Here is a 61,231-nt window from a genome sequence, read left to right on the forward strand (position 1 = left end):
GAGCAGATCCTCACGGTTGCGTAGACACGCTTGAGAACCGGCAATGCTGCAAATAGAAAAAAAACGGGTGACTGTTTAGTTGAATGTGTGTAGCGGAAGAGCGCAGATGAAACCATGTATCAATGACCTCGGGAAGGAACTCTTATAAGGACGGGATGTAAATCGGGGCATTATTGACACCAGAGTACATTCTGAAATCAATCATGAAGACAGATCAGCCTCATTTATTTTAATCTCGGGTTTTTGTTTTCATTACAAAGCTTTCCTAAACGCCAGCCAATGTTCAACCGCGCAGCTTGGGGTTTTATAAATATTTTAGTTTAACATAGTTGCGTTTTCCTGTCGAATTTCCATCTGCAGACTGTGTTTAATTTTGAGGAACCCTTTAAGCAGAAAAAAGTACCATAGAAATATAGACATTTGCGTTTCATACATCAGATTGTTGATTATTTGAAATGGTAATATTCCAAACATAAATGAACTCGCAACCACATTCTGCTCAAAATGAAACATAAAAACAATGTTCCAAAACACTAATTTGAAAAAATAAACCGTATTGATGTTTATAATCCAGTTTGCTCCCCAGATGAACTCGTAACAATGCGAACTTGTACCCGAGTCAAATCGTACCCAAGTCACTCGTACCCAAGTCAACTCGTACCCACCCAGGTAAAATCGTACCCAAGTCAACTCGTACCCAAGTCGATTCGTACTCAAGTCAACTCGTCCCCAGATGAAATCGTAACAATGTAAACTCGCACCCAAGTGAAATCGTACCCAAGTCAAAGTGAAATCGTACCCAAGTCAAATCGTTCACAGGTGAACTTGTACCCAAGTCAACTCGTACCTGGTGAACGCGTACTCAAGTCAATCCGTACCCAAGTCAGCTCGTCCCCAGGTGAACTCGTAAAAATGTGAAATCGTACCCAAGTGAAATCATACCAAAGTCAAATCATCACAGGTGAACTCGTACCCAAGTCAACTCGTACCTGGTGAACGCGTACTCAAGTCAATCCGTACTCAAGTCAGCTCGTCCCCAGGTGACCTCGTAAAAATGTGAACTCGTACCCAAGTCAAGTCGTACCCAAGTCAACTCGTCCCAAGGTAAACTCGTGAGCTCGTACCCAAGTGAACTTGTATCAAAGTCAAATCGTACTCTTACGGTCTGTATAAGAGATTTCATGAACGGCTCATACGTTAACAAACATAAGGCCAATTTGTATCGGCCATGGGACATGTACTGTGCTGTAAGAGTTATCATGATTGGCTTTATTCTATAACCAGTAAACGCCATTTTGTTTTGGTTATGGATAGGCTTAGATGGGACCTTCTGTACTGCAAGAGATCTAAACGGCATCATTCTGCAACCATTAACAATAATTTAAGTTAGGTTAGTACGTTACGGGACTGTTTTGAAAGATTGCATAAACTGTTTCAGTACTGTAAAAGATCTCTGTAAAAGTTTCAAAGCAATAATTTGAAGCAATAAACCCGTATCAATGGTTATATTGTTTGGTCTGGGGAATGCTACTGTTCATAACTGGATTGAAGCAGCAGGCTGACAAACATTTATTCGTGATGCATTTTCGTGTTGCTTGAGTAGCAAACATTGATATGTCGACCTCAGCGAGTTACAACTGATACAAAAGTAAAACTCTGGTACATGAACGATATTATTTATCACACCGGTACCAAAGGATTGAAATTGCAGACTCCATAATGAGTGAGATAATAAACAGATGGAACTATGGCCGCAAGGTGTGATAGCCGAACAGTAAAGCCCTAAGGTGATTTTGAATAAGAAGGGCCGGCGGGCTCGTGTCCTCGACACATCACCTCTCCTGGCACGTATGGACTTTTGGACCTGATTTTGCTGACTTGTAGTTACCGAAATATGACGAGAGAGTTAATGTAAGCGAATGATTAAATAAAAACAATCAATGGCCCTATACACAACTATTATCGAAGGTTTATTGTTCAATTTGATGGTATTGAATTGTGTTTATTTTATTGACGTCGGATGTATACTGAAGCGTATATTCTTATCGTGTACGTACACAGTCAACAGTCTGATTTTGGCAATTCCTAGCGCGACGGGAAATCCTGGACATCGCTACCACCGCTCACCAGAACCACCAAGCCAACATCATTATTAATCCATACAGTTTGACTATTGAGTTTTTCACAAGCCTACCTGGCGAGATTTTACAATGGGTGTGTGAACGTGATTCATAACACAATTCTTCGAGGCATCGAATGAGGTTGAGAGGCTTGGTTCTTATTTGTTTTTATTAGTTCAAGAGGTTTTACAGGTCTGGTGGGAGATGGGCCCCATCAGACCACGCTCCGAGGGTCCCCCAGGGAAGATGGCCTGGAAATTATATATAAAGCCTCATATAAGGCTTAGTGACAACAGCCTACTATCTGTACCTCATTTACGAAAGATATATTGTACTTTTGTTAGGCGTATCGTGCACTTAAAACTAACAGCTAATTTTACACCTGTACTTTGCACCTGAAAGTAGCCCGTGTGTGGCTTTAATTGAAATCCCAACCCAAAGACTTCGTGACGCCTTAATTGTGATTGAGGTCGTTAACTAAGACATGCACACTCTGTCTATGAACCTTTAAGTTCAGGGGCGTTAGTTTGTTGATTCAAAAACGAGCGGGTTGTTTATGGACACTGTTGGTAATTACTCAAAATAATTATTAGCATAAAACCTGACTTAGTGACGAGTAATGGGGAGAGGTTGATAGTATAAAACATTGTGAGAAACGGCTCCCTCTGAAGTGAAGAAGTAATTTTCCAAGAATTTGATTTTTAGACCTCATATTTAGAGTTTGAGGTATCGAATGATCCACACAACTTCGTGGGACCATGGTTCGACAAGGGTGTTTTTTTCGTTCATTAATATCTCGCAACTTCGACGACAGATTGAGCTCAAATTTTCACAGGTTTGTTATTTTATGCAAATGTTGAGATACACCGACTGTGAAGACTAGTCTTTGACAATTACCAATAGTGTCCACTGCCTTTAAGAGAAAGACGGACTCCGGGTACGAGACAGAGACCCACTGTGAGTCACAGCGCTGTATTTCAGCTGCAGGTCCGGACATTGACTTTTATCCCCTGGATTCTATATCCCTAGCGACCCAGGGCTGCACTACTGTCCCAGTTGGATTGATCAGTCAAGTTTAGAACCAATAGTTTCTTACAGCCTGGGAAAATGTTAATCAGAAGCTGGAAAGAGGGCAGAACTAATTTAGAATTCGGCTATACGGCTGCGATTCTTGCATGATGTTTCTACATGTAGGAGAGCTTTTCCAGTGACTAGTCGTAGCCACTGCTAATATATTCAGAGATGATAATGATTTTAAAAGGTACGGAACTCGGGAAGTGCCATGCAACTTGTTGAGATCCCGAGGTAGATTACTGCAAGATGATGACATCATAAACGTAAGATGACGACATCCTGAGATGGTTGACCTCAAGGTGACGACCCAGGATGGATTATCTCAGAAAGTCTACTTTCTTCGTCCATGATGTCGACACCTTGAGACTATTTGTCTCGAGATGTCGACATCTTATATACTTTAAAGGTGTCGACATTCTGGATAAAGGAGAAGGCGGAATTTTACTTCAGGGTGTAGAAGAATCTAGACAAAATATCTTCATCCTGCAATAAATTATTTCAGAATCCCCATTATGTCAGATGTCACTTCCTGAGCTTCGTAGACAGTGAGCTTGAAACCGATCTCTAGCTTTTCCAGTGACTAGTCGTAGCCACTGCTAATAGATTCAGAGATGATAATGATTTTAAAAGGTACGGAACTCGGGAAGTGCCATGCAACTTGTTGAGATCCCGAGGTAGATTACTGCAAGATGATGACATCATAAACGTAAGATGACGACATCCTGAGATGGTTGACCTCAAGGTGACGACCCAGGATGGATTATCTCAGAAAGTCTACTTTCTTCGTCCATGATGTCGACACCTTGAGACTATTTGTCTCGAGATGTCGACATCTTATATACTTTAAAGGTGTCGACATTCTGGATAAAGGAGAAGGCGGAATTTTACTTCAGGGTGTAGAAGAATCTAGACAAAATATCTTCATCCTGCAATAAATTATTTCAGAATCCCCATTATGTCAGATGTCACTTCCTGAGCTTCGTAGACAGTGAGCTTGAAACCGATCTCTAGCTTTTCCAGTGACTAGTCGTAGCCACTGCTAATAGATTCAGAGATGATAATGATTTTAAAAGGTACGGAACTCGGGAAGTGCCATGCAACTTGTTGAGATCCCGAGGTAGATTACTGCAAGATGATGACATCATAAACGTAAGATGACGACATCCTGAGATGGTTGACCTCAAGGTGACGACCCAGGATGGATTATCTCAGAAAGTCTACTTTCTTCGTCCATGATGTCGACACCTTGAGACTATTTGTCTCGAGATGTCGACATCTTATACACTTTAAAGGTGTCGACATTCTGGATAAAGGAGAAGGCGGAATTTTACTTCAGGGTGTAGAAGAATCTAGACAAAATATCTTCATCCTGCAATAAATTATTTCAGAATCCCCATTATGTCAGATGTCACTTCCTGAGCTTCGTAGACAGTGAGCTTGAAACCGATCTCTATCATTATCATGCAGGGTTGACCTGTGCTTTTTAGAACATAAATGTGGTTATGTTTCGTACACGTGCCATATAGACCCACTATCGACCCGTCCTTTCTCCGTTGAGCTGTGTCATAAAGTAAAGGTATACCGTCGAAAGCTCGCCGGAGTAGGCGCGTTCGATCCAGTCGCGTGCGCTTCTCGGCCAGGCCCGAGGCCGTTGTGAGGTGCAAATAACACCTGTGACACCGGTCTAAGCACACCTTACCTCCCGTAGTTCACTTCTGTTCTATATGTCCAGTCATTGGTTTGTGCTCAGCGTGCGATTTATTAGCAGTTCTAAATCGATTCTCGAGTCATCATTTTCACCCCGTTTGTGATTCCCTTCCATATACCGGGACGCTGATACAATTATATTTCCCCGTGTATTGTTTGGGAAGCAAATCTCGCCGTGATCGGATGAAGCTCAGGGGACTTCGGAGGAGAATACAGCCCGCCTGGGGGAGATGCGATTACACGGCGTGCCACTCACGGAGTTTCTCTGGCAGTATGTTTCCTTGCCCAGCCCTTAGAATGTAAACTTCCGTGTTACAGTCGCTTTTGTCCGCGTCACATCAGCGAGCTGTGCTAAGAACATACATCCACGCGCAGACTTAATTACAGATACAGTGTATACTGTATTTTAGCTTATTTTGTCATCGTACCATTTTACAGCGGTCCACAAATTAAAAACTATATTAATTTTATTTTCCTAAATATTTATTCATAAATTATGTTTAACAATACTAAGCGAGATATTGGGTTTCAAAAGGCAAATACACACAGTGTATGTCTGAGGTTATTATTATGAAATTGTGGATTACATCCCGGCGTCGTTTCACTGGAAAGAGACTTGCCACGACGGTATGGGGTCTTGGCTGGCCTGCGGATGTCGAAACGACACTGATTCGTGTGGAGCTTTGAAATATGCAGTACATGTCTTTTGGTTCCAGTGTCTATATATATTTTGAAAAGAGAATTGCCACTGGTACGGTGTCTAGACTGACCTGTGGCTGATTGACAAGCAATGTACTCGTATCTTGCTGATATTGGGGCGCTTTGAAGTGTGGAGTAGTTAGACCATGTAGCATACGTTAATCAAAAAGTCACCTCGACGTTCTAGGGCAGTGCTGGCAGGCAAAAATATCATACTTATGCCACATTATGGGAAATATTTACATTTTGTGCTGAAGTTTCTACGTAAGTTGAAGAATTGAATAACAATTTAAAGATGTTCCCCTTTCTTCATTTGAAAATTTGCCAAATCGGACCGTTCAATTGCTGCATAGATACACACATTTTAAGTTTTTATGTACATAGAAAACAAACTTGTTATTTTTCAATAGTTGAGCTCTGAGTTTGTTGTGGAGTGAAGTAGTATACTGACAAATGAACTAAAGATACAAAAAACACAGTGGTATCATTAGGCAACATGCAATGAAACCTTTAATATGTTACAAACCCGTCACAGTTTGTACAAAACTAAACACAATTTTACAAACTTTACACAATTTGCAAAACTCTACACATTTGCACTGGCGGTTTACAAACCTTACAGCGAATATGGATCAGTTGAAATGTCGTTTCTCAATCATGTTAGCTTCACATTATCACCTTTGCCGTAGTCTATAATTGAATTTAACTGTACACTCGCTGAAAAAAACCTAACTAAATTTAACTTTTCTGAAAGCAGACACGCTCCTCAAACTCTCTTCAATATTGACAACCAAGTCACTCCCATACAACGACCTTTCCCTCAAACCCTCGACCTGATTCCGATAACATTTTGTGTCTGGGACGGGGTGTGTGTATAGGACAAAACCTTTATAAGCGAGTACGAGGAAGATGATGAGGACGATGTTGACAGACGTAATACAGATACGAGATGATAGGGCCTGACTCGAGCTTAGAGCCGGGACCCTCTCGGCAATTACAGGCTGGATTTGCGACCGCTGGCCTCGCTACGTTTTTTATAACGCTATTGATGAGTATTTTTGTTTAATACAAACTACAGAGACAAAACCCGCAACCTTTAAAGCAATGCGCAATTTGCCTTCAAGGGATTTAGAAGACCCCGTGGAATTAAAGTCGTAAATCATTATTTTTTTCCCACTAAGATTATTTCTGTGAAAACACAATCTATTTATGCCTTAAGATGAGTACATAAATATTTTATCTCATGGACCTTTCTGACCATCTGTATATAATATACAAACCTTAAGAGGAGGTAATAACCAGATTTACTTCAAGGCTAGTTCTTCATTCGCCACTTAACATGCCTTTCGCTGATGCTCCGAAATACTCAAAAAAAATAGTGGGAAATATTTCTGCCCCAAAATTTGGAAATACGGGACTGTGTCTGAGTCTGCGGCTACAGCTGCGGCTACAGCTGCGGCTACCGCTATGTGCGCGTCATCATGCGTTGAGGACATCCGTGTAATTAAAGACAGTGGAAACTATTGGTAATAATTGTCAAAGACCAGTCTTCTCACTTGGTGTATCTCAACATATGCATAAAATAACAAACCTGTGAAAGTTTAAGCTCAATCGGTCGTCGAAGTTGCGAGATATGAATGAAAGAAAAAACACCCTTGTCACACGAAGTTGTGTGCTTTTAGATGGTTGATTTCGAGACCTCAAATTCTAAATCTGAGGTCTCGAAATCAAATTCGTGGAAAATTACTTCTTTCTCGAAAACTACGTCAGTTCAGAGGGAGCTGTTTCTCACAATGTTTTATAGTACTATCAACCTCTCCCCCATCACTCGTTACCAAGTAAGGTTTTATGATAATAATTATTTTGAGTAATTACCAATATTGTCCACTGCCTTTAAAACAGCTTTAGCCGTAGCTATGTGTAGCCACTAATGCGGATGTGGCTTCGGGTATGCCATTCTTGTCGTAAATATTAATGCTGACTTCTCCATAAAATGGCCGACCGTGTTTAGTTCGCGACGTAAGAGGAGAACCGTGCAATTTCGAGGCATGTTTGTGTTGCTCATTATATTCTACTTTTTAGATTATCTAAACCATATGCATTTCATACAAATACGGTTTCAAATGCTTGTCAAAGACCAACTCGACCGATTCAAAGCAACGTGTTCCCCTAGGGGCCTAGGGCTGAAATGGATTTCTCGCCTTGTATTTCATGGATCGTGGATTGCATATAGTGTCACAGTTTCAGCTAATGCTTTGCCACGGACGTATATTATTACCCTTATAGGGCCTATATGTTAAGATTCTATTATTACAGATGTGCACCCCCTAACGGCCCCTTTCGAAACAATGGCTTCAGCCTTGGGCCCTGGCTTAATGGGGCACACATTCATACTGTCTTAATCACTGTAATGAAACTACGCGTTGTCAATGGAGCCTAGGCCCGAACACAGCCTGTGGTCTCGAAAAGGCATAATGGAGAAATGGTATGGAGTATGGAACGTCCTTAAAAAAGACCCTTAGAAACTTACAATTTCCTCACAGGGTGCCCTTTAACAAGGAGAACATTCCATGGTGTCATTTCCCTTTTCAAAAATAAGGCATACAGGCCTGGAAATTAGAATTGTTAGTTTGGCACCCTCAGACAATCGGTATTCATGACTCACGATTGATACAATTAGCAATAGCCTAAAATGTCTACGATACACCCGGCCAATTCAGAATGAAACGAACAAACAATTTTGCGATTTCTCTCAAGTGTGTGGAAAATTCATCTCATACGGGAGCGGGCAACATTCGGACTGATTGACCTCAAAAAGCAGCGTATATTCCCCACTCGTCATTACTACGCAGCCACTTGTCCCATCATCAAGGAGCTATACGCCCGGAGTCAGTGTGGCAGCTGCGTCTATATAGGACTTAATTCGTAACAGTTATGCCTGCCATACACCCTTACACATCGCACTAAAACTCTCACTGCTTCGGGGGTGGAGGGGGGGGGGGGGGGGGTTGGCAGTCCCCGGTCCCAATTTATATGTCCTTGTGATCCAGATACGTGCACTGGCCGAGGGCTAAACGCGTTTATGTTTCGAAGCAGCTACTGAGATGGGGCCCCGAAAGAGAAATCAATGTATAGAGGAGAGAGGGATGCGGGATATTCTATTTGAAAGCCTCCACGGGCGATGTGTCTTCATCCCACCCCCTCCCCCACCCCTGCCTCCCTTCCTGTGGGGTAGTACGTGTGCATCGTTGGGTATTATAAAGGCCACACTCGTGATGGGGGGGGGGGGGGGGACATAGTCAGCCGTTTTGTTATTACTTCGTGCTTGTAAGTTGTACACCCATCAGCTATACACCGTGTGTCTTTTTTTAAAGCCACACTCTCAATGACTGCGAATGTTGATACCTTGTCTGTGTAAACATGCCAATTGAAGCTGATGCTGACGCTTTTTGGCTAACACGATGTGAAAGATCTACTTTGAACATTGTGTCATTTCAACGTGCATATAGGCCTATTAAAAAGTACCATGCGCACGCAGTTTACAATGAAAAGAAAAACCCGTATTGGATCTTATTTTATATGCGTGGCGCACGGATATTTTGAATACTAAAGTACGGGGCTGCAAGGCGCGTCTTTTGAAAGTAGGTCGTGGCTGAAGTGGCGGTTACAGCATGGAGGTCCTCCATGGTTACAGATGCTGCCACGGTTAGATTTCATCATCGCGTCATCGAGACACTCTTTAAAAACCTTAGCAACACTCATTATAGTCGTACTGTATCCACCAATCCCGATACGGTATACGAATCAATCCAGAACACTTAACAAACTTAAAAAAAAAAAAAAATAGGTAGCTGAATAAGATAAACACAAAAATCATGTGAAAAGTCAGATCTCTGTTTTACAAAAAGAAATTGAACGCTTGCTCTTTTTTTACACACAGCCTGGTAGTTTTGAGGGAAACAAGTTGTTTTGGGGTACGCTGCTGGATCGATAAAAAGAAAGCATGAAACCAAACTCTAAAAAGTCAGATCTCTGTTAAAAAAAGGAAATAAGTCAAGGCTCGTTTTTGGATTGATTGACATCATCGTCATAATAACCGTGAGCTTCCTTCCTACGCATTGCGGAGAAGTCACTTGGGCTAATTGAGGGCCGAGCTTGGGGTTGAGTCGGGGTAGGGTCCAAACCGCCGTCTTGACGGCGGTTTGATCGGTCCCAAACACGGCGATCAGTTCGTGGTTGGAATAGCAATGCGCTGATTTTAATAATCAAAGTGTGACCTTAGTGCTGCCTGCCAATGGTTCGATTAAAAGCAAGCTCACGTTTCTGTGGGATCGAGGAACCCATTGTGTGTTTCATTTGATTTCTTGAGCATATTTGCGATCTGTTTTGACGTAAATGAGATGAGAGGAAACGCGTGTGAAGTGTGTTGATGCAATGTCTGGATTCGAGAAAATGCTTCGTGCGGACGCGTGTTTGAGACTGGAGTGAAATGAAGGGTCCACCCACACACGTTTGTATTACGCCTGCAACCGTGGATCTCCTTTTGTCCCTCTGTTGTTTATACTCGTAACTTTGTATTGGCAACAGCTCCCTTTGGTTTGGTAACACGTTTTCCAACTATGCACCTTTCCCGAACCGTGGACCCTATTGTCCTCTTTTGTTTTATAGGTTCCCGGTTTGAATGTGTATCTCACCCCTATGCCGGTGAACTGAGACTTTACGGTTGAACTTAAAGTTTGACAACTAAAAGACTCATACCTTCTGCCTAAGCGCGCACTCATCTATTGTCAAAGACCAGTCTTCTCACTCGGTGTATCCCATCATATGCATAGCATAACAAATCTGTGAAAATTTGGGCTCCATTGGTCATCGAAGTTGCAAGAGAATAGTGAACGAAAAAAAAATTGAAAAAAATTGTCTGCTTTCAGATACCTAAAAATGCTTCAGGCCTGAAGTCTTTAAACGGGTAAGAACTACGTTACTTCACGACGTGTTACACTGTTACTACTATCAACAGCTCTCCATTGCTCGTTACAAAGTAAGTTATTATGCTAAAATTATTTCAATTTTTATTATTTTGAGTAACTTCCAGTAGTTCCGTTCAGTTCTTTCTTTCACTCGGTTCTTTAATATTTTAAAAATAGACACGCATTAAATTTGCGTTCGCGCGCAAAAAAGATCATTGCACTGCACGAAAATGTAAACAAAAGTTAAACAATTTGTGCTTCAGGAAGGAGTTAAAGCCTTCTGTAATACCCAATGTATACCCAAGTTCTCTAGAGAGAATAAACTTGTAATTTTGGACTCGCAAACTTATAACAATCGAACCAACGTGGTTACTTTGTCATTAACACTCTATTTGTAAAACTGGTTCAGCTGAATAGTGTTATAATAAACAAAAACCAATGTATTTAGTATCGAGACCTCATTCTAAACAAACAAATAGGGAAATTATTCAAGGAATGTTGAGAAAATGAACAATGACGGGAGAGAGGGTGTCACCAGACTAATCAATCCCTGGTATCCAGACGATCCTTCCGTTGACCTGCCTTAAATACAACGAAATGACGTAAGGGAGAAAGGTTGTCACCAGACTAATCAGTCTCTGGTATCCAGACGATCTTTCCGTGAACCTGTCACACACACACACACAAATCACTCAATATTGAAATAAGAGACGATAAGAGTCTGCTAACTGTTCTGTTTCCCAAGAAAATGGAGCAGTAAAAAAGATCCTCAGAGTCTCATCGATCTAGTGGAAGGAGGAAGGAGGCATTACTGGAATCTCAAGTTGCAAAATTATGACTCAAGATCGTGGTGAGTAGCTCTACTTCAGTCAGATTGCAGGCCGTGAGTGGGGTGAGATTCGAACTGGTCGTGACCGTACATGGAGTATGGGCGTTCAAAAACCACACGACACGGCAAACACCATTCGTAGAGGAGGAGTATTGAGTTTTTTTTAAAATGGGGTTGAATTGTGTTTATTGAAAGGGTATCGTTAACTGATGATGCCTGTTTGCAGGTTTACTTCGTTGCATTAAAGAGTTGGGCAATAGTTCAACCATTAAGAGCAAAAGGGTATTCAACTGTCCCCTGTAACTGACATCCCAATTTCATAGGGCTACTAAAGCGGAAAATACTGCTAAACAACCTGTGTGCTTAGCAGAGCATGGTACCCCTGAGTCACAAATTGTACATGCGACATGGTAGTGTGGCTGGTAACCTCACTCTGGTAAGCATAACTGTGTTGTGCTTAGCTCCTTTTTGTGATTAAGCAGCTCTATTTGGTCCCTGTCTATAAAGCTGTTTACAATGCGAACAAATTATTGACAAAAATGTTACTAAAATTGTTTTACCCGATTTGAGAAGTTGAAATTTCATATTCTTACACTCCCTTACTACACCCTTGATGAATCTACAACTAAGAATCCATGGATGACATTATTTCCAAACTAAGGTTAAAAGATGAAAACAAAATTGGATAAATTTGTTTGCAATGGTACGGACCTTTAAACACTGGTGGACTCCGTCGCTTTTTATGCAATTATTTTCGCGTTTCATGTGTACATTAATAACTGAACGGTGATTCTTAAGCTATACCAAAGAGAGTACAAGCATGTTTTCTTTGAAGCATCGTGTTGGTTGTAATTGTACTCATCGCTTTTGTTTTGTCAATTGTTCTTAACAGGACCATGATGTAAACAGCATCTGAGCTGATTTGATATCATATATAAATATGTTTAAAAAATTAAAAAGAATTAAACAATAATAATAATAATAATAATAATAATAATAATAATAATAATAATAATAATAATAATAATAATAATAATAATAATAATAATAATAATAATAATAATAATAATAATAATAATAATAATAATAATAATAATAATAATAATAATAATAATAATAATAATAATAATAATAATATAGGTTTTCTCGGTCAATAACCACCAGCTTATTCTATTTGGCACAAAATTGAATGCTATCTGAAAAGGGTCATTCTATTTCGTTTTAAGACTAGTCAAATGTACTTTTACGTTATTTGATTTAACAAAATAATCATTCAATTTAACAGTTCATCAAAACAGCATTCAAATTCACAGACGCTTCTTGAGGCGTGTGTGTCACGAAAAAGAATGACGATACGCTACATTGAACAGAGTGCTTAGGGAATTTGACTCGACTCAAAACGAAATTGAACGGCCGAATTCTGAATTTGAAACGCAGTAACAACTGGAGAGGCAAAACAGTTTTAATTCGAACGCATGAAAATGAAATTGACTGCCCATTTGCCGAATTTTACCGAGAAAACCTATAGTAAAAAATAAGGTCTCGTGTTTTTTATTTTATTTATATAAGTAGACCAGCCGTCGATTTCACCAAACTCTTCCTAACTTAAGATTTATCTTTAGAACTGTGGACGAGTGCCAGTCTTTCACTGTCACATGCAAACCCTAGATTAATCTTAAGTTAGGACTAGTTATTCGTCCTAACCCTAGCTAAGATTAATCCTTGCGTTTCGTGAAATCGGAAGAAGCAAAAACTTAATGAGGACGTGAAGCAGGTGTCCGCGCGTGGGTATTTTTTATTTATTTTTTCCCCTAACATTATTTTAAGTCGCCCTTGATGTACTTAAGCCATATAGACTTTGTAACCTTATAAGGATTTCGTGAAGAATGTTGCTCATTAATGGAAAGGACAACGCCAATTATTGGATGTTTTAAAGGGTTATTTTTAATTTAGTTCAGCCCTCACATGGCCGTCAAAGATGAATTACATTCATTACCACATTCATTCAGATGACCGCAGGTGTGTGTGGTTTTTCTTCTATTTTTTTATAACATTAGCTTAAGGATTCCTCGATGTGTACTTTGGCCATAGACTTCCCAACCTTTTGAGGATTTCGTGAAGTATTTTGCTCATCAACGCCAATAATTATGAAAAAGACCACTTCGTTTAGTGTGTTGTGACAGTCGTGGCGATTTTGTAAGGTAAATTAGACTTTAATTTTGGACCAATATTAGTATGGAATTGTTAACTAAACTATCTAGTTGTTTTCTCGCGTTTTGTTTTGATTTATTATTTCATTTGCAGGTTGTCGTAGAATGCCGATTGATTTTTGTTTTATCCCAAACCCTCTTCTTTGAAATTGTGAGTGAGTGAGTTTTACCCGCCGTTGGCTGCGCTATTTCATAGTCATATTTCAACGACAGCCCTTACAAATTACAAACTCAAAATCAAATGGTAAGAGTACCAGGGAAATAACGGAGGTAGTTAAAGGCACCGGACACTATTGGTAAGTTACCAGTGGTAATTAATCAAAATAATTGTTAGCGTAAAGACCGATTTGGTAACGAGCAATGGAGAGCTGTCGGTGACAGTGGTTAGACTACAGGCCTTGTAATCACAAGGTTGTTGGTTCGAATCCCCCAGCTAACCACTGATTTCACAATGACTAGAATAAATATTGTCGTCTAGCTACTTAATCACAATTTCTTGATTTGTGCAATTCATAATCATAGACGTTAACCAATGTTTGTATGAGAGAGATAGGTTGTTGCCAGCTTGGTGTTTATATTCCCTTGTGAGAGTTTGCTGAGTTCCCTTGATGGGAAGATTATCTAACTACAAAACAAAAAAAACAAAAACAAAACCGTGTGAGAAACAGAAGCTCCCTCTGAAGTGACGTAAACTGTTCATATCTGTGTAATGATTGGTCCAAGGTGATGTACTTTGCAGTTTCGTTTGGATGCATGCAATGCAACGTGTGCATAATGTATGTACATCAAAACATTTGTTTTGTTCACTACGAGTAATGTATGAGTGAATTGACTACGAATCTCTATGTGAAATGAATCCAAGGTCAAAGGTTACATATGGCAGCATCTGTTCAGGCCGGTAACTTCTCGCTATTATAGCCTCGGAGCCTGACGTCGGATGTTCAGGCTCGAGGAAGACCTCTATGTCTGATTGAGCCACAGATGAGCAAATTAGCGACTGTCCTTCCGTATAAATGAGGTTTGCCCACTCGATGCAAAACCTGTTTCTCAGGGCTCCCTTCTTTCTTGAAATCGACTTCTATTCCTTTGTTCGTTTTAGGTTTTTGTGCTGAACGAAATCGTATAGTTGTTATTGGGTTTTGGGTCTCCTTGTTTACTCACTCTATATTTTGTTGCTTTCTCTGTTTTTGCTTTCTCTATTACAAAAAAAAAATGCTCACGGGCTTTGTTTTACAAATAAGTGAAATACATAAATCACTTAGTGTGACTTTGTATTCGGTTAGCTATAGTTGTGTGTAAAATGTCTGTAATTATATTTGTTAAGGCTCTTATTTTGCAAAGCAGCTATTCTTCTTTGTGTTTCTTCTTCTTCTTGTTTCTTCCTATCTCATTCTACACCGCGGCTAAGAATAAACACTGCCACCACATGTCAAGTCACTGGCTTCCTTATTCCAAACTGATAGAAGAGAAAAATGGAAAACCTCAAGTTGTTAGAAATTATTGTATTGTGAAGTAATAATTGTGTAATGTATTTGGTGTTTTCTGCTGTGTTTTGTTTTTAAGTCACCTGGGGTGGATTTCACAAAAGGTTAGGAGCAGTTTTATTCCGAGTTTAGACGAGTCACTCGTCCTAATTGTTTAGTGAGTGTTTAGTATCTCTTGTGACTAGTCCTAAGTTAGGAACTAGTCCTAACTCTTTGTGAAATCGACCCCTGATTCTCTGTGTATCAGCGCCATTAGTGGATTTGTGATGGATTTTAGGGCTTGATAAAATTGTTATTGCCGCCAAAAATGTATGTTTGTTTTTCTTTAATTATTTTATATAAACCATTACGAACATTTGACCCTAGCCAGTCGTCTAGAAAAGAGACTGGACGGCTGCTATACGAGAATGCTTCGCTGTGTTAAACAGATTCATTGGGAGAGGCATGTCACAAACCTGGAGCTCTACGGTGGGCTACCGAGAGTTAGCACCAAGATTAGGGCAAGAAGGCTGAGGAGACTAGCAGGTCACTGTGTCAGACATGCTGAGCTGGCAGTGAGCAAGCTTGTGCTTTGGGCCCCATACTCAAGGTCACTGTTCCCGAGGCAGACCACAAACCACCTGTGTGGATACCTTGTGCCGGGACTTTCTGGACATGGGAAGAGCTGCGTACAGCAATGGAGGACCAACGTGTTTTGGGTTTTTTTTTTTTTTTTTTTGGGGGGGGGGGCACCATCCGATGCTCCGCATCGACTGAATGAATGAATGAATGAAAAATGGCCTTACAATAGCAGTCTTCATTCCAGACGTGTTTGACGCGACCCTCGTTATCATCCGTTTCCTTCATCATTAAACAAGTTCTCCCAAGATGCCTATTAAGACTACATCGTAATTTTTTCCCCAAATCCGCGGTTAGGGTTTTTACGTCGAAGAACAAAACCTTGGAAATAATGATATTGTCAACAATTAATATGTCCACGCAGGGAGAATTATCCCTCTTATATGAATACACAATCTAAGAAGCGCTTATACTGAGCGCGGTTTTCAAAATTGTTGGGGGATAAAAAGTGATATCTTATCCATAATCGCGTTTACTTCGAAATGAAATGTTTCTCAAATGATACATCTATACAGAGCTGCTGTACTTCTTTACCACGTTTTAATTTGCAGGGTCATTACCAAATGTATACAGATCCTTGTATAAAACTAATTTATGTTTAAAGTTTTTTTTGTTTAAATCTGAAATTGATCTTTTTTAAAAGAAATTCTACAACCCCCTCCCTATCTCTCCCTCTCTCTTAATTCATTTAAAGGCAGTGGACGCTATTGGTAATTATTCAAAATAATTATTAGCATACAACCTGACTTGGTAACGAGTAATGGGGAGAGGTTGGTAGTAACAGCAGTTTCTGAAGGAACGTAGTTTTTTGGAGAAAGAAGTAATCTTCCATGAATTTGATTTCGAGACCTCAGGTGTTTTTTTTCTTTTATTATTATCTCGCAACTTTGATCAACAGTTGAGCTCAAATTTTCACAAGTTTGTTGTTGTATGCGTATTATGTTGAGATACACCAAGTGAGAAGAATAGTCTTTGACAATAAGCAATAGTGACCAGTGTCTTTAAACAAAATAATAATCTAATCATTTTGTAAGGCATTTCTTTGTGTCGTTAAATCTTTGAGAACCAAAATGGCGGACAGTGTTCGTCTGCGAAATAAACGGAAATGCTACACAATTTCGAGGGACATGTGAACTCGCAAAGTTTACTTTCTTACATCTGTCCAGCCGTATCCATTTCATTTTGTTAAATCGATTTTCGAAGCCAAAAGCGCCAAATTCGAAGGTAATTTTTCTATAAATACAAGAACCCTCCCACGCAATAAAACAAACTTTTGGGTAAAATATCAAATGGCATTATGACAGACGTCATCGCAGCTCGAATCCTCTATCTCTCTCAAAACCTGATTGATGTTAACACAATCAATTACCAAGGAAACCAGTGCATAGTGACTGGCCGCTGTCAATACTCAACTAATTGACTGTGCAAAATGCTTTCATTGCTGTTTGCACGTTTGGTATACTACAGCGCTTCCTTGGTAACCACAGTTTCCTAGACAATGTTTCCCCGACGTGTGACTTTATTTTCAGACTACTTTGCAAGAACATAATATTACAGACAAATATTAGACAAACTGGAGATAATTAACGTGGCCTTTAACAATGACTCACTTCAAAAGGTCGAAACGTCAGTCAATTTTATTTTCGTTTGCATTTGTAACAAAACCTTCTTTTGAGTAAATTTCGAAAACAAATAGAATACAAAAGGTCTCATTAATTTTGTAGCCACAGTGTTAAGGTGCGCTGTTTAAATCATGGCCGGCTCAAACTAAATACTCTAAAATTGTAACCATCACATAATGTGTGTGAACAATGTGAAAACTCAACAGAAACAACGTGTTTTCAACAATATGAGTGTTTCGATTGTGATGGCAATTTAAAAGTAAGGTTGTTGCGCAGGTTTCTTAAGGTGCTATTTGCTCAACTTTAAAAGTCTCTCAGATAGAAATGGTTGATTTTTTTTTTTTTTGTGGGGACGTTTGTCTGACAATGATTCATACTAAATCGTAAACATTACATTAAAAATGTAACCGGTGACACATTTATTAAAGGCAGTGGACACTATTGGTAATTACTCAAAATAATTTTAAGCATAAAACCTTACTTGGTGACGAGTAACGGGGAGAGGTTGGTGGTATAAAACATTGTGATAAACGGCTCCCTCTGAAGTGACATGGTTTTTGAGAAAGAAGTAATTTTCCACGAATTTGATTTCGAGACCTCAAGTTTAGAATTTGAGGTCTCGAAATCAACCATCTAAAAGCACACAACTTCGTGTGACAAGTTTTTTGTTTCCATTCTTATTTCGCAACTTCGACGACCAATTGAGCCCAACATTTCACAGGTTTGTTGTTCTATGCATATGTTGAAATACACCAAGTGCGAAGACTGTCTTTGACAATAACCACTAGTGTCTAGTGTCTTTAAGTGTTTTTTGTTGAAACATGTGCTGCCACTATTACGTGACTTCCCTTGTTTATGTTGTTGGGTCTCTGAATGACATTAATCACAGTCTCCTATAGCTTTCTTTCATTTTTAGACTTCCCCCTTTCTTCTTCCAGTCTTCTTTACTTCCCCTCTTTTCGTAAAAACAATAAAATCTTCGTCAATATGAATGGATCCACGGCTAGGTGTCGCTCTGGTGACACAGTACAAATATTGGACTTGGTTTACCCATCCCACTGATTGAAAAGGTAAAGGAACAATGCATACACATAATGATGTGTGCAACTTGATTATAGACCGAGTGTTCGGCACCTAAATGTAGCCCGAGCCCTAAATGTAGCCTGACCTAAATGTAGCCCCAAACATGAACCTAGATGTAGCCCGGACCTAAATGTAGCCCAAACATGTACCTAAATGTAGCCCATACCTAAATGTAGCCCCAAACATGTACCTAAATGTAGCCCGGACCTAAATGTAGCCCAAACATGTACCTAAATGTAGCTCGGACCTAAATGTAGCCCCAAACATGTACCTAAATGTAGCCCGGACCTAAATGTAGCCCCAAACAAACCGAGCCATGATCTGCGAATTTATAACACACCGCTGGCACAGACCTCTTTTTTGCATAAACTGCTGTGTTTAATATTGTTATAGAGATCAGTGTGTACAATAACATCAATGTTTGGTTACAATATAATATTTCTCCTGACGACTTCTAGAGCAAGCTAGTCGAAACGTTGAGACCAATTTAAAGGAACACGTTGCCTTGGATCGGTCGATTTGGTCTTTGAAAAGCGTTTGTAACCGTTTGTTATAAAATGCATATGGTTGGAAAGATGTTTTAAAAGTAGAATACAATGATCCACACAAACACGCCTCGAATTTGCATGGTTTTCCTTTTACCTCGTCGACGAACACGGTTTGCCATTTTTGCGAGTATGGCCGACCGTCTTAGTTCGCAAAGTAAAATGAAAACCACGAAATTTCGAGGCAAATTTGTGTGGATCATTGTATTCTGCTTTTAAAACATCTTTCGATCCAAGGCAACGTGTTCCTGTAAGAACTGACGACGCGGTAAGTGCAGTAACGATCCTGTAAGCTAAAGTAGTATTCCCAGTTAATTTTCTATACATTTCGCCCGGGTAGTAATACAAAACGCATGACAGTTCTTTTCGGAACTGAGAAATCTTCCGATCAAAGCGAAACAAATCTACTCCGCGGTAGTAATTAGCAAGACAGTTCTCCAAAGAACACACTCTACCCGGCAAGAAGTTACACACAAGCATTGTCTTACCGCAACCCCCCCCCAAAAAAAAAATATATATATATATTAATAAAATAAAAATTCATAAGATGCCCTCTTTTATTTCCAGTCCTGTGAAATTGCTTTTTCTACGCCAACACCCGAAGCCAAACAGAGAGCAATGCCTTATCTGTAAAAAGAAAAAACAGTTTGAAACTGAAATGATCTTGGGAAAAAAATGTATCGTGCTCATTTTCCACAAGCCCCTAATGTGACAATAATATGGGTAATTGAGGAGAAGTCATGCGCCGAATACATCTCGGAGGGGGAAAACATGTTCTCTATGAGTGGAAATGAAACTTTGTTTTATTGCATGACTAGGGGGTGCGTTTAGTGAACATGTCCATGAATTATTGTTGATCTATGCGTACATTAAAGACGGGGCACAATTCACATAATTGTAATGCTCGAGAGAGAAACAAATCATTTTTTTATGATCAGGTTAGTTTTATTGCCATGCACAACAGTACCGCTTATAATGAGAAACTGCATGGAGTGCACTGCAAACTGGGCGGTTAAAATTGATACCAAGTTTGTTGTCATATTTACAGATACCTACCAAAATAATACAAAATTACACCGAGGGTGTTTAAATAACTCTTATTTCTGCCAACACTGGTGTTCTTTTAACACCATATAATGCTAATATTGTTGTTCACCGCTTGGGTATTTTTATGACACAATACATGGTGTAAATTTTAACACGCCCATTGTTTTGCAGTGTGAAAAATATCCCACAAATACCCGGTGGCAATGCTGTCTGAAATTGTTCAATTTGTAACGCATTAAAGGCAGTGGACACTTTTGGTAATTACTCAAAATAATTATTAGCGTAAAACCTTTCTTGGTGACGAGTAATGGGGAGAGGTTGATGGTATAAAATATTGTGAGAAACGGCTCCCTCTGAAGTGACATAGTTTTCGAGAAAGAAGTATTTTCCCACGAATTTGATTTCGAGACCTCAAGTTTAGAACTAAACGCACACAACTTCGTGTGACAAGGGTATTTTTTCTTTCATTATTATTTCGCAAGTTCGATGACCGATGAGCTCAAATTTTCACAGGTTTGTTATTTTATGCATTTGTTGAGAAACACCAACTGTGAAGGCTGGTCTTTGACACTTACCAATAGTGTCCACTGCCTTTAATAATAGAGCCTCATTAGGTACACTTTATGAAACCTGGAGATTTGCTCACCAAGGAGCAAACGAACAAGGCTACTCATTATAGACGCTTACCCGAAATAATCCTTGAAAATTCCCCCTTTTATATTCCTTTGCCCCTCCCCTCCCACACTTCCCTTACTAATCAGCATGCTGTTCATACGTTCAGAATAAACTGTCTCCCCTAACTGGCTCACTGTAGAGTCACTCGACTTGAATGGCGGCACAATTTCCTGGAACACACTTATTAGGCAGAAACAACATCCAACATTTACAGCACAAAAGCCCTAAGGCCCAATTTATCAAAGCTGTTAAGCAGGATAATTCTGGATTAGCAGCAAAAACTACAAACCTTGTTATGCAAATTGTGTGTGACCGTTTGTCAGTCATAATTTCTTGTTAGCTAATTATTATGTAAAATGTAAGGCAAAATTTTAAAAAGAAACGAATAACAAAATGTCGAAAATCTAAACTGAAAATCGACATTCGGTTTTAATTATTTCTATTTATTATGTTCTGTGTGTTTGATAATTTCCCCTGGTCATAAACTACAAAGCTGCCAAAGGCCGTTAAAGACTAATGAGCTGGGAAAGCATCGGTTTAAAACATCTGCAGTGTCATAGGCACTGCTTTGTTCTACGGTGTTTTGGATAACTGGAATAGCGGGTTATTATTCAAAGGTTGATGTGTATTGGTGAATGGGTGACAGAACATTTTCCAAAACAACTTTTTTTCATAACTTAAATTATTAAAATAATATTCAACTAGAAGTATAAAACAATATTATGTAGAACTTAAATATTTTCACATTCATTATTATGAATAAAATAATGAACATGTTTTCTTCTTGGTTTAAGTCACTATTTTAATCCCGTTCTGGAACCACTCGGTTGGAAAATCTGGATTATAAGCTTCAGCCGAAGCTGTAGCCATAGCCGAAGCTGTAGCCGCTCGATATAACGACACTCTGCCCTTAAGGACACCTTCAGTGTCGAGTGCATTTAATACGCAAATTACTTTTGTGCTGTGGCGTTACAAAATGTCGCACTATTACAGAATGTCAAATCGCTCTCCGGTGATCGCGTCTACACCCAATACACCGAGGTGCCAATATTATAAGTTATCACACAAGCGCGAGTGGAATACGGAAAAATATAGCGCTTCTGCGTCCCATATCCAACGAGGCCGAAGCATAGATATAGAATAGAACAACTAGATCGGCCGCGCGTACATACGCGGGTTCTGGCATGGGGGCCGCCATTGCCTATCTTCCGTGTACATTTTCTGTGCGTTGCCGTCAGCACGTGACTTTTTGCCGTCAGCACGTGACATTTAGCGCGTCAAAGCCCTATCTCCCGTGTTCATTTTCGCGCGTCGCCTTTCGAACGTGAAATTTTTACTGCGTCCATGGCGAACAAAAAAATTTTCTACACAGGCAATGGCGCGTATATACGCGCGGCCGATCTAGTTATTTTAATTCTATATCTATGGGCCGAAGGCCGAGTTGGATATGGAACGCAGACGCGCTATATTTTCCGTATTTCCACGAGCGCGCGTGTGATAACGTATTTATCTTCAAGCAAACTTGGCGCGTGACATAGAACACACAATACGCATGGTAGTGATATTAGCCGTGCAATATAGGTTTTTATCACCACTCCATTCTGCCAATCTGATTGGAGGATTAGCGCGTACTTGAAGATAATAAACAATACACCCAGCGCAATATGATAAGTCACATTATCTTCGGCCTCGTTGGATATGGGACGCAGAAGCGCTATATTTTTCCGTATTCCACTCGCGCTTGTGTGATAACTTATAATAACGGGAGTCGCTTGAAACGCCCACTGTAGGGACTCAATATTTGTAAACCCTTTCTCTTGGAGAATACTGGGGGGAAATAACCCATGAGGTCCTAGGGCCACCATCTATGCCCCGCATGTCCTCAGGAGGGCTGGTAAAACGCATTAAGAGTATAGCCCTCGCTTGGGCTAGGTTCTTATTTTAAAGGCACCGAGTTATCACCACGTCTTGTAGGTTCAATGGCTTTAAGTGGTGCGAGAGGCAACTTGTTGCAATGCAGCACCAGAGGAAGGTTTTAAGAGGTTTTAAATGGACACTTGATACCATGGGATGTTACGGCTGTCTGATTTTGAACCCCCGTTTGGAGGGTGGATCCCTTGGTGAAGTTTGAGCAAAGCCCCCGGTGGGAATCTGCTCTGTTTGCGGGGTTTACGCTTTAAACCTCATCATGGTTTGGCAAAAAAAAGGTGTAACATACTTGAGTTGTTTCAAAAGTGCAGGTAGGCCTATTTTTCTTTTTTTATGTTATGTTTGTACTTTTTGCAAAGTTTAAGAGACAAATATTTTGCAGTGTTAGAAAAAAAAAAGTTGGCACAACACATCGACTATGGGATTTGATATCGATTGTTATTAACAATCCCTCCAACTAATAATGCATAAAATAAAATACCTGTGAACATTTGGACTCAATTTGTAATCAAAGTTGCATGAAAACAATGAAAGATAAAACACCATTGTTGCACAATTTTGTGTGCTTTCAGATGCCTATATTTCTTATAAACTACATGTACCTTACTTCAGAGGGAGCCGTTTCTCACAATGTTTTATACTATCAACAGCTCTTCTTTGCTCGTTACCAAATGAGATTTTATGCCGATGTATATTTTGAGTAATTACCGAACCTGAACAGCAACCGATTTCACGAATGCTATGACTAATCCTATCTCGAGTTGGGACGAGTAGCCCATCCTAAACTAAGGATGGGTTCAATGCGTCCTGACGTCTACGGTTACCAAACTTAACTCGTCGTAATTCCTAAGATTAAACCCTAGTTGGTTTTTGGTGAAATCGAATCGATGGTTCATGTTCCAGACCTTTAACTCGTCATAATTCCTAAGATTAAACCCTAGTTGGTTTTTGGTGAAGTCGAATCGATGGTTCATGTTCCAGACCTTTAACTCGTCATAATTCCTAAGATTAAACCCTAGTTGGTTTTTGGTGAAATCGAATCGATGGTTCATGTTCCAGACCTTTAACTCGTCATAATTCCTAAGATTAAACCCTAGTTGGTTTTTGGTGAAATCGAATCGATGGTTCATGTTCCAGACCTTTAACTCGTCATAATTCCTAAGATTAAATCCCAAGTTTGTTTTTGGTGAAATCGACGGTTGTTCCTTTAAAGCAGCGCGCCCTCAACATGGTCTGGTCAGAACGGATGGACCTAATTGTTGAAGTCATAACAAAATTCTATCTGCATTCGGAGATGAAAAAACCTCAATACTTAACTTTATGTGCATTAATGGGATCACCCCCTCGAAATGCACTATTGATGGCCACAACCTAACGGCTTGGAACGCCGCCACGCTAGGGGCGTACAATTCTCCAATTTGAAACACCATCGCCCCCCAAATCTAAAGATTTAATTCATTTTCCCTTTTCAGCCGATGACTGAATAAGATATCAAGGTAATAGAGAGTTATGCGATAAAACACCCCTAGCTCTCTTGTACGGATTAATAGGTATAGGTGAGATTGGGTGGACTCTAAATTGGCATTGAGAAGTTTTTTTCTTTAAATGTGTATTGTAAAAAATATGCTCTCTCATGCGCGACCCTACGCCTGTATCGACCCAATTTCATGGCTCTGCTCATCGTAAGTATAGAATCGGCGCTTACGTCAAGCGTCGTTCACGGCTTTGCATGTGTATGCGTAACTAGGCTTTCTTCGCTTACGGTGCGCAGCCGTCGCTTGCACAGTAAGTGGCGAATGGTGACCGTAAGCGGCCTTAAGCAGAGCCATGAAATTAAGCTCTGATCATCTGGCGACGAACTTGATTGTGTTCATTGGATTACCGGACTGGATTGTCCGATTGATGTGGGTCGGGCATTTGGTTTTCTTGCCGATTCTATATGCACTGTTTTATAAGGGTCTTCTTTGCGCATTTGGCTGATGTTCAAGTCTTGTTTCTTCAAAATTCGTTGGATTTAAGTCCGTATGATCGAAGTCTTGTTGGATTTGTTACCGGGTGTGGTAAAGGGCTGCTACGGGTGAGTGCGGTTAAATTAACCGGATATTTTGTTACAAATATATATTTAAATTTTGATGCTTTAGACTCTCAATCCAGTCTTGTCACTCATGATGAATATGCCTTATAAAATGCACTGGACACCTTTGGTAATCGCTAAAAATGTATAAACAAGTTATTGGTAGTATGAAACATTGTGAGAATTGTCTTTTTTTTCCTTCCAGTCTCAAGTCTTTATTTTAAAATTACATTCTGCATGAAAATGGGAACAAAATGTCTTTAGCGGTGCTTCTTGAAGCACAAATCTGACAGCATGTCATGATTTTTTTGCAAATCATGGGGCGTTTTATTGATATAAAAGTACTATGTGTGCCCAACTTCCCCTCTTCCAGATAAAGATAAGATTGCCACTAATTTGCACTTCACAAAATCCATAAAAAAAAACTGTCACATCATAACGACCATGAAAATATCTTTCCCGGCAACTAAATATCTTCTAAATTTTCCCTTCGAAGAAAAGTCACCGGCACTACTGAGATTCTTAAAGTATATTGACCATGTTAGAGAAATCGATTAAGTCAAGTCTGTAGCATAAAAAGTACAAGTAGTCTCAAAGGTATATTTCGCACAATGGCTTTGGAAGGTAGACCTGTCGACTTTTCGATCAACCCTTAGCTCGGGTTCCGACTCGGGGTCGGGCTCCGGATCAGGAATATTAATTGATGCCGGAGCAGTGTTGGTCTTAAAACATCAAACGGAGCCCGGAGCCGGAACATGAACCAACTCAATTCAACTCAATATTTGGTTAGTCATGTTAAAAAGTACATGAAATTCATTTTCCTGGTGTGAACATTAATTTGTTTTATGTTATAAACTATTTGTTTTTGATCTTTCTGCATAGACGTGTTGTTGAAAAATATTCATATATTTCAATTTAACTTTTCAATGAAGGACCTTCCCAGTGAATTTTATGGGAGGCTTTCACGCCAACACATGTGCTTCTCTAGTTAGAAAACTACTTTAACGCAAAATATATATTTTTTATTTATATTTATACATAGTTTTTAATGATTCCTGTAAGTGGCGGCTATCCGCTGTTGGATATCAAAAAAATAACAAAATACAAAAAAGATATATAACCAGCTATAACGTCATGCACTGTATACCAATAGTGTAGATGGTACACGCCTAGTTTCTGCAAACAGCAATTGACGCAAACACGCTTGCACAAGTTGCAATTTTAATTTTGGGACCGGAGCTTTCAAGGACCGTCTTCTCGATTGTGAAAGTTATACAATCTCGCACGGAAAAATCTTGCGGAAATCTTTGGGTTTAAAAAGATAAATTATTGGAAAGGAATGTTCGTTTGTTTCTTTCCCCTTCGTGCAATTCCCGTATAGTTGACGTTATTTGTTTGTATATACGGGATATCAGATGATAAGCTTAAAGCTGTTTTACGTCCGGGGTTCTCTATTGGCCAACACATACACCTTTAAGTGTAGAAATATCTTCCCTTAATATTTCAAAATTCGCGAACTGCCCTCTCCCACCCAGCCCCAAAATAAACAAACTCACAAAGTTGACCACCTCTATAAAATTGTACTATTGACGGAATGGCAGTGCACTGCCTCTTCCATGTTGATCTAATGGCGTCACCGCTTAATTCTCAAAGTGAGGAATATCGCTCCGATGCTCCGGTGGAGTTAATTTTCACGTTTGCTTTGGAATGAGAAGTGCTTGGAACTTGGTAACACATCTTTTTTTTTTTCCTTCTCCGTTTTTCAATCGTTTTTGTGAAGATCTTTCCCGGCGCGCGCGTCAATGCAGACGGTAATTTGTCACGGGCGGTCAGACAGATATTTTTGGTGAAGTGTTTGACTTCCCTTTCAGCAGAGTAAACGACACAGTTAGATGTGGCGGGGACGACGCTATTTCTTTTTCTTAAAGACTCAATTGTGTGCGGTTGGACTTAATCAAGATTGAATGATACGATCGAATACCTGTGAAATTGTGCAGCTCTTTTGAGCTGTTCTTTAAAAATAGTATTTTCAATGGTGAACAGTGCCCAAGTCCGCTCATGCATCTACAGCGATTTAAAGGACTAATTGTTTTGGGTGGGAAGGATCCGCAATTTAGACTGTTTATTATTCAAAATTCATATGCTGAAACGAAATTGTAGAAACTTTATTGCAGTTTGTGAGCTCAGATTTAGATGACAATTTTAATAAAAAGATTAGTTACAGAAGCTGCACTTAATTTGAAAAGGTTATACATTCAATTTTTCCGTGGTCCCCTTTTTACTTTTTTAGTTTTTAAATCTTGTAAGGCGCCAAGGGCAATATTGAGGTGGGACTTTACGTTGTAAACAAATGAATTATAAAAGTGTAGGGAGTCGAAACTTTATTAAAAATAAAATAGAGACATTTTTATCAAGAAGTTACTTTAAAATGTGTTATCTATGTAATAAAGATGGTATCTGTATAATAAAGTAGAGACCAACTTCCTACCCGCGGCGCTGCGATATCCGACTTGCGCTCAGTACCCCGCTCCCTCGAGGACGAGGTCGTTGCCGTGTGATAAAGGCCCTTTGCCTTTGGCTCGGGCCTATATCACAAGACAACGACCATGCCTGTTTTAAAGGGCCGTGAAAGAACTAGTCGCTACATTCCCTTAATAAGGTATTTTGAATAAGGTACATAACCATTAAGACAAGTGAAACAAAATGGTAATGTTTCCATGGTGTCCGACTCGGTCACGTATAAAAGTTTCACCCTCGATTCAAGTTAATTTTGTATTTTATAAAATAGAAAACAAAAACTCTAAATCAGGTTTCTGGGTCAATGGTGCTTTGTATTCCCCTCCTGGGTGAAGAAGAGCTCATCTCAAGTTACTTTATTGAAGATGTGACATGATTGAAAACATCCTTGTCTGAAAATGTGAGAATGACCCTTGACCTTGTGTTTATAGCTCAAGATGGAATCGATCTAGACACTCGAAAGAATATCAAATTTTGAAGGAAGGAAGTGAAAATGGGTTCGTGAGTGATTTTTGATATCGCAAAAAACCGGCATAATTTCTTCTGGTAATTTGTTTGTGTGGATAATCAGACAATTCAAAAACAAGTTATTTTGTTATGATATTAAAGCATGACTCAATCGTCAGCTTGTCATCTGTTTGAGAAGTAGGCCCACTGTGAGTTTGTACATTTCGTACTGAATGAAAGCTATAAATGTTAACTAATCTTCTTTAATAATATATCTATGCTTTAACGAAAATTTGTTGATTTTTTCATTTTCCTTTTTTAAATGTTTAAATGCTTGTTCGTTTTGAATCAGCTTCATCTGTCAAAATTCATTCGGAAAAGAGAAACAAATTGTTGTTATTTTGGTGAATAACTGAGCAGTGAAACCTTCATGTTTCTACATGATTAGAACAGTATGTTTTATACTTGGGAAAACCCTGTCTTTACGCAAACAATTATAAATCCCGTTTGTCTAATCTTTACCTTGTCATTGATATTACTTCTAGGCCGTCATCATGACGTCACAACACGTAATTATGTTGGTGTTCATCCTTACACATGTCTGCTATGGAATGAGATTGAGACATGAAGCCGGTGAGTACATCAAAAGTGTAGTTTTTATTTATGTATATCTGTCTAATAATTGTAGACATGAATGATTACAAAAACATTAATTGCACCAGTTGCATACCGAGGAAAAATACAATCGTTTCTATTTTGTGGTGGTCAACATTTACTGGAACAGGAATTTTACATGTGATCCACAGCGTGCAACAATTGTTTTGTTCTACCTTTGTATAGTTCTTTTTCCTCTTCTCGAAGTTCTGTTGTCATCTTCAATCATTATTACGACGGACTATTCATTGTTTAATTAGCAGACGAACAAGAAACAACTCCCTCGAACCTGCGGTTGTTTCGTACACAGCGCTGGAAATCGACCAACGCCGGGAACGATCAAGGTGATGTACACCGGTGTACATCATTTTTCATGTTGCCCGGCCCGTCGAGCCATGTAACATGCGTATTTGTTGCGCATCACATGATTGGTTCTCGACCAATCAAACTTCACAGTTTGTTACTGAGGTATAACAATACGACTTGAATCTGTGTCAAAATTATTCAGAAAATTGTCAAATTGACGCAGTATCTGAGGTCAAAATTACTTTGCTCCCCAGCTGACTGGAATTGGGTCAGGCCCCCTGGGATCCTGGTAATTTATTTTACCCGTGTTTTTAAAGAGTCTGCAGTGAATTATTTAGTGTTAATTATGGATAACTCGCACCAGAGCAGTCCGCTGGCTGAATTGCACAGTGGTTACAGTTGGTAAAAATAACCATCCATACACAGAAGGATATTGCAATTAACGAACGTTATACAACAAGCAGAAACAAGCACAGACATCAATGAATAAACTTTTTTTGTTTAAGTTTTTCTCAGAATTATATCTCAGAATCATTACAAGTTGGTCCGTATCTAACATTTTGGTGTCGAATTACCACATGTTGTTTTTCGAGGGAGGGGATCAAGCCTCATGTTTAAGGGAGTATAAGTCTGATTCAACGATGCCTAAAAAGGGCATCTCTTCGTGAAATTATTTGCAGAAAGCAGAAAATACACAAGGCTTATCCGCGTTGCTTTTGTAACAATCAAAACGTTTGTCGATCCACAGACTCGACGTTTGCGATCAAAATGAAGAAAGGGTATCCGGGTAGCCATTGAATGTGACCTCATTTTTCTTAAATGGCAGTATTTGCGAGTAAACATTGCCCTGGCTGATTAGAGATGTTTCCTAGACCCGGTTTAATTCCTTGCCTTTTGCTGATGAGGGAGACCTTAAGAGGAAGAGCATTCTTCAACTTTTCTCTTCTTGGTCAACAACAAGGAAGGTTGAATCGTATGATATCTGTCGCACCGAAAGGCTTGGCAGAGAACTGAAGAAAAATGTGTGTTGAGCACACTGTTGTTCGTTGATTAGAGTGATGTAGTTTTATTGGATTTTAAACAAAATAGTAGGGTGCGGGATTTTGTTTTTTAGGGGGGTGGGGGAAGGGGGATATCATTAAAAGGTACGTGATGCGTCACTTGAAATGTGTTATATTTTCAACCTGAAAGCTCACTGGCCATTGGTTATCTATTTATGTACTTATATAAAGTTATTTCTTGTTTATCCTGGGGACATTTTTAAGTGAAACGCTATTTTATTTTTCGAAGGTGCCACGCAATTAAAAACATTCATTAGTATAAACATAGCAAACTGTACGAGAAATACTACATGTACATGATTACTAACAACGATCCGACCCCACAGAACAAAACATATATAATCAAGTTCTCGTTAAAACGAATCAATATCTCGTTATAAGGAATCAATTTCTCGTTGTTACGGATTAATTTCTCGTTGTTACGGATCAACTTCTCCGTATAACGCATCATTTTTTTCGCTTACTGATGTTAATTCTCGTTATAAAGATCAATTTTCGTTAGAACGAATCAATACTTCACAATAACAAATCCATAAAAGCCATTAAAGGCAGTGGACACTATTGGTAATTGTCAAAGACTAGCCTTCACAGTTGGTGTATCTCAACATAAGCATAAAATAACTAACCTGTGAAAATTTGAGCTCAATCGGTCATCGAACTTGCGAGATAATAATGAAAGGAAAAACACCCTTGCCACACGAAGTTGTGTGCGTTTAGATGGTTGATTTCGAGACCTCAAGTTCTAAATCTGAGGTCTCGAAATCAAATTCGTGGAAAATTACGTGTTTCCCTAAAACTATGGCACTTCAGAGGGAGCTGTTTCTCACAATGATTTATACCATTAACCTCTCTCCCCATTACTCGTCACCAAGTAAGGTTTTATGCCAATAATTATTTTGAGTAATTACCAATAGTGTCCACTGCCTTTAAGCACTAACCAGCCAACATAAATAGGCGAGTGAAACGAACTAATAATCAGTATTAGGATTCATATTTTGGATTATTCAGTTAATCTTTAATGGTCCTTCTATGGACGTAATATTTAAAAAAAATATACTACTGAAAATAAATTAGATTAATTAAATAATATACCACGTAATAAACCACAAGGGAATCAATTGAACAACTTATTAGCATAAAGAAAGTTATTATTCAATAATCTACTATCAGTCTATATGCAAAGTGTGCTTTCGTGCATTTAAACTGTAATAATATTTTGATGTGGCACAATTTTGGATCCGGGGCTTACTTTTATTACGCGACTAATCTTCAAATGTTTTCAGGCCTCGAAATGATCCATTTCCACTCAGTATTAGATTCCCTCTTGAACTGATTTACTGGAAATTATCATAACTAGAAAAAATATATATCAGGAGCTATATGAGTATCGTTTTCAAGAAAGCAAGCTGCCTTTTTTGTTAAGCCTCGCGGGGGAAAGTTTTCGGTTACTGTAGATTCGCAGTGTGAACCACAAACAACACATAAACGACCAATTGCTCCCTGGGCACCATGAATGTATGAAGTTGATCAATAAACAAATAATCTGCTCTGTTTTTATTGGGTCTTTTTGTTTTTATATACCATTGGCATAGTGCTGAGGAACCTACAACGACGTTCCATAGATGTTCACAGGCATTGCGGTGAAGAGTTTCCGTGTTTGAATTCGACGCAGTGCGTGCCTCAGGACGCTATCTGTGACGGGACGCCGGACTGCGACAACGGGTCAGATGAATGGGAAAAGGAGGAATGTAGTGAGTTTCTCGTAGTTTTCAAGATTTGTTTAGGTTTTTTTTTTAAAGCCAATGGACACTATTGCTAACTGTCAAAGACCAGTCTTCTCACTTGGTGTATCTCAACACATGCATAAAATAACAAACATGTGGAAATTTGAGCTCAATCGGTCGTCGAAGTTGCGAGATAATAATGAAAGAAAAAACACCCATGTCACACGAAGTTGTGTGCATTCATGTGCTTGATTTCGAGACCTCAATTTCTAAATCTGAGGTATCGAAATCAAATTCGTGGAAAATTACTTCTTTTTAGAAAACTACGTTACTACAGAGGGAGCCGTTTCTCACAATGCTTTATACCATCAATAGCTCCCCATTACTCATTACCAAGAAAGGTTTAAGGGTTATAACTATTTTGAGTAATTACCAATAGTGTCCACTACCTTTAATTGTTTGATGACTGTAGAGGACACTACCCCTTCAGTAAAGGGTGATCACACAAAAGAAGAAGATCCTGGGAAATAGCACCAACAGAAACACGGATAACTTAAAATTGTATCATTATTATCTCACATTCACTTCCTAAAAAAGGTTACTATGTGAAAAGGCCACTTATGTTACACTTGACTACTTGTCCTTAAGGAACACGGTGCCTTGGATCGGACGAGTTGGTCTATAAAAAGTGTTTGAAACCGTTTGCTATAAAATGCATATGGTTAGAAAGATGTTGTAAAAGTAAAATACAATGATCCACACAAGTATCACTCAAAATTGCACGATTTTCCTTTTACGTCGCGAACTAACACGGTCGGCCATTTATGGGAGTCAAGAATTTGACTCCCATAAATGGCCGACCGTGTTGGTCGACGAGGTAAAAAGAAAACTACGCAATTTCGAGGCATATTTGTGTAGATCATTGAATTCTACTTTAACAACATCTTTCTACCCATATGCATTATTTAACAAACGGTTACAGAACGCTGTTCAAAGACCAACTCGACCGATCCAAGGCAACGTGTTCCTTTAATTGTTGTGTTGTCATTCGAGAAAAACTCTGCTTGGGTCAGAGACGTCATCAGGCGATTAACAATTTTTTTCACATTTTGTTCAAAGATGATTTCCACACGAATCAGTTGTGGGACGCAATGTTTGGTGAGAAAGATGATTGCGATGATTCAGAAGAAGAAGATGATGATTGCGATGATGATGACTCAGCCAGTTATCAAAACGAGGCTGGCAACTTTCTAATCGAGGCTCCATGCGGTAAACTTGAAATCAATTCAGTTCTTTGTTATAAATCGTAAACTAAAATGTTGTTATTGTTGTAATCCTTCCCCAAGTTATGGGGTCTGTTCTTCTTTTCCTTTAATTTATAAAATGAATATTAATACAATACAAATAACGAGGCATGTAATACATCATACTAATTCCATGCTTAAGGGAAGAAAAAATGGTCGACCCCTTTCTGCTTAGCAAAAATAAGCAGGAAACCAGTGACCAATTGTACATGTGTCATGTACTTTGGCTGGTAACCATATTCTGGTTAGCATAATTTTGTTGCGCTAAGCAGCTCTATGAAAGAAATGAGTGTGCATCAAAGCTTTGTCACACAAGGCAATTTCTAAAGGCAACTTTGAGCCAACCAACATCAGTGCATAATGTTACAGGTAGCACTTAAGTATTTGTATTTGTATTTGCACACATTTATTTTATTGCTACCCTACATTTAATCTTACACATTTTACAAAGTTTTATAAGTATATTCAAATTATGAGTAGTTTACAGTATTACTTAGTATCTTAGGATATGAAAGTTTACAATGATTTAGATAGTTATATATTAGGAAGCTTTTAAAGTATGACAACAATTAGGTTAGGGTGAAGCAGAGGCTTTTGTGCCTTAACCTATGGACAAACAAACAACATAAAATACTATACAGAAGAAAGAGAACACAAGACAGACTAGACAAACAGAATACACGACAGAGGTTCATATATGATGGTGAGTAAGTTAACAATATACTTAAATAAACCATACGAATAAGCATCAAGAAGTTTTTTTGGTTTTTTTTCTTGTGAATGCAGGAAGAGTGATTGAAGATTTAATTGAGTAACTCAAATTATTCCAAAACATAACGCCACGTTGAACAATACTATTTTGGTATAATGTTGTTCTCTGGCGGGAAACGAACAGGTTTTTCTTGGCAGTGCTACGAGTATAGTGTCTTACGATTCTCAAAGAAGCGTACGAGAACGTTTAAAGTAACGTTAATCAAAGACAACATGAACACTGTCTGCGACCATGCGACCATGGTGTCAGCTCTACCAATCATGTGTTAATACCTTGATAAGAAGTCATGTGAATAAAACCACATACGAACCATTGGCGAGAGGTGTCACAAACAGACGAACTCGAGTAGCTCCCCGAGGTCAATGATAATCACGATACCTGTGTCCTTAAGCAATCATTTTGACCATAATGTGCTTCCCTGCACCATGGTGTATATACTGAAAAATATGTATATGATTTGCGGCTGCACACATGAAGTGTATTATAAACGAATGGGTATATTCTTTCACAGAGAATGGAACATTCCCCGAGACCTGCGAGTGCATCGTCGAGCTAGAGAAGCCCTCAGCGGCTCAACGCCCGGTTAGATTCTCCACCCTACCCGCTGAATCTCCAACAGGTCCGGACGACACATCGGAAACACCTTCATACCGTTCAACCTCTACTACAGGAACAGGCACGCAGTCACCGGTCGTTGAAGGGACAGTCATTGGTGTTAAGATTGACTGCAGAGCCAGTGGACTCACGTCGTTCCCAAGAAACCTCCCAGAGAACACACTATTTATGTGAGTTTTATTTTACTTAAAAAAGGCACCACAGAGTCTAGTGCTTACATAAAGGTAGTCTATACCTTTGAATTTGGAACATTTTTGATTGTTTTAATCCTATGTAAATAAACAGTGGTAAACAATACAAATAAAACTATGCAAATTTCATTTCATGAGGTGATCGCGGTTTTGAGATATCGCCCAAACTCTTTTGCGAATAAATAGAAAGATAATCCCAAAAGGAATACACAATATGATAAGCGTTACCGCGGTAATGCTTTCTATAGATCACTTTTGGGGGATAAAAAGTATCATCTTTTTCCCTATCCGTATAGACCTTTATCATGCTGTCACCGTCTTGGTTATGCCCCCTGCTTGGTATAACAGTAATGAATGATAACATTCATTTCGCATGACACCAGACTAATATTTCGTCCAACCTCAGTTGGAATGTAGTGACATCATAGAGCTAGCTCTATGTGTGATAATCATGATGACCACACCGTGATAGAGGTCTATTCGCCTTTCTTAATATTTATGTCTCATTTTGGGCAAGAATTATGACGTCATGCATAAATATTAAGAGAGGCGTATAGTACTTCGAAGTGAAGTGTTTCTCAAAATTCATTATACTGTCAAATACAGCTGCTGTACTGGGCCCAATTTCATAGCGCTGCTTAACGGTAAGCAAATTTGCATGCTTACTGTAGCAGAAAAATTTGCTTAAGCCTTAGCGTTTTTCACAGTTAGCAGACAAATTGGGCGGCCATATTGCGTGTTTACCGTGGATTTGCATTGTGACGTCATTTATTTTCGTGCGGTAAGCACCGGAAGGTAAGCATGCCTTTTCGTTTGCTTACGGTTAGCAGCGCTATGAAATAGAATGCACAGTAAGCACAAAATCGGCCGCTAAGCAGCGCTATGAAATTGGGCCCTGGTTACAACGTTGGTTGCCATTTCATTAAATTTCAGAGTTTTTACCAAACGTATACATACGGACCCTTTTAAATAGATAGGCCGAAGTCCAGTATAGGTAATTCGTTTTGAGGTCAAAGGATTGGTTTGATACGCCAAGGTAAACTATTTTCTCTGCTATGTAAATCAATTATTCTGCATTTTCGTGGAAGCTGCATATTGATAAGACGTCATCGCAATTAGTCAAAGATTGCTTTGGGCAGTTTCAATAATACGTTAATTATTGTGTGACGTAACGGAAACTATACTCTAATTGACGAGGTGTATGATGGAGATGTCCAGTGTGGAATTCCAAAGGGTTCATTCTTGTCCGAATTGTCGGTTGTGACTGCACTAAGGCTGCACAGTCATACACATACTCTTCTAAAGGTGTTACAAGTCCTTCCATTTCTTTCCAACAGAGACGTTTCCGACAACAAGATAACCGAGCTGGCAAGAGAGGACTTGGCAAATCTAACCCAGTTGCGGATATTGTAAGTTGAATAGTAGAGTCGTTACAAGTCTTTAGAAGTCATTTTACCACATTTGCGTATTAATTCGTGTTTGTTATCTTATTTTGTTCGTATGCAAGACAACTTATTTCAGTATGTGAACTTTACCTTTTCATCCACACAGGTGCACTAAAGATATTACTTGCTGAGGTGCTGTAGTTTTTTCTTGAGAAATGATTAAACAAATACGAAATAATTTCGCCTCAGTGAGACAGAAACTATTTTTAGCATGTACAAAAGCATTACGCGACTCTCCTGAACAGATTGCTTGGTGTTTTTATACTTTTGTTCGCAAAGCTGAACTACTAATGAGGCTGAAGCTTCCATATGTGTATTATATTATTGTTTACATCTTCATTGACCGTGAGTATGAATTGAAGCCACAAACTTGATCTACAAAAGGTATCAAAATCCTTTTGAATTAAGTTGCATTTTTTGGCTAGACTGTTTTTCCCCCGATAAGGTGTCCACTTTACTTTAATCAATATTTTTCTCGCGATCCCATCGCATCAACTTTATTCAGCACAGCATGATATATTTCCACTGCAACATTTAGCAGCCCCATGCGTTATTCCAACATATATCGTGAGCAAACATCGAAATGTGATATTTTTGCCGACAATAACTCCCTGGACCAACCGGGGATGTGCTTTTGTCTGCGAGTTCTGAACGAGAAAAAAAAAACTCTGGAAACTCAATAGTTCGCCGTACATTGTATTGGGCATGTTTTGCCCGACATTAACAAGCACACGCCGTTTAGGCGAGCTTTTCTGAACGATCCCTGGGGTGCTATTTGTCGCATTCACGGGGTCCTGCTCCCGGTGAATTCATCCTCAAGTGCTAATTCATATCAATATCACTGCAAGAACAAGTGACATTGGACACCCTCCGATTTCTCGTCCATTCAGTAGCCAAAGTGGCATTGTCAAAAGACCTTTTAAGAAGTTGTCCAAGTGCCGGATACTTTGGTATCAATGCTGGATTCAAACGCTATAAATGCAAACCCATATTTTATGACTTTATAAGAAATGAGGTCAGAGCTTTGGTGTCAACTGTCAAATGCTCGAAACTAGATTAAGTTACCAAAAGTTACTTCCACACTAGCCACACATATATAGAAGGTTTGCTCGTTCAAATGACAAACACACAATGTCTAGTTATTGTTCTTTTTCTGTGTCAAAAACCCCATATAATTGTTGAAGGAACTGGACACTATTGGTAATTACTAAAAAATAACTGTTAGCATAAAAACTTACTTGGTAAGGACCAATGGAGAGTTGTTGATTAAGTATAAACATGAGAAACGGCTCCCTCTGAAGTAACGTAGTTTTTAAGCAAGTAATTTTCAGCAAAATATTTGAATTTATTTTAAGACCCAACGCGTAAGGTCTCGAAATCAAGCATCTGAAAGCACACAACTTCGTGTGACAAGGGTGAGTTTTCTTCCATTAACGTTATCTCGCAACTTAGACTACCAATTCACAGGTTTTTTTCTATTTTGTGAGATCATTGGTCTTGACAATAACCAAAGGTGTCCAGTGTCTTTAATTAGGAGCAGTAATTGTATTAATTGTTTGATTCCCTTTTTGTATCTGTATGTGACAACACCTATAATGTCAATTTCAACGTCCAAGTTTTTGCACTGCAAAATCGATTACAAATCTGAAAGTTTATGTTAAGACAACGAGGTAATCAGTATTTGTTGTCTTCTTCAAGCCACCAAGGTTCATAATTGGGGATGTCCAGGAGCAGCAGTATTCAGTGACGCTATTTTCATTGCCTTACATAATTCCAGATCGTTGTCAAGGAACAAACTACGTCACATCGACGATGAAGTCTTTAATCCACTTACAGAATTGGAAAGATTGTGAGTACATTTTTGTGTTTCAGTTAGTAGAGATGCCAACGTCGTTTCGCCATATATTTATGCAACTATAGTTATCATAGAACCGAATTCAAAACTCTGGAGTTTCTGGTTCGCCCTGGTGTTCCTGGCTGTGGCTGCTGTATGCGCCGTAGCACCTTGTAAACCATTATAAGGTGCTACATAACTGGGTCTCAGAATTCATAACTCCAATAACAGTTTTTTCTGCATAATTATTGTATATACTAAGCGCCTTGAGTAGACCTACCTTGTTGTGTATATATCGTGCGCTATATATAAGACTTCGATATTAGTTTTATATGTAACTATGCTTTACTCTCTCATAATCGCTTTTGGGAAAAAAATCATTACAATTAAATTGCTGGAATAACTTCGTTGTATACTTATCTGCTGCATTAAAGGAACACGATGCCTTGGATCGGTCGAATTGGTCTTTGCAAAAAGCGTCTGTAACCGTTTGTTATAAAATGCATATGGTTAGACTAAGATGTTTTAAAGGTAGAATACAATGATCCACACACATTTGCCGCGAAATTGCATGGTTTTCCTTTTTCTTTGCGTCGAAATTGCGTGGTTTTCCGTTTACTTTGCGAACTTTGACACGGTCGGCCATTTTTATATGGCCGACCGTGTTTGTCGACGAGATAAAAGGAAAACCACTCAATTTCGAGTGATGCTTTTGTGAATCACTATATTCTACTTTGAAAATATCTTTCTAATCATATGCATTTTATAACAAACGGTTACAAACGCTTTTCAAAGACCAACTCGACCGATCCAAGGCAACGTGTTCCTTTAAGTGACGAAATGTTCTTTGCTTGTTGTAAATCACTGTGGTCCCTGACAGAAAGTACATCCGTGGTGCTTAAGGAGAAGAGCATTATTTAAAAGTTTGTTTGCACTAATATAACATGCAACCTGTGGCCCCGTAACCATATTTACAAAAGAGCCATAGCTAGAACCAGAACCTCTTCCCGAAGTCACGATTTGTACACAGCTCGATGGGAAAAGAAATCCTCTACTTTATGTGGAGAGTGTCTGGTTTTTATTCAATTTTCAATTAGAAAGGAGACAAGAACTTGTACACTTCTACAACTGTACTCTTATTTGATGTGGAAAGTATCACCATTGAAGTGGCACTTGCCAACCAGAAAGGCTCTGGACTGTACAAGGTTTTTGTGAAACTAAAATTATACGGTACCAGGCATTGAACTTCGCTCTTGAAGGGGCACGGCAGTTTTCCTATGGTACGGGACACTCTACGACAATGAGGAAAACGTAAAAGCACAGGACACTCCAGCAAACTGATGTGGATGCCGTGGGTTTATTTTAAAGGCATGGGGTACATTCTTTTAAGCAGGACAGCGCACGTAATCCACCAAGTCACATGTTCGCTTAGGACTGTTCTGGTAATTTGTCACAAAAAAACGTGGGTTACGCATCGTCTACTCTGACGCCTAACGTTGCAATACACCACTGCCATTTAGCCATCGAATCAACCTTATGCTGCTCTGTCTGCCCGTCCTACACCCTCTGGATGTTATTAATATATCATCTGGTTTATATATCGTCATATCTCATAACGCAGGGAGGGGGTACTGCAGCTCAATTAATTCCTCCCAAATGTGTCTACAGTCTCTTTTTTGTGATTGGGAATAATTTGAGGGATGCACTCATTTAATTAATAGTATTAACGTATAGCCTGGAACAACATTAACTTGAGGTTTGCTTGACTGAGTGGAACGAATGATTCAAAAGTGCAATACTGTGTCATTAAATTTGATTGGTTTTTGATGTTATATAGACCATGAAAGTCTTACTTTAATTGGAACATTTTGGAAGCTAAGAATAAACTTCAAATAACAACTGACTCGTTTATGGAGTATCAAAGAGGGACCTTGTACATTCCAGAGTCTTTCTGGCAGGCAAGATACCACAATGGCGATACTATCCACATACCTTAAGAAGTCGGTACATTTGCGGGTACAACCATGTAATCAATCTCTGTTGAGTAGGGAGTGTTCAGCTTTCTCCTGAAGACGGACAGAATATACTGTCGAAACGTTGGGACTAAACCCAGCAGGCTTTTTTTTCAGAGCCACCACTCCCTAAACAGAGATTTATTACATGGTTGTACCCACAATTTTATAATTACTTTTAGTTTATTCTTGTTATACACACCATGCAAAGCTTCAGATCTCACTTATTTGAGGAAGTTTGGTCGCACGTGCATTGCTTTTAGACGGGATTGAACTCGTCCCCAATGACCAAAAACAATCGAGAATTGCACAGCACAACATCGTATAGTTGAGGCTGTCGAGACTTTAAGACGGACTATTTGCTATAATATGTATTCATTTTGTTGTTCAATATTTGCCCCCTTTTTATTTCACGTCTTCAAACCTTAAATCCAAGACCCAAGACCTTCTAAATTATTGTCAGGGATTTAAATGTAGTCCAACACCATGTAGAACCCAAGATCTAACTTTAGCCTAAAACACTGAACCAAAATAAGAATGTAACCTGGGATCTGAAGTAGCCACAAACCCTGTACATAAATGTAACCCTATGTCCAAATGTAGCCATCTGGGCCCAATTTCATAGAGCTGCTAAACACAGTTTGCTTAGCATGACATTTCTTCCTTGATAAAAAAAATATTACCAACCAAATTTTCACCTGATTTTCAGAATAAGCAGACAACAGCCGAATACCAGTAACAAGCAATATGCAACAAATTGAAATTTTGTTGGTAATCCTGTTTTTATCAAGGAAGAAATTTCATGCTAAGCAAACTTTCGTGCTTAGCAGCTCTATGAAATTGGGCCCTGTACACAAATGTACTGTGTCCAAATATAGCCCAAACCCTGTACACAAATGTGTCCATGTAGTTCCAAATGTAGCCCAAACCTTGTACCCAAATATAGCTCCAGATCTAAATGTAGCCCGAACCATATTCTTACCGTATACATCTAGGTACGAGGTTGAAGCTTTACACTTAGCCACGGGCTACATTTAGGGACCAGTGATGTCTCACAGCTATACTAACCCAAGTGCATCCTCGCCAAAGTACGATTTACTCAACTTTCATTCGAAGTTGGAGTGAATTTGGAGGGGATTGAGTTGACAAATGGTTGGTTGTTTTCACCGTGTAGTTCATGTCAGGTGTGATTCTTTTTTGTGTACAGAGATATGATCGCGTGTGGTTTGGACGAAATACCTGCAAGATTCTTCGCCTCACAAAGTAGACTGAAATTCCTGTAAGTGATTCACAGTATTCATTCAATCTTTTTTTTTCATTAGCAACAAAAACATTCAAATACAGCAAATCACAAAAAATGTAACCGACAGAATTAAGCAAAAATGCCTAAAGGGCAGTAAACAAGAAAGCCATGGACAGAAGACCAACAAAAAAGGACAACAAAAAGACCGAGGACTAGAAAGTACCAACTAGACATCTAAACATCAGATAAACAAAATAAACCGGGCAGAAAATTTCTAACTAAAACATGCTAACCAATTTTGTTGTTAAGATCATCGAGTGATCCATTTTAGTTTTACCCATATACACCGATAAGTGTTATACTCAATACCGAGTTCTGTGAACAAAAAAAATCACATGAATATTACTCGGATGGGATTCGAACCGACGACCTTTGCAGTCCTAGAGTAGTGTCTAAATAAACCACCGAGATTGCCCGGTAGCTAGAGGCAGCTCGAACCCTGTGCGTTACCACCCGAGTGATTTTTTTTACAGAACTCATGAAAGGACATCGGTGTAAGAGTAAAACCAAAATAATGAATTTTTCTTTTTATCCCGATGCCAATTTAACATCTATTGATTTAGAGTAGGGAATCAAATTTGAGGTTTACTTTAGGGAATGTTATAATTAGTTTTACATTGTCATTTTTAGAAAAAAAAATATTCACAGATTTATCTGGGAGAGAATTCCTACAGTCTTTTCAACATCTTCTTGATATTACAGTTGTTGTCCATTGGCAAAACTCACGCCCCAATAAGTTTGTGACTCGGGGCTAAAACCGCGGAATTTGAATTAGAAGTTTACGTCAATATTGTCAACTTGGGGCAGAGTTGTCATATTATGTTTAGGTCTGTGATGTCTCTATGAGGCCACTGTTCGAAGCAGTTGGACATGGACAATCCAAACAAAATGTTTCCTTATCAATGCAAGACATAAACTATAGGCGACATTTTCCCAGCCATCTTGAGGTGGTTATGTGTCACTAAGGTTTGGCGTTTTTTAAGTGTGTACTATTTTAATATTTTATTTTTGAGGGGGGGGGGGGGGCTGCGAACATTATAATAATAATAATCCCCCATCAAAGGACCTGAATATTCGTTAACGACAAACAATACACTTTTGTTTTAAAGAAAATTAGCTCACAACAATCTGAAAACCCTCGCTCGGACGAGCCTGATTGGACTGGATTCTCTGGTCGACCTGTAAGTATTGAGTATAAATAGACAGTCCTTTTTCAGTTCTTGTTCAGTTCTTTTACGTTTCTGTTGTGAACTCGTTGAACGAGTAAGTTTATCTCGGATCTTTGGTTCAAAGTACCCGAACCCTTTGAAGGTAAAACACCTGGTTTCCTGTATACGTGTTTTACTGTACGTAACATTTTTGATTCAGTCATCATAAACAGGGACCGAAGGTAAACAAATATTTCTTTCGATTTATCTTGAAGTGATGTTCGCGGTAACCAGATTTCTGATTTGGAGGTCGGAGTATTTGAACATACTCCTCGACTCTTCACCATGTAAGTATTGCTATGGTTTATATATATAAAAGCAGACTGAAAGGGAAATCGGAAATGTGCAGGGTTTCACTCTGTGATCTGGACACTGTTGCTGTTACTTTTGCTGCTGTTGTTGTTGTTGTTGCAGTTGGTTGTTTGTGTGCGTTTTTATTGTCGTTGTTGCTGCTGTTGACGTTGATGTGCTGCTGCGATTGTTGCAGCTGCTGTTGCTGCTGCTGCCTTTGTTGTTGTTAAGGTTGCTGCTATTGGCACTGCTGCTGTTGATGTTGTCGTCGTCGTCGTCGTCGTCGTCGTCGTCGTTGTCGTTGTCGTTGATACTGCTGTTGTCGTTGTCGTTGTCGTTGTCGTTGTCGTTGTCGTTGTCGTTGTCGTTGTCGTTGTTCTTGTATCAGTAGTTGTGCGCTTGTCTCGTTATTGTTGTTGTTTTTGTTCTGGTGTTAAATACCACAACCATGTATATGTAACGAGTCACTTGAATAATGATTCTATATCTAAAATAATCTCTTTCCTCTCTCCTTCATAGACATTTTTCTGAAAATAGACTATCTTCGATTCCAGCATCCATCCTGAGGCCACTGTGGAATCTCAACTGGATGTAAGAAAATTTTGCAATTGGAATAGATTTTTATCTTAACTTCCCCTCCGTTCTCATCTAATTATCTTTGATATTGACACTTGATATTTCGACCAATTGAAATTATTATTGGATTGCGATATACTGATTTCCGTGCATTGTTAATGCAATTTCTGTCACACTTTTTTTCTCCTTTTTTTTCTAGATCTTTCCAAAGAAACGATATCAGCAATATAGAAAAAGGCGCCTTCTCTACAAATGAGATGCTAACTACTTTGTGAGTAAAGGTTTTCCCCGGACAACTCCAACAAAAACTCATTGAATTCAACGTACTCTGCTCGTTAAATTGAATTGGAATGCTTTGTTGTAAAATGATTCAAGTACCAACAGAATAATTGAACGTCAACAGTTGAGCATTAACATTATTTAAATTAATTAGTTCGAAATTGACCCCGAATCGCTATATTCTAACAGTTTAAATTAAATGTTATAGTGCAATAGGATTCAGCATATCAATTGATTGTAATTTGTTATCAGTTTGGGCAATATTTTGGGCCTTAAAAGAATCTACCATCGTTCGTTTCATATAGAAAAAAAATGTATATAATTTGTTGCCAACATTTGTATTTATATTTCATTTTGCATTTGTAGAATGTTGGCCGATAACAAACTGACTGCTGTCACACGAGGTGTGTTTCACAACTTGACCAACCTGGTGTTGCTGTAAGTACTAATTAAAGGCAGTAGACACTATATTGGTAATTACTCAAAATATTTTACTTGGTAACGAGTAATGGGGAGAGGTTGATAGTATAAAACATTGTGAGAAACGGCTCCCTCTGAAGTAACGTAGTTTTCGAGAAAGAAGTAATTTTCCACAAATTTGATTTCGAGACCTCAGAATTAGATGAGGTCTCGAAACCAACTTGCATCTGAAAGCACACAACTTCGTGTGACAAGGTTGTTTTTTCTTTTATTATTATCTCGCAACTTCGACGACCAATATTGAGCTCAAATTTTCACAGGTTTGTTATTTTATGCATATGTTGAGATACACCAAGTGAAAAGACTAGTCTTTGACAACTACCAATAGTGTCCACTGTCTTTAAATACCAAATCATTAACATGTACAGTGGTATAAACAAAACAGTGTTACATATTCGTGAGCAGTTGAACGTGGAAGCAATACCCAGCGCGTATTATTGTTGGTTTCTACCCTTACAGCGATGTGTGTTAGCAGTGTTAACTCAGCTGCTTAAAAACCCGCTGGTAAAATATAGGATTCGATCTGCCCCTAAGCTACCGGGCAATCTCGGTAGTCTAGTTGGTAAGACATCTGCTCTAGAATTGCAATGGTCTTGGGTTCAAATCTCACCCGAGTAATATGCTTGTGGATTTATTCACAGCACTCTGGGAAAGTGATGGGTATACAGTGCTTACACACGTCGGTGTAACAGTGAAAACCAAAATTACAATGCTTTATACTTGATACTGTATACTTTATACTTTTTTTTTTTTTTTTTTTTTTTTTAGTTCTTACTGTTTGAACTCAAAAGATTCAACATATTTCTCTCACCATTTTTACTTAATAGTAAACAGATTATTTCCTACGGCTACACTCAACCTTCTCTGCTACACGTACAAGTCATCATTTTATATTATTTATATATATTTTTTTGGTGAGAGTCCTTGAATCAAGTGGGTTTAGAAGCTGATAATACGCTAAATCTCATTAAACGATATCGGGGACTCTGTAGTATAGCCACGTTCTGAGATTAACAGAGTTAGTGGTGGCCAACGGGTGTTTTTCTCTTGAACTGTGTTCCTTTTTTCTTTAAAGGGAAGGTACACGTTTGGTAATTACTCAAAACAAATATTACCTTAAAAACTGACTTGGTAATGAGCATCAGAAAGCTGTTGATAGTATAAAACATTGTGGGAAACGACTCCCTCTGAAGTAATGTAGTTTTTGAGAAAGAGGTAATTTCTTACTCAAATAATAAAAGACTTAGCTAGAAGTCTTTTATTCCTATCTGAAAGCAAACAAATTCGTCTAACTAGGGTGTTTTTTCTTTCATCATTTTCTCGCAACTTTGATGACCGAATGAGCCCCAATTTTCACAGGCTTGTTATTTTATGGTTATGATGGGATACACCAAGTGAGAACACTGGTATTTGACAATTACCAAACGTGTACTTTGGTAATAATTGTAAAAAAATAAAAACTGACACTTGGTAACGAGCAATGGAGAGCTGTTGATAGAATACATTGTGAGAAACGGCTCCTTCTGAAGTGACGTAGTTTTTGAGTACGAAGTTAATTTCTCACCAAAATATTTCAATTGAATTCGAGACCTCAGCTGAGGTCTCGGATCCAAGGCATCTGAAAGCACACATCTCGTGCCATAAGGGTGTTTTTTCTTCCATTATTCTCTCGCAACTTCGACGACCAATTGAGCTCAATTTTTCGCAGGTGTGTTACTTTATGCTTGTGTTGAGATACACCAAGTAAGAAGACTTGTCTTTGGCAATTACCAAACGTGTCCAGTGCCTTTAATAACCCACTAGAAACAATAAAAAAGGGATAACAAAATGTTGTGGATTGGCGAGCATTTTTAGGTCATCCTTCACCTTATAAGCAACTTTCAGAACTGATGAGAATCTTATCGCTTTACAATTTGGTTATTTATTTATTTTATATCTTCGCACATAGTTTTTTTGTTGGCAGGGGCCGTCCCAGGGTAAAGCAAAACTTAAAAAAAAAAAAAAAAAAAAATTCGAAGCGAAATGTCTCACAGCCCCCGCCGATAAATGGCATACTTGTATTTAAAAAAGTTATTTAACAATTAATCTTCGTATAATGTAGGTATTAAAGAAAAGAAAACAAAATACAGAACAAGTATTCAAAAACCACATAACAACATTTTTACATGTATTATCGAAAAGGGAGCAGATTAATTATGTGGTTCAACTGTATGGATTATCACAAAAATAACAATAAAATTATAGCAGAAAAGACAAACAAATAAGCTAAACACACCATCAATCTAAAAGCTAAATAGTTACAAAGCTACTACCCTACAGCTCCTTAGGATTAACAATTCCGTCTGAAAAGCTGTCGAAGTTGGGAAAAGAGTACTTCAAGGAGAACCGTCATTGTGATCTCCGCAATTGCAACTAACCTACACAAAATCGCTGGCAAAAGTAAAATTATATCTTTCTTCGTGGGGCTGTTTTTTCATAATGAAAAGTGAGGTAATTTTATTGACAAGTCAATAGGGAGTTTATAATAATCTTTCACAACAAACACTTATGGACTTTCCCCTTAAAGCAACCCGGAAGACTCGGAATTAGAGTAAAGTTGTCAATATTGTTCCTTTTAGCTGGAATTTTTTTTTTAAATGGTTTTGGTTAATTTTATCAAGCCCTCAGGCATTGACGTCATGATGATGTGAAAAAAAATATATCGAATAAACAACAAGTATTAAATAAGTAGGATTTGAAACTAGTTTAAGTTTGTGTGCTGGTTCCTAAATGAACAGTTGGTTGCCAACCCAGCGGTTCCTCCTGAAGATGATCATAGTATACTGAACGAAACGTTGAATTGTCAACCACCGGTTCTATCCAGAACCAACACTACTTAAAGCTATTATATACTTTCGGTACAGAAAAAAAATCACAGATTTACAAATAATTTACAGGGTCTACAGAAGGTAATGGTGAAAGACTTCTCTTGTAATATTATTCCATGAAATGCTTTACTTTTTGAGAAAACATTTTAAACAATGTCAATTCTCGCTGGCGAGAATTACGGATTTATTTTAAACACACGTCACGACACGGCGAAACGTGCGGAAACAAGAGTGGGTTTTCCCGTTATTTTCTCCCGACTCCGATGACCGATTGAGCCTAATTTTTCACAGGTTTGTTATTTTGTATATAAGTTGTGATACACGAAGTGTGGGACCTGGACAATACTGTTTACCGAAAGTGTATAATGGCTTTAACATAGATGTATACATGGTGATACCGCAAACTGCACATAATTATAAATAACTAAAGAGAACACGAAATTTAAATTGTGCGTTCAAAATTAAAAGATACTGTGTAATAGACCTTTACATGGTGCAGCTAACTTGAGTTTCCCCCGATAGCAATGTTACCAAACCGAGGCTGGAAGAACAAAATAGTCTGGTTCTTTTTTCCAAATGATTATTAGCATTCATTATTGTTGTTCGATACGAGGATTATGACCAAGATGGATGAAGCATGAGAAGAGTCTATAGAGGTTGATTCAAAACTATTTGTTTGACTTTACAGGACCTTACGGAACAACAGTATACGACGTTTTGAAGAAGGTGCATTCGATGGCATGACAAAGCTTCAGACACTGTAAGTTGCATTCAAAAAATCAAAAGTTTACACGTTACTATACCTTTAAAGGCAGTGGACACTATTGGTAATTACTCAAAATAATTATCATCGTAAAACCTTTCTTGATTGCGAGTTATGGGGAGAGGTTGATAGTATAAAACATTGTGAGAAACAGCTCCCTCTGAAGTGATGTAGTTTTCGAGAAAGAAGTAACTTTCCACGAATTCGATTTCGAGACCTCAAGTTGTGAGTTTGAGGTCTCGAAATCAAGCATCAGAAAGCACACAACTTCGTGTGACAAGGGTGTTTTTTCTTTCATTGTTATCACGCAACTTCTACGACCGATTGAGCTCAAATTTTCACAGGTTTGTTATTTTATGCATATGTTGAGAAACACCAACTGTGAAGACTAGTCTTTGACAATTGCCAATAGTGTCCAGTGTCTTAAATACCTCCAAATCAAAGAGTACCCGTCTGTAAGGAACACGTAGTCCATGGAGGAGATGCAGATATTTTAAACGCGTTTTTTTACCAATAATAATCAATTGTCTTTATGGATCTCATCAGAGATCATGCATGGCTGCCTCGTTCGTATTTGTTTATTTTGGGACCATTTTGGTCAAACGTACAGCTTTTATTAAGGGTCTGTATATGTTTAGAAAATGATTTTGAAAATTAAAAGCATTTAACAAATTACGTGGTAAGATAGCCCAGCATCAATTAGGCGTAATTATTTCACTTCTATAAAGTACACGGTTTTGGGGGGAAATGTCACTTTTTATCCTAATATTTTATATAATATTAGAATCATTACCGCGGTAGCGCTTCTCAGATTGTGTTTTCCTATTTATTCTTCCTGCGTTGACAAATTCGCCCCCATATCTCAGAAGACCACATGTTAATTGAATAATGTAAACAATTACATTTTTTTAAGAGTACATCAATCAAACGGTTCAAAACCCAAAGGTATACGCGTGAAGAAAACACACTTGCCCCCATAACGAGTCCCGATGTTGAGTCACTTGTATAAACAAAATATAAAACTCCATAAAAGCAATACGGCAGATTAAAAAAAATAGTTTGTATGACTTCTACTTGACGATCCCGAACAAACTTAATGACAAAATAGATTTATGAAATTGATTTGTAATTACCTCGTTGTCAGCTCCCTCGTGGTGTGTTGCTTGAGATTAACAATACAAGAATCAAATATCAAGGGGTTGACGCAACATTACGTCAGGCTTTTCCCTAAACGACATAATTATAAGGGAACTGACAGAATATGAACTAAATAACAGAAATTGGCTTATATTATAAGCAAGATTAATAACAAAACAACAATGTTTTCAAGGAACAAAAATGACAGTATTTACCTTTGCCAAGCGGGGCTAAATATAATACAATTTATTAGGTTTAAAGGTATGTCATATGTGTGAACATGACACCGATTTATATTCACAAATAAAAAACAAAAATTGACAGTGAAAGTTTTAGCTGAATACAGTTTCTACTAGCTAAAAAAACAGCTGAAAGATAACACAATATTTCACCAGTCTTCACCAGTCTTGTTTAATAGTCTAATCGTACTTTGCAGAGTTTTTACCCAACAGCTGTTCGTGTTCTTAATGACAGATTTTAATAATGTCTAATTCTGATCTTAATTACATCGTGCTGTTTTTATATTTCGTATTTCGCCTGTATATTGTGATACTTTTCATGAATGTTTATATTATATTTTCGATGTATTTTTGTATAAATGGTAAATTTTTAGTGTGTATTTTTGTATTACATATTTTTAGACACGCACAACCAAGACGCATTTCACTGTACAATTTTATATTTTTTCAAGTGACAATAAAACATTATTCATTAATAATTAATAATAGTTAGGTGACAACACTCAGGTACAAACCGCATCTCTTGCCGCAGCATTTGCAAAAGGACACCATACCTCAGACTTAGTAAGAATCAATAGTTCTCAGATTCAAATAGTTTGGGTTAAAAAAACTTATCCTTGAAAACATTTTGTGCTACATCAACAGACAGTGCCTGTAACTAAGCAGTCAGGTTGGTGTAATGGTGTCTCACCTCGCCTTTCACCTCTTGGACCCCGATTAGAAACCCACCGGGGGCACTATGTGGATTTTTTTTTTTTTTTTTTTTTTTTTTTTAAGCAAGTCGCCCAAAACAAGGCTAAAAAGCCACTCTAGGTTAAGGGCTACAAGGAAGAAAACGTAGATATGCAGAAACTCAGTGGAGCTGAAGGTAGGTTGACATTCCTCTTAAAAGATGGAAGATCATAGGATGAAGGGAAACATGCACCAGATGAGAGATGCAATACGAGGGAAAAAAGCTACTGGAGTAGCTCTTTGATTTGGGTTTTCAGTTCCTTGACTGACATGCGTGGGGTTTTCCCTGAAATAATTTTCAGGGGTTTTCCTCCCATTATCTTCAACTGAAAGTTTCTTCATTGTCTTCTTTCTTCTCGTTTGGCTCTAACAAGAGCGTTGAGAATACAATATATCAAGATTCAGAAGTAAGTTTTTGTGGATTTTTTCTTTTTTTAGTATCTGCTAGTCAAACAACTGTAGAAGTACACTTAACAGTTACTGTAGAAATACACTTTACAGTAACTGTAGAGGTGCACTTTAAATCTGATAATTTATTCAAGAGATTGCCTGCTAGTTAAGATTATGTTTCCGTTTTGTTCTTCTTTTGTTATCTATACCTGCAGCAAACTGACTACGAATCCGTTCACATCGCTTCCACTTCGGATATTTGACAGGTTGACGAGATTACAGAAAATGTGAGTCTAGAAAAAAACAAAACGTGCATGTCCAACCTGCTGGGATTTAACTGTCACAGTGAATGAAGTCATTGTAATTATTGCGATACAAGACACCAACAATTTTGATATATAGGGGCCTGCAACTTCAACGAGAATTTTATTCTGACAACTTTATTTGAAGGAACACTTATTTATAAATTGTTGTACATTTCGTTCCAAGGTTGTTGGTGTTTATTTTTTTATAGAAAATTGGGACAAAGTGACCTTGTTGAAATGCCATCGCGAAATTATTTGTTTTTCTCGTATTGGTACAGAAAAAATCAGGGTAGCTATATAATATAGTTTTGGGGCGAAGTTGAGGGGAAGGTCAGGGAAATTTGCAAATAGTTGTGTTTTGTTTTACCCCAAACCCATGTTTACACCCCTCCAAGGGGTGGGGATGTTTATTTTTTTCATAAGGCCGTGTCCGAATTGGCGACTTCGGCTACAGCTACGGCTATGGCGCGCGCGTCTGCCATTCTTCAACACTGACAGACGCGCTGATCTAGCCGTAGCTGTAGCCAAAGTCGCCAATTCGGACACGGCCTAAGCAACGAGAACAATGTGCCGGTGAGTTGGGCGCCCGCTATCGTCCCAAACTATCAGTGCTCTGATTTTAATGTGACTTTATTTTGTTTTCTCCAATCAGCTACTTCGATCATTTCTCGCTGTGTGGATACGCCCCTCACGTCCGGCTCTGTATGCCGAAGAGTGACGGCATCTCAACAGCCGAGAATCTCCTGGCCAATCACCTTCTCCGCTTCGGGGTCTGGTTTGTGGCTCTCCTTGCCTCCGTGGGCAACGCCTTCGTCCTCTTCGCTCGCTGCTTCGTCAAAGAGGACAAGAAGACGCACTCATTCTTCATCATGAACCTGGCCGTGGCTGACCTCTTGATGGGGCTATACCTCCTCATTATCGGCACCCATGACGTCATCTTCAGGGGGACGTACATCCTTCACGACCTTGCCTGGAGGACCAGTGTGATCTGCAAACTTGGCGGGTTCCTAAGTCTCCTCTCAAGCGAGGTGTCAATCATGACGCTAGCGGTCATTACAATGGATCGATTCCTGAGTATCGTCCACCCTTTTCGGTTTAAGAATCGAAGTCTGCTTCATGCGCGTCTCCTTATGGCGTTCTTATGGCTGCTTGGTATCGCTCTGGGAACGCTACCTCTTGTGCACTTGACATACTTCGGGGACTTATACTATGGAGGTAATGGTGTCTGCTTACCATTACAGATCGACCAGCCGTTCTCGAACGGTTGGGAGTTCTCACTCGTCATCTTCGTTGTTTTCAACCTCGTAGCCTTCATGTTCATCTCATACGCGTACCTCATGATGTTCGTGACCATTCGAAAGTCCAATCTGGCCATGAGATCGACCAAGAAGAACCAAGACTGGGCCCTGGTGAAGAGGTTTACTCTCATTGTGGCAACAGACTTGCTGTGCTGGATGCCGATCATAGTCGTCAAATTCATTGCCCTCGGTGGTAAGTATGCATGTTGAAAGTATTCACGTTTGACCGATGAAGCTTGTTTTGTATTGTTTAAACAAAATTAAATGGAATAGCCCCGAAAGAGGGCGCTGTGTATTATTCTGGTCCCGAATTGTGTACACACGTCACTCGAGGTGATTGTGCCACGCTCATAGTTTTGGGAGTCGCCATCATGTAAGCGTGGAAGCATCAGAAACCGTTTTCGGACGGTCACTCATTTCATGTGGGCACACAAGGTACCAGACTAGACTGTACCTAAAATAAAGCATAAAGTTTTATTTCCGATCGACAGTAACCATCATTCTACCATTTTCCACTCGTAGGTGTGCTTGTTTCACAGAGTGTATACGCGTGGTTCGCCATCTTTGTACTCCCAATCAACTCCGCCCTCAACCCCATCCTCTATACCATGACGACGGTACTCTTCAAACAGAAGGTCCTGGCACCCCTGGGTATTGTCAGAACGCAACGGAAGAAGGGATACATCACCGGCACGTCCGTCGATGAAACATCTTCCGGTTTGTCTAAGACCTCGGGGACGAGGTTGTCGATCATCTCGACCAAATCTCGTGGTGGGTCCTGGAACGGGAGGCTGAGCTCACACAAGGTTGGTATAGGTTTTATTTGGGTTTGATTATAAACCCTGTTCATACGCTAATAGACTGTGCAAGTTTCGCGCTTTTCTGCCGTATAAAGGCACTGTACACCTTGGTAATTGGCATTGTCAAAGACCAGAATCCTCAATTGATAGTTTCCAACACACAAATAATAACAAATCTGTGATTTTTTTTATATATCGTATTGGTCATCGAAGTTGCAAGAGAATAATGAAAGAAAAAAAAACACCCTTTTGCACAATGTGTGCTTTTAGATGCCTTATGAGAGGCTTCAGGCCTGAAGTATGTTATTGGTGAGAAATTACCTCTTTCTCAGCTCTCCCTTGCTTGTTTAACCTCAACGAATAAAGACTTTGAAGTGCTAGGTGGCAGCAGATACTTTACCAGGTATATTATTTCCATTGTTTTGTACCTGAGCTTTTGCAAAATTAATGTGTTCACCTGGTATAAAAATTCTGCTGCCATCTAGCGTCCAGAAAGTCTGATAAGTGAATAAGCACTGCATGACGTTGTTGAAGAGTGCACTGCGAATTTACATAAAGTTATGTGTATAATATGTACGTGCATGCTGTTTGTTGAACGGTACCATGACGGTGTCTGTATAGTGTTTGCTTGACTGAGCTTGTTTTGTGTTGTGATGAAGATTAAATTAGTGTAAGTTAAAAACATGTGGTGCGCCCTTGCATACCTGCTTCTCGAACACGTTAAGGCCGCGTCCTTCGCAATTCAGCTCTCAGCGGCCAGGTCTACCTTTAATGAGTTCCCTTCTGATGAATTTGTGTCTTTTCAGTTTGTTGCTAATTTGTGACACGGTGGTCCTTTTTTTCGTTTGTTTATTTAGGGTAATTGTTTGGTTTTATTTATTAATTTCTTCTTTTGTGAATATTATTTAGTCTGTTTTTCCCCCTTCCTCAATGTATAGGGAGACTCTTTCGCTATTTGATGATACTCGTATAACTATACTATTCAGCTTTCTTAGTTATTCTTTAAATATGATACTTATCACAGTAATTAAATTATTTTTCCGACTTTAATGTGTATAGCATTTAACTCTGTGCTCGTCTTAACCTTTATATGAATGACTGCATGGTGAAGTACGGGGGGGGGGGCAGAGTTTCTCAATCCAGGGCTGGATTTCACAAAGTGACAAGATTCGTCTTAAAGGAACACGTTGTCTTGGATTGGACGAGTTGGTCTATACAAAGCGTTTTACCTTTGTTATAAAATGCATATGGTAATAGAAAGAGGTTTTAAAAGTAGAATACAATGATCCACACAAATAGGCCTCGAAATTGCGTGGTTTTCCTTTTACCTCGTCGACAAACACGGTCGGCCATTTACGGGAGTCAAATTGTTGACTCCCATAAAGTGGCCGACCGTGTTAGTTCGCAAAGTAAAACGAAAACCACGAATTCGAGGCAAATTTGTTTAGACCATTGTACTCTACTTTTACAACATGTTTCTAACCAGATACATTATTATAACAAACGGTTACAAACGCTTTTCAAAGAACAACTCGTCCGATCCAAGCCAACGTGTTCCTTTTATACGAGTTGTCAGTCTCGCCATAATAAGTTGTACTGTGACGTCACACTTTGCTCAGCATTTTGAGATTGATAAGAAGATCGATCTTATAGTGCTTCGCGAAATCGAGCCCAGGGCTTATTATATAACACAGTGTGCGTTCGTTTAGCTTCCCTGGGTCTACCCCGCGGTGCTCACTCGGGTGAGCCTCTGACAAGAGCTAAACTAATGACCACTCACCGCTCTCGTAGTGACGTCGTTTACCTGGGGCCAGCCCCCAAGTGACCCACTCCACAAGCAGGGCACTGGGGGCTGACCTGGGTGAGCCCCTGGAATGACGTCAAAAGCTATTCGAACGCACCGGGGCAGACCGGGGATGTCCCAGGGAGGCTAAGCGAACGCACCCAATGCTACAAGACGTGGTCCCTATCATCTGGGATTATATGAGCGAATCAGCAACATTTCGCTCGGCGCCCAGCGGCGAGGTCTATCCAGGACCGCTGTGATTGGCTATTCATCTTGGGCAGATTCTTGACCAGGAAGTACGTCATGATATGCAGTGCATAGCAATGTGAGTGTGATGCATGATGGGACTGGGCAACTTCTGGATAGACCAATTAGCGTGCTGGATACGTTTGCTCATCCCAAGGCGCTGGGGCCGCCGAGTGAACGGCAACTTTACCAACGTGTTATTACTCAAAAAAGAGGGCGTACCCAAATGCCCCCAATGTTCTGACCGACATATGATTCTAAATGCATGCTTGACTTTAATGGGTATGGCTTGAGTTTTTAATCAGTTTTTATACTTCTCTCTCGTTCTTTCTCTCTTTATAACACACCACGAATCACCATCCTGCATCCCACATGCACCAACTGTATGGTATTTAAACACCAACACACCTTGCTCACCGTGTTTATTACACACTTTTATCACAGGCACAATCGGTAAAGCGGTAAGTAGCATGCAAACAAGTCTGAGGTTTGTTTTCCTGTGTTAAATGCCGAATCACTGAAATTGAACCACCCGATCGGGCGATGCATATTTAAAGTCACCTGGAAATATAAATATATTTTGTTCTTCAAACATTAGAGTATATGTTTCTGAATAATAAAATAATTTGTTGGGTAATTGTTTTAAACGATTTATATGTTTAAAAAAACAAAAAAAGTTGTGTGGGGGTGACTTCGCCTAACCCTTTTGTGACGTCAATCGAGACAGACTTTGCCTCGATCGAACATCGAACACACGTGTATCAATGTCGACCAGGTGTATTGCTGCTGGATGCAGCAACACAACTAAAGATGAGGTCAGTTTGCAAAGTGGTCCGGTCCGACGTCTTTTCCAGCGCTGCGCAGAAAACACTTCGAACCGTCGTGCTTCGAGAACCCGGAATACACTACACATTTTGACATGAAGAGAAAAGTTCTTTTCTAAACATGACGCCATCCCAATAATTTTTGCAGCTAGTGGGGAAGTCGAAGAAGGTACATGAAAGACGTAACGAGCCTAAAGGAGCATTTGCCTAACTTTAACAAAAATCAGGAATTGTTTCAACTTTGAGGGCATGTTTTTAGCTTGCGCCAAGCGTCACTATATTGTGTTGGCACTGCATGCGATTCATCGCGCCTCGATTGACGTCACGAACAGCGCCCTCTCGGGTCGGGCTTATTTTCAAATTTGTAAATAACATGGAAGCTAATTTTTTTTTAACCTTAGTTAGTTGTTTATTCATATTCCACTCATCAGAACACATATATAAGTGACAAAAGCTTTATTTTGACAAAATACCACTTCCAGGTGACTTTAAATTGTGGTTATTTAATCTATTTTGATATAACGTTCATGTGATACTTGTTATCCAGCGAGGAACCAACATTTTCTCAAACTCATCCTCGGATTATTTATCATTTTTAATTTTAAAGGGGCACTTTGTCCTTGACGGAAAGTAATAGAATGTTGTATTTCTATAGGAAAATGTATATTGGGCCAGTGAGGTTGGCGTATGATGAAGTAGTACATTTCCTCGCAACCCACCTATATTGGCACCCGGTTCAAATCCCACCGAGGGCACTATGTGGATTGTTTTTCCAGTCCTTACTGCGGGGGTGGGGGGGGGGTTCACTAGAATAATTATCTATGTTATTTTTTCTTCTCACTATTCAAAAGACTGAAATTTTCTGCTTTGGCTTCTCTCCGTTGGGTGTCTAGCTAGTGAATTAAGTTAACTTTCTGAAAGTCGTTTGCTTCACAACCATAATTCATAAAATGAAATGACATAAAATATGAGACGTATCTTTTAGTAATCACACTCACTTAATTCATCACAACGATAAGCCCGGTTTATACTTCCCTGTGAATGCAAAACATAAATGTGATACGAATTGTGACGCCATAGCCCTGTTTTCGCCGCAAAGGTTTCATAGAAGTTCAGCACATCTCAACTGATGCAAATTATTCGTTGCGAATTTCTGACGCCAACATTTGTATCGCATTCGAAGAGAAGGTCGGGCTTAGGTGTTTCTACTATGCATGATGAATAGCTATAAAAGGAGCAACTTCAATCAGTATAATATTGTGAGATGTTTGAAGGCATTGGGCCTCTTTAATTTACTATCTTTCTCCTTTTTTCCTAATCAGAAGTTGAGGAACTCCTCTGAATGCCAAGATTCGACCGAGGAATCTTTCAATGGTTCGGTGGGCCGATCGTACTCAAAGAAAAACAACTACCAAGAACTACCCACTTCTGATCCGATGCTCCCAAAGTCGCCTTGCAGATGTGTAACTGATGACGACAATGCTGACTAAAAAGCTGGAGTTGGTGGGGAGGGGGAACTGTGACCATTTTGGGTCCGGTTTCCCTGCATGCTGCTACCGATTATGGATATTCAGGAGTCATAGACCATGTGACTTGTGACATCACAGTGTTTGCAAAAGAGCCACAGGGCCCTGGACTTCCTGCAGGCATGTTTTTGTACACAGCTCGATAAAAGAAAAATTTATTGTTTTATGGAGATTGCACTGTCTGATTTGTATCAACTTTTGATATGATGAAAGGGAGCACATCTCAGAATTGGTTTAGCTGTTCCTTTTACAACTCTTGATGTGGAATGTATGGCATGTTAATAATGTCCTATTTTTATATGACCAATGCAGTATCTTGCCTGCCGTGAAATGCACTGGAATGTACAAGGGCACTTTTTGTAAACAAAGGTTACATGGTCTGCCAAAGCACTGCTTGGTTCGGTGTGAGTGTATACCAGGAAAGATTAGAGCTATCCGTGGCCCAGTGAGATATTTTAAAAGGACTTTTGAGGGAAAATGGTTGCATCCAGATTGAGTATTGGTAAGAATGTTAAGAATGCTTTAAAGAAGTGATTTCATACGTTTCATCAGCCTGCTTCAAACCTCAATTAATTGCCAATATCCACGCATGCAGATCAAAGATCGATAATAAACATTCTTCAGTTTTACAGTTGTAGCTTTCCATTAATGTGTTTAAGTAGAAATATTCAAAATGGGTGCAACAAGCGTTTTGAATATTTGTACATTCCTGAAACATCTCAACCATTCCTTGTACAAAGTGGGACAAAAACGTACTTCAGACACATAGAGCAAGTTCGATCAAGAGACTAAAGTTGACTATTGTCGACCAGGATGTATTTCATGAATAAGTAACTTTTGAACATTGACTAGTGGTTGTTAAATGGTCGCTGATCGTACTTGCTCATAGTATGGTGGTGTTACTAATCAACACACTGGCTGAAGAAGGGTGAGGTATTACAGTGTAACACTGCTACAAGGTTTGGATCGGACAGCCTTCTAGAAATGAGCTATTTCTCGGGATTTAGAGCAACGGACACACTAGGTTTCAAGTGTTTAGACCACCACGGTGTAATGGTACACCATTGGCCTCTTTTTATCCATGGTCACACGGAGTCAGGACGGAGGAAAGTAGCACAGAGTGAGTAGAATTACTGTACGAGTTTCTTATCTGTCGTGAACTTGGAATTGGCTGAACCATTATACTTGATGCAAACGGTATTTACACTAACAAAAAGAACAGCATTTGTTGGACAAACTAAAGTTATCCCAAACTACATACAAAGTAAATGTTTCTATACTATTGCTTTTTGATAGTGATTATTTTCGCTTTTTGGTTATCTTCGCTTTTTGGTTATCCGCAGGCTTGTTCTCTGTGTAGTCATATTTGTATTGCTTGTTCTTTGATGTACTGTTTGCCTTGAAATAAATAAAATAAATAAATTTTGTGATTTTTATATCAGTCAATGAATCACAAGAATATCAATTAATATAGTAGACCCATGTAGCTTTTAAAATACCCTGAAACGTCTGAAATATTTAACAGTTTCTGGAATAACATCTGATTTTGCTTTTTTTTCACACTCAAATTAAGATGTCCTGTGCTATGTTTTTGTCGGGAGTGCCTTCTGCACATGACGTCATTTGAGTAGGGCGCCCTCAGCTAGAGTTCAAATTGACGATTGCTCGTTGGCTTACCATAATTATGTGCCGCTCGTATGGTTGTGCGTTTTAATGTTTTCGTCGCCGTTTTACCATATAATATTGTTGCAAGGTGATGCAAATTTTACCGTTTCAGACATTTTCTGAAGTGCACATTTTTAGGCAGAGCGGACGCGCTTTCACGTTCACCATGACGTCATAGTGAGTAGGGCGCCCTCGGCTAGAAGGTTGCTAATTGCTTTGGCCCTTCCTGTCCGCCGCACATACTTAGTATTTACCTCTAAGATAACAGTTTGAGGCCGTCAGTGCTTAAGGTAAATCGTGATAATCTTAGAGTCACACGCTTCGTAGACCATTTTGAATGTCTTTTGGTAGCGAAACGAAAACAGGATTTTAAACTAATTCCTCTCCCTCTTTGTAAAAAAAAAAAAAGCAAGTCGTTTGACAAACAATTTGTGTGAACAACATTGCCTGAATAAAAAATAAAATAACTTCACATTCCATTATTAACTCCCTGGAGATTCAAACACAATTCCATAAAACTAAGTTGGTCTAAGTTAATTGTTGATGCACTTGGCACGCCATAATTCATTTAGTTCTGCAGGAGGGCACTTGAGGGCGCTATAGGGCAAAGCTCTGGACCAACCAGTGCAATTGTTTTTGTTTAAATTGATGTATACTTTTGGATTACTATAACAATGAAATATTTTGCTGTAAATCGATGATATATTTTAAGTGGTTAAATAAAGCTTAGATCTTCTTAAAAATAAATATTGACCTTATTGTTTAGGTTTTCTAAATGCTTTATCCTCAACTTTGACTCTTTTTCACAACGATTGATGTAGTTCTCTAGTGGATTAGGATTGGTATCAAATTTAAAGACAATGACACGATGTTCGTCAGGAAAACATGTTTCAAGAATTGATGTATCTTTGAACTAATTTTGTCAGATAACGCTTATTCAAAATGTTTAACACAAGGTGTGTATTTTCCAAGAGGAGACAGTGCACACAATTAAGTGTTGAATACGGGACCGAGTTCACCATCGTAAACAATTATGTGATCAAACAAGGTTTCCAATAACGGAGAGATGTGACCTTTGTAATAAGTTACAGGTTATAAGTTATCAGTTGTTTTCCTAGATCAATTTGAATCGAATCGAAACAAATAATTATTCAAAGGCTGCAAAAGGAGGCATATCAACTATTTTGTTTTAAAACTCTGTTATTCAAATGTAAGGAAATCAAATGGTTAGGGCCAACATACATGGATTGTTTGGTGGATGGAGCAGACGGACCGGGAAATATTTGGAGTACTTATGCTGCTTTTGATGCCACAATCGTAGAAACTATTGGCATGTCATAGGAAAGATAACCCGCTAATGTAAAATGGGCTGTTAATTAGAGTACCAAACAAAATTTCAAAATGGCTGCCACCACCTGTTCTTTATAAGTGCGCTCCTGCAGGTGCAAGTTAAAAAGTTAAAGTTGAAACCAGTTGAACAATCAACTGAAAACCAGTTGTAACCAGTCGAAGGAAGTATATTTGCCACCTGGAAGTATTGTGGTGTGGCGTCAACAGGAACCAGTTCAAACCAGTTACCAATTCCCAGTTCAACTGGACCAGTTGGGACCAGTTAGCACCAGTTGAACTGGTTTTCAACTGGACCTTCCATCTTGCAAGGTTAATATACTTCTCCTCCCATTACTTTGGCTGCGTTCCAAACTATTCGCTTATCATCAAAGGAACAATGAAGGAGTTGGAATGATGTTTGTAAAAACAGAATTCTCCTCCGATCAGTGTTGTCAATTATTGCCATGTACAGATGTAAATATTGTGGAGAATTTATCTATGAACGTAATTAATGGTGTACAAATTATAACGTCAGATTCTATGAATTTTAAACATGTATGGAAAATGTAATTATTATATTGCGATGATAAATATTTATGAAGTAAAGAGCTGTTGGACTGTGTATAAATAAACTTCACGTCAAATTTGAACCAGTGTCTTAGCCTTTTCGTCATGTGGTAAAATGGTTTGAATTTAAAGAAAATACCCATAATGAAAATACAAGGGAACTTGTTTAAAATTAAAACAACAAAAAAAAGCGCTGTAGAATTTTGTGTGCAATTTCACATTAGACACTGAGCACAATCTTTGTTGTTTACAGACAATGATGCAAAGCCCCCACCCCCCCCCCCCCAACAAAAAGTAGTTATGACCCATGAAAGAAAAAAGATGTGTTCCAGCCGAAACTACTTAAAGGCAGTGGACACTATTGGTAATTACTCAACATAATTATTAGCATAAAACCTTACTTGGTACGAGTAATGGGGAGAGGTTGATAGTATAAACATGGTGAGAAACGGCTCCCTCTAAAGAGCCGTAGTTTTCGAGAAAGAAGTTATTTTCCACGAATTTGATTTCGAGACCTCAGATTTAGAATTTGAGGTCTCGAAATCAACCATCTAAACGCACACAACTTCGTGTGACAAGGGTGTTTTTTCTTTCATTAGTATCTCGCAACTTCGATGAACGATTGAGCTCAAATTTTCACAGGTTTATTATTTTATGCATATGTTGAGATACACCAAGTGAGAAAACTGGTCTTTGACAATTACCAATAGTGTCCAATGGCTTTAATCCTTTGCTGTATATAAACTTGCCTGGTGTACAATGTATACAGGAAGCGTTGAAGGGACATTAAGAAAAAAAGGAAAGTGATAATAATTACTATTAAAGTATCTCACTGAAAGACTTTGAGTACACGCCACAATCATGACTTATATATATGACATTAGCATTGATGACTTAAGCCAAAGTCAAGTTGTGAGATATGTCTCACATGTTATCAGTACAAGTTGTATGACTTGTACTGAGTCTTATTATTTGAAGTTTGAAGTAGGTCATAATAACTTATATAGCTCTATGCTTATGCCATACGAAAATGAGATATATCTCCAAATCAAACG

The 61,231-nt window shown here is 38.9% G+C and overlaps 1 protein-coding gene across 2 annotated transcripts; it reads left to right on the plus strand.

The window, feature by feature from the left end:
• The first annotated feature begins 10,529 nt into the window (after positions 1 to 10,529).
• On the plus strand, positions 10,530 to 60,166 carry LOC139947031 (uncharacterized). 2 transcript variants are annotated; one of them, XM_071944852.1, is made up of 18 exons: positions 10,530 to 10,638; positions 28,193 to 28,280; positions 31,261 to 31,419; positions 32,512 to 32,661; positions 33,980 to 34,253; positions 35,612 to 35,683; positions 37,497 to 37,568; positions 40,773 to 40,844; positions 41,978 to 42,049; positions 42,292 to 42,363; positions 42,887 to 42,958; positions 43,143 to 43,214; positions 43,589 to 43,660; positions 47,258 to 47,329; positions 50,046 to 50,117; positions 50,788 to 51,626; positions 51,956 to 52,239; positions 56,412 to 60,166. In XM_071944852.1, the coding sequence occupies exons 2-18, from the start codon at positions 28,202 to 28,204 to the stop codon at positions 56,577 to 56,579; spliced, it is 2,673 nt and encodes an 890-aa protein (XP_071800953.1). In that variant the 5' UTR covers positions 10,530 to 10,638; positions 28,193 to 28,201; the 3' UTR covers positions 56,580 to 60,166. The 2 variants fall into 2 exon arrangements, with proteins under 2 accessions (XP_071800953.1, XP_071800952.1); XM_071944851.1 differs by lacking the exon at positions 10,530 to 10,638 and adding an exon at positions 11,297 to 11,417.
• Positions 60,167 to 61,231: the final 1,065 nt, after the last annotated feature.

This window comes from Asterias amurensis, chromosome 14 (assembly GCF_032118995.1).
Source record: "Asterias amurensis chromosome 14, ASM3211899v1".
NCBI lineage: Eukaryota > Metazoa > Echinodermata > Asteroidea > Forcipulatida > Asteriidae > Asterias > Asterias amurensis.

Bases quoted from the DNA above. Each gene is read 5' to 3' on its own strand.
- LOC139947031 (XM_071944852.1), top strand. From the start codon at position 28,202: ATGACGTCACAACACGTAATTATGTTGGTGTTCATCCTTACACATGTC. The intron at 42,959-43,142 runs GTAAGAAAATTT...TTTTTTTTCTAG, and splicing joins CTGTGGAATCTCAACTGGAT to ATCTTTCCAAAGAAACGATA. The intron at 43,661-47,257 runs GTAAGTACTAAT...TTGACTTTACAG, and splicing joins TTGACCAACCTGGTGTTGCT to GACCTTACGGAACAACAGTA.